This window comes from Microtus pennsylvanicus, chromosome 4 (assembly GCF_037038515.1).
Source record: "Microtus pennsylvanicus isolate mMicPen1 chromosome 4, mMicPen1.hap1, whole genome shotgun sequence".
Lineage (NCBI taxonomy): Eukaryota > Metazoa > Chordata > Mammalia > Rodentia > Cricetidae > Microtus > Microtus pennsylvanicus.
In genome coordinates, this window is record NC_134582.1 from 107,195,701 (window position 1) to 107,257,843 (window position 62,143).

The 62,143-nt window shown below is 41.9% G+C and overlaps 1 protein-coding gene and 7 non-coding genes across 9 annotated transcripts; 5 read left to right on the forward strand and 3 right to left on the reverse strand.

Moving 5' to 3' along the window:
• Nucleotides 1-1,307: 1,307 nt before the first annotated feature.
• Gpx5 (glutathione peroxidase 5) lies at nt 1,308-8,652 on the forward strand. 2 transcript variants are annotated; one of them, XM_075971064.1, is made up of 5 exons: nt 1,308-1,394; nt 4,189-4,342; nt 6,289-6,406; nt 7,237-7,336; nt 8,446-8,652. In XM_075971064.1, the coding sequence occupies exons 1-5, from the start codon at nt 1,308-1,310 to the stop codon at nt 8,650-8,652; spliced, it is 666 nt and encodes a 221-aa protein (XP_075827179.1). The 2 variants fall into 2 exon arrangements, with proteins under 2 accessions (XP_075827179.1, XP_075827180.1); XM_075971065.1 differs by lacking the exons at nt 6,289-6,406; nt 8,446-8,652 and having other exon boundaries at nt 7,237-7,298.
• A 5,209-nt stretch (nt 8,653-13,861) lies between these two features.
• Nucleotides 13,862-13,934, reverse strand: Trnar-ucg (transfer RNA arginine (anticodon UCG)). Its single transcript has one exon. It is a non-coding gene; the product is annotated as a tRNA-Arg (tRNA).
• A 2,927-nt stretch (nt 13,935-16,861) lies between these two features.
• Nucleotides 16,862-16,935, reverse strand: Trnat-ugu (transfer RNA threonine (anticodon UGU)). Its single transcript has one exon. It is a non-coding gene; the product is annotated as a tRNA-Thr (tRNA).
• An 11,505-nt stretch (nt 16,936-28,440) lies between these two features.
• Nucleotides 28,441-28,512, forward strand: Trnaq-uug (transfer RNA glutamine (anticodon UUG)). The gene has a single exon. It is a non-coding gene; the product is annotated as a tRNA-Gln (tRNA).
• An 11,863-nt stretch (nt 28,513-40,375) lies between these two features.
• Trnaq-uug (transfer RNA glutamine (anticodon UUG)) lies at nt 40,376-40,447 on the forward strand. Its single transcript has one exon. It is a non-coding gene; the product is annotated as a tRNA-Gln (tRNA).
• An 8,984-nt stretch (nt 40,448-49,431) lies between these two features.
• Nucleotides 49,432-49,503, forward strand: Trnaq-uug (transfer RNA glutamine (anticodon UUG)). The gene has a single exon. It is a non-coding gene; the product is annotated as a tRNA-Gln (tRNA).
• Nucleotides 49,504-52,432: 2,929 nt separating this feature from the next.
• On the forward strand, nt 52,433-52,504 carry Trnaq-uug (transfer RNA glutamine (anticodon UUG)). The gene has a single exon. It is a non-coding gene; the product is annotated as a tRNA-Gln (tRNA).
• An 8,595-nt stretch (nt 52,505-61,099) lies between these two features.
• Trnat-cgu (transfer RNA threonine (anticodon CGU)) lies at nt 61,100-61,173 on the reverse strand. The gene has a single exon. It is a non-coding gene; the product is annotated as a tRNA-Thr (tRNA).
• Nucleotides 61,174-62,143: the final 970 nt, after the last annotated feature.

Sequence of the window (62,143 nt, forward strand, 5' to 3'; positions counted from 1 at the left end):
TGTTTTCCCCACCACCCATCTAGTATGCAGGAGCACCCAATGCCAGGCTGTACCCAGGCTGGGTCCCAGCATTCCTTTTAACTTGTGCCAATCTGATAAACACGGATACATCTCTTCCTATTCATAACCCTTTGATTATTGCAGAGAGAGAACATTTCCTGCCACAGGCACCACTGGATTGTGCCCATTTCCCTCTGGATGAGATTTTCTAAAAATTACTGATTTATAAATCCTCGAGAGTGTTTCTATAATGAGCATATCATTGTGTTGTGGTTTGTTCTCAATTCCTGCCCCATTCCCCACCCCCAAGTTCTCTTGAGCAGAAGGTTCTATCCTTTAGGGCTTTTAAAGCTTATTTTTATAAATTTTTGTTTTGTTTACTTATGTGTGCGTGTGTCCCTCTGTCAGTATGTATGAGCATGCATATGTGGGTACCCTCCCTCTGTATGTATGAGCATGCTTATGTGGGTACCCTCAGAGGCAAGAAAAAGGCTTGAGATCCCCTAAAAAGCTGGAGTTGCTGGTAGTTGTGAGGCACCAGATGTGGGTGATGGAAACCAAATTCAAGACCGTTGCAAGACTAGCCCTAATTTCTATTCTTTAGTTTAGTTTTTTTTTTTTTTAAAAAAGATTTACTTATTATGTATACAACATTCTACCTGCATGTATGCCTGCACACCAGAAGAGGGCACCAGATTTCATCATAGATGGTTGTGAGCCACTATATGGTTGTTGGGAATTGAACTCAGGACCTCTGGAAGAGCAGCCAGTGCTCTTAACCTCTGAGCCATCTCTCCAGCCCCTATCCTTTGGTTTTTTAAAGCTAAAATAACAATGTTGGGTAAAGTACTTAATTGGCTGTTTTGTTGTTATTCTTACGCATTGAACTCAGAGCCTTAAGCATCTAAGCTTCAGTACACTGAGCTACATATCTCAAGCCCTGGAAATGGTACATAGAACACCCATGCCAATTGTTTGACAAGACGTTTATCTTTATTTAAATATTCACATCCACTCTGGAAAACTGGCTAAGGCTTCTAGAAGCTATAAGGACTTGCCACAACTTTCTGATAATCCTGCCAGGATTTATATGAGTTCCAGGCCCTCACCACACTATTGAACTCTAAGCGATCATGGGGGCGTGTGTAGGCAAGGATATGACTTAAATTCTCCGGGTTTGCTGAACAGGAATACTTGCTGCCCTTTGACTGGTCTCAACAGGTGTGGGCTGGTCGTTGTCAAGGTATCAAAAAACTGGGAGATACAAACACCCCAGGCTCTCAGACCAGCGATCTACAATACTAGTCATGACTATGCAATTAAAAGTCTTCTGTCTTGTCCCACTTCTTCTAGCCAGCTATGTGCAGACCTTTTCCAAGCCAGAAAAGATGAAGGTAAGTAAGGGCCATAAAGAGCACAGCAGAGCTGAACACGGTCGCTCTTAGGCTCTGCTCCGAGTTCGCCCTTCCATCCTTCTTCTCAGAGTCTCACGCCTGTCTTCTTCTCCTGGTGGTCACCCCAAATTTTTCTTCTCTTCACTTTCATAAATATATGTTGTTGAGTTGCATATGGATAAGGAAGAAAGGGTTCCCTAGCAATGGTCCTTTCTCCACTACTTCTCCAAGTGGATGCCCCCTACAAGACCCATTAGAAGAAGGCAGAACTACCATGGTCTTCCAGTAGGTGGTAACTGGGGTTTGGAGGAGAATTATGGAAAAACAAAACAAAGCAAAAAACGAATGTGGATTTTTAAGACTAAAGGAACACTTGGAGAGAAACAATAGCCAGAGTCCTAAAGCGATTCCATCTGGAGCTCTGGAGCCCCAGCACTAGGTGCCTGAGAATCGAGTCTTAGCTCTACTCTCAGTATGGAGCTCAGCGACCTTAACAATCTCTGTCTGTGTGGAGCACTAGGTGTCTGAGAATCGAGTCTTAGCGCTACTCTCAATATGGAGCTCAGCGACCTTAACAATCTCTGTGTGGAGGTAGAAAGGGCAGTCCACGGGAGAATAGCAATATATGAGAGGGGACACTAGCAGCAATCAAGTATTCATTCACACAGTGAGATATAACTTCTGGGGTACAAATTCTACCCATTCCTAATTTGTGGGTTATATTATACAGCTAGGGTGAGATATCAAAAATTACTATGCAGATAATTTGTTCTATAAAAGGCAGCTCTGGGAAGATATGGTTCCTATGTAACTTAGAGCTGCCTGATTAGATGTGGAGACTCGGTGTTTAATAAAGCCTGGTGTGAGGGCATGGGGACCTAATATTCAGATTCAAAAAACATTTGGAAGAGCAGAATAATCATCCAGAATAAACTGGAGGAGCCAGTGAGATGACTCAGCCATTAAGAGTGCTTGCTGCTCTTACAGAAGGCCAGGGTTCAATTCCCAGCACTTACATGGTAGCTCACAACTGCTTCTACTTCTTCTCACCTCTGCAGGTTCCTACATGTAAATACACACACACACACACACACACACACACACACACACACACAACATTTACACACATATACACATGCACATTAAATAAATAAATATAATTTTGGAGGTAAAAATAAACTGGAATAGCTGGGCATGGTGGTTCATCCCTGAACACTCAAAGAGCTGAAGCAGGAGAATTGACGTGAATTTGAAGGCCAGCCTGGCCTAGATAAGATCAGACCATGCCTCAAACCCTCCCTCTCCCAGATAGGTAAGATGGACTAAAATGAATCTTCAAGTCCTGTCTTTCTAAGATATTGTACTGTAGTACTCAATATGACTTTCATTGCTGTAACTCCCTATCTGCTTCCCCAAAATAGTGTGACTTGGAAGCAGGCACCAGGAAGGTGAAAATGAGTGCTTTTTATATGTTCTGAGTATTGCTGGTATATGCAAGTGTGTGTGCATGTATGTGTGTGTGTATTTAAAGGAAGGCTCAAAAGCTTACATAGAGAAAGTGCCTTTCCCATGAGAGGAGGACCTCCAGCCTCAAGTGCTAGTGAGGGGATCATCAATTGTATAGGGTTGGAACTGTGGCTTTGTTTTGCACTATTCCCTCTCTGGGTGGGAGCAGATGGGTCTGACTACACCCTTCCCAGCACTGCATTTCCGGGACGTCTGTCTAAGTCCATCTTTTTCTAGCCAACTCAGCGGTGCTTTCTCAGTCGATGGCATGTAGCTTTCTCTTCATGATTTTTTATACTCCTTGTATTTCTATATATATGTTCTGCCTCCCTAGCACTGTGAGTGGACCTGGCTGTGCTGGTGAGCATCCATTCATACACCTTTGCATTGCAGGGGCCCAGGCAAGGCAGAGACAGAAATAAAACATAAGACCTGCCTTATAGAGAAATTTAACATGAGAACAGGCAATGAGCATTTTGTGTAGAACTTATTTCTGCTCTCTTACAATCTGCTCACACGTGTTCAGATGTGACAGGTTAGCCTGTCTCGATCCGAGATAGGCTTTAGGGCTTCCCACATCCTTTCTTGACACATACCATAGTTTCCACAGTGTTGACATAAGACAACCATAGGAGTAAGAGAGTGACAGTAAGAGAATTTTATCATGAAAATTGCACTGGATTCTAGAATGACACACCTGGGAACTTCTTTGTTCTGTTTTACTGTTGGGGAGAGGAGCTCTGAGGCCCGGGAATGAGAGCTGCCCAGATTCACAGACACTCTGAATGGTAGATCTTATTCCAGGCTAGAGATCTCCCCATTCTATCATGCTCTTGAGCGGGTTGAGAAGTCAGAAGACCTAGAGAAAGAGAAATAACTAGGCCATCTTGAAGCACTGTAGCATTGAAAATCTAGCCCTCTCAGAGAGCAAGCAGGCAGCGTGCCTTTAATACATGGCTGTCCACAGTCCTCACAAACGCCAAAGTTCTTTTCTCTTTGCTGCCATTTGCTCTCTAGTTCCTTTCAGTCTGATTCATCCACACATGGCCTGGTCTCCTGCCATGCCAGGGGAAGAGATGAGTGACAGACAACCCTTTTGCCACTTCTTTCTCCACAAAAAGCAATGATTGTATGTCAAGCCCCACTGTTCCGTCTTCTAATCCCTTACACAATTCCTGTTTGTTTCTGCATCCTGGTTAACACCTTCATTGTTCATGCGTGTTTTGACCGATCAAACAGACAGGGGGTGCTGTTGTCAATCATAACAAAGCTTTCAAAACTCTTCCAGATGAATTGCTACAAAGACGTGAAAGGCACCATCTATGACTACGAGACTCTCTCTCTCAATGGGAAGGATCGCGTTCAGTTCAAGCAGTATGCAGGCAAGCACGTCCTCTTTGTCAACGTGGCTACCTACTGCAGTCTGACAATTCAGTACCCTGGTAAGAATTCAGAGCCATGTGACCTTGTGACAAAAATTTCCAGCTGCCTGTATTCTTGGGAATTCTATTCCAATTCTATGTGTCATAGTAATTTGCTTCATTCTCTGATGTTTTAAATTGGCATGTGATGGCCCACACATCAAACCTAGGCAGTTTATTTTTTCATATGGGCTTTATTGGAACACAGCACATCCTCACCTATGGCTGCTTTCCCATCCTAAGGCAGAGGTCAGTAGTTCTGTTCTGTGGCTACTAGGGATGAAGAGCTTGTGATCTGCAAAATCTGAAACACCATTCAGCTCTTTACAGAAGTCTTTACAGGAGAAAACAAAACTGCTGGCCCTTTCCTTGGGTAGGACGGGGGTCTGCTTTGAGATTGCCATTGGAACCAATATGTATCAGTGATTTGATATATCTCAGAAAGTTCCATAAGAGTCCTTGGCAAAGACGGGAGGGAAGAGCCATGTTTTTTGAGACTGTTCTAGGGAGATCTACAATGAACATGAGAGGGGCACAGGAGCTTTATACCTGGTTTACCACATGACCAGAGTAGAGCTTGGTGGAGGAGGCTTCCGGCCTTCTTGTGAATTATTATGGTGTGCAGCATGCTTTGCAGAAGTAATGTATTCATAAGGATCAAAGTTAAAGGAACAAAAAGTCTTAGAGTGAAAACCGTTTTCCTTCTTACCCCTCTGAGAATACTGTCATGTTTGTGGAAGACATTCTTTCTTCCGACACTCCCGTTGTCAATATTGTAAACTTTATTTGATGACTTCTAAATTAATAAAGTCCTTTTGAAGTCAGTCCAACTCCTCATTTTTTTAATCAAACAAAAAATTCATCTTACCAGTTTATAGGGATCTTAAAAATGACTTACAATCTGGCGTGCAAGGCATAGCTGTGGTTCCTATACTCCAAAGGCTGAGGAAGGAAGCTCAGAGTTTGAGATTAGCCTGGGCTAATAGGGTGACCATATCTCAAAGAGAAAAAAGAAATCTACTTATTTAATTTCCACTTAACATGTAACAAATAAATAATCCTGGGAAAAGCCCCCGAAGGGCTGAAGGCAGGCTTCCTAATTTTTTGTCTCTTTCTTGGAGAGAGGAGTGATTTCCTGGTAAAGACAAGAGGGATGGGAAGGAAGAGAGAAAAGTGTGTGGAAATAGGGAGGCAATCTTTAACTTTAAAAGGGGCCTTTGAGAGATGCCAGTTGGCCAAGCTGTATCCTAGTGTGACTGACTTGTATTTGTCAAGGGACTAAACAGTTAATAAAAGCAGGCAGTTGGAACTCTTCATGGCGGTGGACAGGAGCACCGAAGTATGTGTTTTGAGTCAACTCTGAGGACTGTCTTTAGAGGTAGAACTTATCTTTGACTCCCAGGGCAGTTGCTGAGTATCAGGAAGTTCAGCTGGAAACTCTCAGCTCCTGCTACCTGTCAAGATTGTCTGCACCTGCTCAGCATGAGCTAGCCTGTACCCAGAAGAGAGCCTCAGTTCTCATCTGTGCCTGTTCCTTTAGGAAAAGAATTCCCCAACAAGAAGGGCTAGACAATGAGCTGTAGTATTTCTGGCTGGCTTTGTTTAGATGGTGTCAGACTTTTAAGTAACAACCATGGGCAGGCTCCATCTCAGAGGAAAAGAATTAGAAAGGAAACCTGGGAATCCCTGTTTGTAAAAAGGACTGGGTATAATTGTGAGCTTGAGAAATGTTGGACCATAACTAAGGGGCTCAGAATGCACATCTAACTTAAGTCACGACTTTTAGCCTTTCTGATCAGATCGTTTTCTCCTTCTGTTTCCTTCTCTGTAAAATGACCAACCCATGGGGTCAGCCTGGGCTATATAAATTTCCACATGTTGGTTATAGTAGAAACAGACTCAATAGATCCTTCCTTGATGTGGGGTCTCCAGGTCAGGCCATCATGTCGTCCCTTTTCTAACCACAGAACTCAGTGCACTGCAGAAGGACTTGAAGCCATTCGGCTTGGTTGTGTTGGGCTTTCCCTGCAACCAGTTTGGAAAGCAAGAACCAGGAGAAAATAAAGAGATTCTTCCTGGGCTCAAGTAAGTACCTGCCTTGTTGTAGGGGGCCAGACTGTTGTCAATTATAATAAAGGAGTTCCCATGACCCCTTGTCACCTTCTCTGTCTCACAAGCCTCTCAGGGCCTCCAAGCCTCCTGGGAGGGTGGTAATTCATAGGTTCAGGGGCACCTGCAAGCAGATTTTAATTGATGAGAATCTGACGGGGTCCATGGAGCCTCTCTTCACTCCCGACTGAGACCTGGATGGATGGTGGAGAAATTGGAGATCAGCTACTCCTGAGAGAGAAGCAGCGAAAGGAGCAAAGATAGACTAGAAATCAGAAATATGAAGTCAACCAGAGACCAACATGCAAAACAGGCTTTTGTCGCCTGCATGCCACTGTTAGCGGAAGCTGCTTGTTCATTCCCGGTCGCCCAGACCCGAAAGAGTTACACAGAAACCGTATTAATTAAATCACTGCTTGACCAATAGCTTAAGTGTATTTCTAGCTAGTTCTTATATCTTAAATTAACCCATTTTATTAATTTGTGCATCACCACGAGGCTCGTGGTTTACTGGTAAAGTTCTGGGTGTCTGTCTTCTTCAGCGGCGGCTACATGGCTTCTCTCTGACCCTGCCTACTCTTTCTATATATTTTTCAGCCTGATTATATTCTGTTAAGCCATTGGCCAAAAGCAGCTTTTTAATTAACCAATGGCAATAAAACATATTCATAGCATCCCGAGGGGAGTCCCACATCATCCCACCACCACCCCACCAAATCCCGGGCTCTTTCTGCTCTTCCTCTGTCTGTATCTGGATGTCCTGTCATAACGTTCACCTTCACGGCCCACCCTTTGACTCGTTGCAGGTATGTTCGTCCAGGAGGAGGATATATACCTAATTTCCAGCTGTTTGCGAAAGGCGATGTAAACGGTGAAAAAGAACAGAAAATCTTCACCTTCCTGAAGGTGAGCGAATTGCTGGAATATGGATCACTCCCAATCTTGCTAGCTTCCCGTGGGGGCTTAAAATTTCCATTTGTTGGTTATGGTAGAAACAGACCCAAGGGTTCATTCCTGGAAGTGGGTTGATCTTTCTGGATGAAATCCCCTGCTAGTCTTTCCATGTGTAGGACTCTGGTTTGGGGAGGAATAAACAGCTGTGTGCAGTGGCAGCTTTTACTTGGCCCATTGCTCACTGATGTGCATTCCCTCACTCATTCAAGGCATGTTTTGATGGCTGTCTGCCACCTATAGGATAGGCTACATAGTAACGACATGAAGAGCTCAGAGCTCTACAACTGTACGGCTCTCCATGGACTGATGAAACAGAGCAGGGGTGGCTCCATAAAGTCCACCCATCTCATTTTTATGATTGCCCTCTATTTGAAGGTCATGGACCACATGTGAGTTATTCTTATGTTTCTTTTTAATTAAGTGACAAAATGTGGTTTAGTCTTTTTTCTTCTTTGATAAAGTCTTAAAGTAGCTCTAAGCTGTTCCCCAAAGGTATTTTTTGAAATTCCACAAGTTCATAGAACCCTAGACCTTGGAAAGAATATTCTAGTTCAAGTCACTCACTTTGCACCCAAAAAAAGGAAAATGAGCCTGCACAATCTTATTTATCTGACATCAGCATTTGGGAGGTAGAGTCATGAGGATCGGGAATTCAAGGTCAACTTCAGATATATGTTGAGTTTGAGGCCAGCATGGGCTGTGTGAGACCCTGTTTCAGAAAACAAGAAGAAATGAAAGTTTGAAAAGCAATACATCTTAACCTATGCAATGTGACTGTGAGAGAAAGAATGAGGGCATGCAGTTAGGCTATGGTGTCAGCAGCGTTCTTGGTGACTAGCAGAGCCTGTGGGGTTTCGCAGGAACCACAGGAGGCGAAGATGTTTGAGACTCACGGGGAGGGGCTTGCCAGTGAGCGACAATAGCCTGGACCATCTGGGAACAGAAATCGTGTGTTTTAGATGTTTGAGACTCACAGGGAGGGATCGCCAGTGAGCGACGATAGCCTGGACCATCGAGAAACAGAAATCATGTGTTTTCTTTTCTCTGCTCCTCCGCTGCAGCACTCCTGTCCTCACCCCTCAGAGGTTGTGAGCACAAAAAAGCACATCTCCTGGGAGCCAGTGAAAGTGCATGACATCCGCTGGAACTTCGAGAAGTTCCTGGTGGGACCCAGTGGGGTCCCTGTCATGCGCTGGTCCCACCTTGCTCCTGTCAGCACTGTCAAGGCTGATATCGTGGCGTACCTGAGGCAGTTCAAAACCATGTAGGAAGGCCATGCTACTTATTTCTCTCCTAGAGAGCTGCTCTGAAAAAAAATCCGTCTTCTTAACACACTCTACTTAAATGGACTCTACCGGCCCAAGTCACCCCTAAACTGCCTAAGTCTCTTCCCTAAACTCCCCTGCACAAAGTGGATTTATGCCTGGGAAGTGGCAGAGATTTTTCCTTGTAAGATATACGAGTTGAAGAACAAAAGAAAAGAAAAAAATCTAGATCGAGAGATCCCAGTTATAGATTTGGCTGGGTGTGTCACTCACCACCTATAATGTCTGCACTCAGCAAACAGACAATAGAAACATGAGTTCCTTGTAGCTGTCTGAGCTACAAGAGACCTTGTCTCAAAAAAAAAAATTCCATCAACAACAACACAACCATATTGAACCACTCAAATTCATCAAAGGATATGAGAATAGCTTGGTTGGACTTTGTGTCTGGAGGAAGTGTCTCCTTGGCCATTCTGATTCCTTCTATTTCCAGCCTGAAGGTGCAGGAATAGTTGTGGAGGTTGGTGAGACAGTCTAGGTCCTTCTTCCTAAAATTTTTGTCTCCTGATACAAACGTGTTGTATGTTCACATGCCTTTTTGATTCGGTTTTCATCTTGTGGGCCCTTCTGTGGCCCATCTGTGGGCGAGTGGGAGCAATTTGACTCACACAGGAGGAAGGTGTCTGTCTCCCTCCTGCCAGGATCCCAGCCAAACTCATCTCTGATTCTACAAGTGTTCCTTCCTGTCTGATCTTCAGTGGTTCAGTTAGTGATGGTACATTATATCGCCTGAAGGGCAGGGTCCTCTCACACAACCTGGGACTCCTCAACTTCAGAACTAGACATATTATTTCTAATAAAATGTTTTCTGAAGCATCCAAGACCTCTGTGATTCATTCTTAATCAGTGCTTATGTTTAAATCTCTCTCTTCCTGCTTGCAGTATCGGTGACATCCAGATTACAAACCTCCTCAGGGACAGTATTTATCCTTCCAGGTGTCTAGAAAGTTGTCCCCTGATGGTTTGTGGCTGGAAGTTATTTTTAGGAATTGTCTCAAACCAAGTTTATCCCATGAAGACTTAGCTGCAAGGGTTTAGCTGAGACCCCATCAGTTCCAGAGATGCGAGGGGAATTGACTGGTCCGCCTTTGTCCTTGCCCTGCATCCCAGTCTTTCTCTCCAGTAAAGTCCACTCTCTAGTTTGCTGTGTGTTTTAGTCTTCATTCAGGGTGAGCATCAAATTCAGAATAATCCCATCAACGGAAACCCCAAGCCTAGGTGTTGACAATTCACTAATGTCCTTGTAAATTTTTTCTTGAAATGTTGGGTGTCAAACTGGAAATTGCTCATGATAGGCAGATGCTGCAGACATTGAGTCACAACTCCAGTAACCCAATAATCAGGATGAATTAGCATCTCTATTTCAGTTCTCACAATCTTCTTCCTAGGAACTCCAATGTACTGTTATCAAACACAAAAAAATCACATCAAAGGAAAAGATGTTAATGTGATTTTTTTTTTAGATTAAATTATCCACCGCCTGGTTAGTAATTAGAAAATGAATATATTACCAATAGCTGCTGGCACAAAGTAACTGTGTGATTATTAAGGCTTCCCTCAACCTGAGTGATACAGCTTACCTTGGAGGGATACAGACTAGTAATATCCTGGTACTCAAAGCCATGTGTGATAATAGAATGGCCATTCCTGAAGGACATCAACAATTTGGTTGAACACAGTGAACAATTGTGGTGACACATCATGACATGAAGGCAAATGTGAAACCATGACTCCTGGATCCTTTTAAAAAAATCTCATTTATTTATTTATTTATGCACATTTATAATCCCAGTATTGAGACAGGAGAGTCACCCAGTCAAGGTCAGCCTGAGTCACATCGTGAGACCCTGCCTCAAAACAAATGAGAGAGAGAGAGAGAGAGAGAGAGAGAGAGAGAGAGAGAGAGAGAGAGAAATGATAGCAACAACATCGCTCATGTTCTGCTACTCAACAGCACGAAGGAACTAAGCTAAATTCCAAATTTAAGTTGTGCTCCCTCTGCGCCAGGTGAAGATGCTGATGGGAAAGGCTAGGTCATCTAGACACCAAATGCTTTAATACACAAGCATACCCAGCTTCCATAAAACTGAAGTCCCTGGTTGCAGGCTCACTCGCTAAGACCCCTGAGCATCGTTAGAAAGCCTCTTGTGTGAACAGGGAAACATCTGCCTTTGTGTGTTTCTTTGGGACTGAATGGCTGTGGGACCAGGTGGGACAGAGACTTCTGTCAACAGAGAGTGAGGCACATCAGAGTACATTTACCAAGTAATGCTGGGGACCCCCTGTGAATATTCCTCACAGCAATGCTGATGAATAAACCTTCAGTTTGTGTAGGGATAAGTCCCGCCCCTTAGGGGGCGTGTTCGCCTCGGGCTAATGTTTGCCTATAAATTTGGCTAGCGTGCTCCCAGCCCTCTCTTCTGCTTTCCTGGTCCCCACGGGAACGGTGGTTCTGTAAGTCTATTTCGCCATTAAAGCTGTATATATATTTTTACAATCTGTCTGCATTCGTTTACGTCGTTACAAGTTTGAAAAATGAATGTGCAGTGACATAGGTCATCTTAGTCATATTTTTGAATAATTCTTATATATTAATTTTTAAAATCATTGTGTGTGTGTGTGTCATTGGGGGTGGGGAGCGAGCCCACGCTATAGCACCTGTGTAGCCATCAGAGGGTAACTCTGGGGTCAGCTCTCTCCTTCCATCTCGACAAGCACCTTTAAGTGGTTGAGCAAACCCTCTGGCCACCAACATTGTTGAGTATTTTAACAAAAAAAAAAGTGTTTTAAAAAATGTTTTCCTAATGTTATGTACATGGGTGTTTTGTGTGCATGCTCATCTATCTGCAGACTGAGAAGAGGCCATGGCATCCCATGGAACCACAGTGACGGAAGCTTGGGAGCCACCATGTGAGAGTTGGGAATTGAACCCAGGACCTCTACAAAAGCAGCCAGTGCTCTCTTGCTGGGGTATCTCTCCAGCCCTAACAAAAAGTATTTTTTTTAAAAAAGTTCATCTCAATCTGCAAATTTTCACAGAAAAAGGTGGTGGTAGAAGAAACAAACCCTGAAATAAAATAACAAATGTAGCCCTCATGGTGCATGCCTGCAATCCCAGAAACTGGGAAGCTTAAAAAAGAGTATTGCTGAGACCCGTAGAGGATAGCCTGGGCTACTGTGGGGCTGCCTAAAAAGAAAATTGAAATTTTAGAAACTCTAAAAACAATTATTTTATTTTTCTTTCTGCATTTGCTTTGGCCACATTGCATATGTTAAGTGTTTTTCTTTTCTTAATGATACTAAGTAGTGGTAGCATTGGGTGCTAAGAGTCTAAAAGCGTTTGCTTCATGGCAGCAAAGTATCTTCAACAGTCCTAGGTCACACCCTAAGGGGAGTGTCTGGAGGGGCTGGAGCCACTTGTGCTGCAGAAGAGAGCTGAGCAGCTGAGCGACTAAGTGCCTGCAGAGTGAGGACCGTGGAGACAGGCCACAATTTCCCAGGAGTGGAAAACTCACAGTGACAGACAGGACTGGTCTGCATGCACCTGCCTAACTCCATCTTTTGTTCAGCCAAGGTGATTTCTATCAAAATAATTTCTAATGGCATTTAGAGATTTTAAATGCTGTATTTAAAGAAGCCATAGTAAAAACAAAACAAAAACAAAAAACCAAGGTTCAGGTGTCAGTGGTATGGACTCTGGGGGGCCCAGTGTTGGTAGGACAGACTTAAGATGACTAATTTTGATAGCAGCAGATCATGGGGGAGTCCAGCCCTAACTGATACATCTATATCTCCTACAGTTCCTGCATCTAACGTTCAGGAAACACCACTAAAGAGGGGCTGGAATACCAGGAAGTCTGCTACAAAACAGTCTTTCTTAGAAATGACTGTTTAAATGAGACTAGAACAATTGGCATTATCAATGGACATGTAAAAATGGAAAGAAAGGAAAATTTGAGGGTCTCACCTGTAGACAAAGAAATATAGGCAACTAATGCCTGCTGGGAGGAGAACTAGCCTCTCCAAGGATAAGCCCTCCTATTCACTATTCACAGAGTGCTCGGTCTTGTAACTATATGCACATCAATAACAATGGACTCGATAGGTTACACACAACACACACACATATACACATATGTAACAATAATGAAAGAAAAAGAGGTATCAATTTGAGAACTTGAGTGTGGAGGTGAGAACATCGGAAAGATTCAAAGGAGTGTAGCTGAGGGGGACTGGAGGGAGAAAATTGGGGAAAAACAAAATAATTCTATTTTAATTAAAAACATATTAAAGAAAAAAAAGAAAATGCCACCACTGCATCATCCTGTGTATTTGGGACATTCTTTTTTTCTCTTCTTTCTTTCTTTCTTTCTTTCTTTCTTTCTTTCTTTATTTCTTCCTTCCTTAATTCCTTTTTTCCTTTCTTCTTTTCCTTCTTTCTTTATTTGTTTGGTGTTTTATTTATTAGGTGGGGGGTCGAGATTATTGATGTATGCTCCTGTAAACAAGAAAAGCAAGAATGCAAGGTCATCCTCGGTAATATAAAGAGTATACCTTGCTTACAAGGTCCCTGTCTCAGGGAGGGGGAGGGGGGATGACAAATAGCCCAATTTATTTAATCACTTAAGATTATTCATAATTAGCTTGAATGTAACTTGACTCACCATATTTTCTAATGATGTGTCCATTTCCTCTATTCGAACTCACCTGTTAGGATTAGTGTCCTTTTATAGAAGCCTTTTGTCCTCTTGGCGTCCATCCCGCGTCCATCTTCTCAGAGTTTTAAAAGTCTGTTCTCTGATTCCTCAGATTATTTTGGTTTCTCAGACTCCTCCACATCCACCTGATTAACGTGTGTGATCCAGCTTTTTTGAGTTGTGAGATATTTTCCTTTCCAATGGGGCAACCTTTAAATGGACTTGAAAAATAACATTCTCAAGGCTCGTAAGACTTTCTACACACAGACTGTATCCATCCCGCCCCCGTTAGGCCCTTCCCACCCCACGGTACGCACGCACCAGCTCTGCTGCCCGCACAGTCCGTCTGAAACACAGTCATCTCCAAACTCGCATCACACAGTTCTTGTAAGCGAGTGGTCACTGTAGCGAGACAATTCAGGCTGAAGCGGCAGAAAGGGGAGGTGAAAAAATACCAACCACGAAGGGATTCGAACCCTCAATCTTCTGATCCGAAGTCAGACGCCTTATCCATTAGGCCACGTGGTCCTACGGTAACTAGAGGGTGAAAAAGTGTAACAAATGGCTAGAATGTGAGCAGTCGGCTGGCTCTGTACAGTCCTTAGTTTTAGCTGAACCGCACATTCTTTGTGGTGAACATGATCCCAAAGACGCAATTGATATCCTAAAAGTTTAAGACACACCTTGGACGTAGCACAGTAGCAAGTAAAATGCAGATCTCCTGCCTTTAATCTCAGCACTCTGGAAGCAGAGGCGGGCGGATTTCTGGCAGGGAGGACCATCTTGGCAACATAGTGTTTTTCAGGACAGCCAGGGATACAAAAAGAGACTCTGCCTCAAAACAAACAAACAAACAAACAAAATCACAACAACCACCTCCCCCCAAAAGAATATATTTCAGATTTCTCCAAACACCCCAAAGTGTGTATCGCTCCACGTGCCTCTCAACTGATAAGGGTTTTAGTAAAGAAATAGGAATTTAGTAAAGAAAAAAAAAATTCATCATCCCTCTTTAATCTTTGCTCCACGTGGTTGGCCAGTTCAGTCAGGTCTGAGACCCTCTGGGAATAAGTGATAATCCTGTAAAGGGAGAAGAAAGACCCTCCCTGTAACCCTGCCCTGCGCGCCTGTCCCCAGCCCACCACGCAGTCGGTAAACCTTGCTACGTGTTCTCCAGTGTGACCCCTAGAGAGGGAGTAGAGTGTAGCGGTTGATCCTTTGTCAACTTGCCACTCGGAATCGCGGACGTAGGGAGCCTCACCTGAGGAATAATTCTGATTGCCTTAAATGATGTGGAAAGACTCTCCCTGAATATGGTAGCAGCACTGCCTCAAAAACAAAAACAAAATAAATAAACAAACCTACTAGGTAGAAGGGAGATTATTTACCGTGGCTGGTTTCGTTCAGTGTTTCCGGGCTCCCATCCTTGACCTAAGGACCACGAATTCTCTAGGATTTCCGTGCCAGGGTGTGACTGCTGAGGTTCCCAGCCCCGTGGGCTCTCCGACGTGAGACTGCCACCGTGGGACTGCACCCCCACGGAAGTCCTCAGCTTCCAAGCTGATATATATATATATGCACCGGGAAACACCATGCCATTTCTTTCCTCAGCCATACTGAGGTTCCAGTCATAGTCATCTGGGACTCATTTCCCCAACTTTGGAAGTGTGGAAGAAACCTGATTTTCTAAAAAGCTTGACCAATCGGAGACCACCTCCTCTGACCCTGCGGTTTCTTTCCCTTGCGCTGTAGGAAAGCGAGGTCTAACAACCTCTGACCGTGAGCCACCTTAGTGGCCCACAGAGCTTGACAAGGGTCAATGTACAACCAGGATCCAAACTTACTCTGAGACCTAAAAACATGATAATTTTTAAATTGATTTTATTGAGCTACACATTTTTCTCTGCACTCTTTCCTTCCTCTCCTCTCCCCTTCAGCCCTCTCCCATGGTTCCCATGCTCCCAATTTACTCAGGAGATCTTGTCTTTTTCTACTTCTCATGTAGATTAGATCCATGTATGTCTCTCTTAGGGTCCTCATTGTTGTCTAGGTTCTCTGGAATTGTGAATTGTAGGCTGGTTTTCTTTGCTTTATGTCTAAAAGCCATTTATGAGTGAGTACATATTTGTCTTTCTGAGTCTGGGTTACCTCACTCAATATGATGTTTTCTAGCTCCATCCATTTGCCTGCAAATTTCAATATGTCATTTTTTTCTGCTGTGTAGTACTCCATTGTGTAAATGTACCACATCTTCTTTATCTATTCTTCGTCGAGGGGCATTTAGGTTGTTTCCAGGTTCTGGCTATGACAAACAAAGCTGTTATAAACATAGTTGAGCACATGTTCTTATGGCATGGTTGAGCATCCTTTGGATATATACTCAAAAGTGGTATTCCCGGGTCTTGAGGAAGGTTGTTTCTTAATTTTCTGAGAAATAGCCACACTGAGGTAGGAGATTTCTGTGAGTTCAAGTCCAGCCAGGGCTACACAGAGAATCCCTGGCTCACAAACAAACAAACAAACAACATAAGGATTTTTTAAAAAAAATGACAATGTAGCCCTGGCTGTCCTGGAACTCACTTTGTAGACTCACAGAGCTCCTCCAGCCTCTGCCTCCCTCCCTAGTGCTGGAATTGAAGGCTTGAGCCACCATCGCCCGGCCGAAACACTTAAAGCATCCCTGCTAAGGACAGTCTCTGGACTCTTCAGCACGGAAACCTGAGCTGAAACAGGGAAGCCAAGGGGGCGGGAAGCCAAATGGGTAGAAGAAGTGGGCTCCCCTCGCCGACTGATTCAGAAGTTTTGAAGGATCCCTTCTGTACTTGCGACCCCTTCTGCACCGGCGCTGGACCAGTAGTTTACACTAAGCATTCCTCAATCCCCAAGCGTCATCAAGACTTAGACCCAAACCCGCTACTGAATCGCAAAGCAAGAAAAAAAAAACCTGAAAGAAACTGTGAGGAGGCGGAGAGAAAGAGGCTGCCTTTAACCCTGAAGGCAGAAAACACAGACAGGAGGCATCAAATCGCTCGCTCACTCACTCAACCAACAACCGGAGCTCTCTGCTTTAGGAGCAGAAGCCTCCGAACTGGGCAGCAGAAGGTGCTCTTTCCAAATTGTTATAACTGGCCATCGGTCAGAGTTCCCTCAAATCGGCTCGAGTCTCCAAGTCCCACAGCAACTTCCAGGCTGGGCGAAGCCTTTTCTAGTTTTGGAACATCAGCTGCGGTGCCCCGTGCCCCTCCCTCCCACTGCCGGGCCACTGTGCGCCCAGAGCGCACGTACAAACCAGCGCTCCTAAAAAGGATCTTAGTGCTCGGTTCCCCTTTTATTCTTTGTCTCCTATTCATTTGTTGCTAAAGAGAGGTGTTGCGAAGTCTGGGTTCTGTTATCCCGTCAATCTCAAGAAGGCGAACCGCTCCTTTGAAAGGTTCAGGAAGAAAAGAATGCTCAGCAGGCCCCACTGGGATTCGAACCCAGGATCTCCTGTTTACAAGACAGGCGCTTTAACCAACTAAGCCATGGAGCCAACTGCGGTATAGGCTTCCCAAATAAACCACTATTTAATGTCTGACAGTCACTTTGTTCATTTTTTTTTTGAAATAATTTAAATGTATTTTTAGGGTTTTTTTTCTTCTTACTATAGATTTAATTTCAATTTATTATAGATTTTATTTCAAATTATTGTGTATTATCCTTGAAAAGATTTTATTTCAAAGTATTGTGTATTATCCTTGAAAAGACCAAGAATATCAACTGCCTATAAGAACACTCAGCCTTCATCAGCCCCATAAGGCCCCTGCTCCCACAGAGCAAGTCCCCGGAAAGGTGGAACGCGGTACAGGACACCTTCCAACCTGGCAGAAGCCCACTCTCTGACTTCTGAATCTTCATACCACTTCTGCTGCGAATCCCGGTGTCGGGGGTATATTTACCCTACTCTCGTTTTCCATCTTTCCCTTTTGATCGCGGCTGTTTACTTGCTTAGCTAATAATTTTGTTTTGTTTTGTTTTGTTTGAAATAAGTTCTCACTTTCGCCTCCAATTCTCCTGTCTCAGCGTTGTGAGTTCTGGGGTTAGAGTGTGAGCCGTCACACCTTGCTTATCTTGTTTAATTATCTTCTTTAAATGTTGGGGGGAAATTTGCTGGTTATTTATTTAAATACTGATGTATCTTTTCATTTTAAAATCCCCCCTTTACTCTTACTGTCGTTTATTAGGACAATCAATGTATAGGAAGGCCACATTTTCAGAATTAGGAGCAGATCATAAAGTTTTATACACACACACACACATACACACTTTAAAGTGATCTCCAGAGGGACCCAAAACGTTGCTCTCAGCAGGGCAGAGTGAGGATACTGTGGTTTCCATCCAACACTACTGTATTAATTCTGTTTACATTTCATTACCCCAACCTGAGTCCAACGGGCTCAGCCTATGGCTGTGCAGTGGGCAGAGGAATCTCACCCAGGAAGTGACAGCAGATGATTTTTTTCTGGTAATGGTTTACTCCATTGAACAGCTAGTCATTCTGTTTGCAAAACTCAGAGAGATGCTTGACTCATTTTTTTGTTGTTGTTGTTCCTCTCCCTCTCTATGTTGAAAATGTTGGGGTTTATGGCTTTAAACTTGTAGGTTTGAATACATGAAATATTGAATGCATCAATCCTGTAAAGGAAAATTGAATTCTGCAGAGGGTGGTGTTGTATATCTATAAATCCATCTATAATTGCAGCAATCAGGAAGCTGAGACAGGAATATGGTACCCATCCAGCCTTGGGTACTCAGGGAGCTCCAGTCCAGCCTGGGTTAAGAGAACCTGTCAAAAAGAGGACAGAAGAAAGAAGGGGGTAGCGGGAGGAAGCGAGAAGCGAGATGGCTGTGAGCACTGTGGGGAATTCCATCAATATAATCTACAGTAGGCACCGCATGTGCTAAGAGGAGTAATAGAGAAGGAAACCATGGAGGTGCAGCCCATGAGGAGGGATGAATGAAAGGTGCTCTTGAGAGCCGGACTAACGGGGGGCGGAGGGAGTAGAAGATAATTAGAGAGAAATGATATTGATTTTGGAGAAAAACAAAACAGAAAGTATGTGATATCAGATGCCATCCTGAGCTACCACAAGAGCTCCGAGGCAGGAAGCCGTGGGAGGACTTTGAGTAGGGGAATGAAAGTTAACCTGTCACTTGTGCTGCTGAGGGCAGAATGCCGAAGGCTGCCTTGGTTGGCTTATGATGTCATAGCCAAAAGAATGCACTGGACGGCATATAAAGAAGGAACATATCCACAGTTCTGGAGGCTGCCAAGTCCACATACAATAACTCCGCATTATTCCCGACACACTCTTATGGCCCACATGGGATTTCCCACGCGTGTTACTTAAGATTCTGTTTTAAGCTCAGGTTTCCCTTCATTCTCTTCCGGCTTCTGTGAGGGTAGATGGGATCTCACTCTGTAGCCCTGCGGCAGTTTTTCAACCACTTCAGCAGAAACACAACTGGAAAACTACTTTCCCAAGACTAACTAATAAGCAACCTAATTGAGACCAAGCCGCTCATCTCCGTGGTGCTGAGGAGTCACAACAGCAGAAATAAAACACGTTCAGAGCTCCTTCTCTCAGTAAAAGCTTGCTGTTGTCAAATCTCTCATGAGGTTTCTGAAAAACAATTTATTCTGCCACAAATCGCTTACTGCTGGCTGTTTCCTTTATCTCTAGTAGAACATCTCTTTGCCACTATGAGAGCTTGTATATAAGTTTAGTTTCATCTCTTTTGCTTTGGAATTCTCCCCTCTTCTATCCACTCTCTGAGCAGGTAACTGAATTCTTCAGCTTTCCTCTGTAACTTTAATTCTTCCATGATATTTCTTTTCCTTACCTGTTTGGTTTGGGGATAATTCCTGTCAGATTTGAACAAAAGATTAGCTGATCCATTTACATTTTAAACACTGAAATTATATAACAGAACGTAAGCGCGTCACTTAAACAGCAGTGCATGGGATGCCCTTGCAGCCTTCACCCTTCCTCTGAGCAGAACATGAACTTACTGACTGCCAGCGGCCATCCCTTTCCCTCTTCTACTCAGGCAAGCCAAGTCCTCTTCAAAATCCTGCAATTGCATTCTGAGCATGCTCTCTTTATGTTTCTATTCTATACTATCTCTAATTTATGCTGCTTTTTCTCACCCTTCGTGGGTTTTATCTGAAGGGAACAGTACTTGTGTAGTCTTCTACAACCTGACTTTAAAATTTAATATACCAAGCCGAGTGCTGGTGGCACGTGCCTTTATTCCCAGTACTGGGGAGGCAGAGGCAGGCATATTTCTGTGCGTTCGAGGTCAGCCTGGTCTACTAAGAACAAGTTCTGGGACAGGTTCCAAAGCTACAGAGAAAACCTGTCTTTAAAAAAAGGAAAAAAAAAAAACACCATAAGCAAAAGCAACTTGAGGAGGAAATGGTTCATTTCATTTTACACCTCCAGGTAACAATCCATGACTGAGGGAATTCAGGCAGGAACCTGGAGGCAGGAACTTCAAGATCAATGAGAAATGCTGCTTGCTGGCTTGCTCCTCACGTCTTGCTCAGCCGGTTTTTTCTTTCTTTCTTTCTTTCTTTCTTTCTTTCTTTCTTTCTTTTTTTTTTTTTTTTTTGAGTATGAGTCCCCTAGTGCTGTGTGGTGTGCCACATAAAGTAGAAGCAGGCTGGCCAAAATACGTTCCTGCAAAATTTGATCTCTTGAAAAAAGTCTTGAAGAAACACGTTGCATTCATACCAACTACTCAACTCGTTTGCCTTGTCAAATTTTCTTAGGTAAGGCAGAAGAAAACAATGTGGCTTACAAATGTAAGATCTAATATAAGAAACTCACCAACTAGTTCTCTACAACTGACCCACAACACCCAAGGGAAACAGCTGTGCCCGCCTGGCATTGGTAGACTTGGGAAATTCAAAATTAAACCATCATCCATGTGACACAGAATCGTGAGATGTTGCTATGAGATGTTGTCACACAGATGACATCATTGTACATTATCTTCTACCTCTCACCTTCCTCTCTTTTGAGACATGGAACAACTCAGCCTGGCTTCACGTTTGAGATCTTCCTGCCTCAGCATCCAAGTACTGACACACCACCAGGCTCATCTATCATTTCTCAATACACTTACTGACTGTACGGATTGCAAACACTATCACTGCTTGCCCTGCTGCCTCTAACAATGCATCTCTGGCTAGCCTGGAACTCAATGTGTATACAAGACTGGCTGGCCTTGAACATGTGGTCATCCCACTGCCTCAGCCTCCAGAGTGCTGGAGTAAACCATCACGCACAGTTTACTGTTTATTATTTTTTTTATAATTTCTCTCCAAACAGTTTGCAACATCAGTGTTTTTCTTCTTTTACACTCATCATTAAAAATTTATCACTGCCATGTTTCTGTAGCACATTCAAATCCCTCTATGCCCCATTTTTTCTTTCTTTCTTTCTTTCGTTCGTTCGTTCTTTCTTTCTTTAAGATTTCTGTCTCTTCCCCGCCACCGCCTCCCAATTCCCTCCCCCTCCCCCAATCAAGTCCCCCTCCCTCATCAGCCCAAAGAGCAATCAGGGTTCCCTGCCCTGTGGGAAGTCCAAGGACCACCCACTTCCATCCAGGTCTAGTAAGGTGAGCATCCAACCTGCCTAGGCTCCCACAAAGCCAGTACGTGCAGTAGGGTCAAAAACCCATTGCCATTGTTCTTGAGTTCTCAGTAGTCTTCATTGTCCGCTATGTTCAGCAAGTCCGGTTTTATCCCAGGCCTTTTCAGACCCAGGCCAGCTGGCCTTGGTGAGTTCCCAATAGAACATCCCCATTGTCTCAGTGTGTGGGTGCACCCCTCGCGGTCCTGAGTTCCTTGCTCGTGCTCTCTCTCCTTCTGCTCCTGATTTGGACCTTGAGATTTCTGTCCGGTGCTCCAATGTGGATCTCTGTCTCCTTTCATCGCCTGATGAAGGTTAATATTCAGAAGGATGCCTATATGCTTTTCTTTGGGTTCTCCTTCTTATTTAGCTTCTCTAGGATCCTTTATTTATGGCTAGAAACCAAATATGAGTGAGTACATCCCATGTTCTTCTTTTTGGGTCTGGCTTACCTCACTCAGGATAGTGTTTTCTATTTCCATCCATTTGCATGCAAAATTCAAGAAGTCCTTGTTTTTTACTGCTGAGTAGTACTCTAATATGTATATATTCCATACTTTCTTCATCCATTCTTCCATTGAAGGGCATCTGGGTTGTTTCCAGGTTCTGGCTATTACAAACAATGCTGCTATGAACATAGTTGAGCATATACTTTTGTTGTATGATAGAGCATCTCTTGGGTATATTCCCAAGAGTGGTATTGCTGGGTCCAGGGGTAGGTTGATCCCGAATTTCCTGAGAAACCGCCACACTGCTTTCCAAAGTGGTTGCACAAGTTTGCATTCCCACCAGCAAGGGATGAGTGTACCCCTTTCTCCACAACCTCTCCAGCAAAGGCTATCATTGGTGTTTTTTATTTTAGCCATTCTGACAGGTGTAAGATGGTATCTTAAAATTGTCTTGATTTGCATTTCCCTGATCGCTAAGGAAGTTGAGCATGACCTTAAGTGTCTTTTGGCCATTTGAACTTCATCTGTTGAGAATTCTCTGTTCAGCTCAGTGCCCCATTTTATAGTTGGGTTGATTAGCCTTTTACGGTCTAGTTTCTTGAGTTCTTTATATATTTTGGAGATCAGACCTTTGTCAGTTGCGGGGTTGGTGAAGATCTTCTCCCAGTCAGTGGGTTGCCTTTGTGTCTTAGTGACAGTGTCCTTTGCTTTACAGAAGCTTCTCAGTCTCAGGAGGTCCCATTTATTCAATGAGGCCCTTAATGTTTGTGCCACTGGGGTTATACTATGCCCCATTTTCTAAGGTATAAAGCAATTTAGCAAAAACTGCACAAATTGGAAGATATTCACACAATAGTAACTTCTAAACATAGACCATTTCCAAGTCAGAGGAAAGATGACAGGAGGAACTGCCACTAGCCACTACGTGTTGTTCAGTATGTTTTTACATCTTGTTGGTTTTGGCTGCAGATGTTTCGAATTTGGTCTCCTTTATTTCAACATTCATGGAGAATGAATGCCTGAGCCGGAACAATTTTAGCGGTACATTGACTCATTTTAGAATTAGACAGATTTCATATTAAAGATTTAACATTCCAGAAACACATGTCTTAACATACCAGATTATACACATTAAGAATTCACTCAAAAATATTTCAAACAAGTGTCTGGATAATATCATTACAGAAATGTAAAGGTATCGGGAAATATACATAATGTTTTTAAATTATTGGTATAGAAGGCAAATAGACTGGAAGAGGTGATACGAGAAGCTGGCAAGAAGGCTCAGCCAGTCAGGGAGTTTGGTGATGCACATGGACATTCCTATGACCCACACGACATGAGGACAAAACAAATCCTGCTGTTGTCCCTCAGAGACAAGCACCATGGCAGATGCACACACACACATACTCCACACACTAAATAAAATTTAAAATAATAATAACTTTAGCACAGTTCTAAAACTTCTCAAACTATTCACGTATCAACAATTCTAGGTCCTGAATCAACCCTCTGCAATCATGCAGTTAACGTTGTCATTGTACAGATGACATTAAGGCACTCCAAAAGGTCCGACAGTCCCAAGGTTACACTGTTAATTAAAGCCAAAGCCTGTCACACAATGAAGCCAAATTTGTAACTTTTTGTTTCTTCATAATATTCAGTATAGTAGGCTGCTTTTCCTTTTTGTCTTTCTTTGAAGGTGCCTGTAGCACAATTAATAAAAACCCAGGGACAGCTATTGGGGTTCAAACTGAAGATCAGAAAAGCAAAACAGCCAGCCACTGGCTCTATCTCAGTCCCAAATGGCGATCCTGCCTCCAGGAATCTCAGGATGAGACTGTTCGAGAGCTGTCTCCTCCATCTTATATTCCTCTCTAGTGCTGGCAATAAAGGCGTGCACCACAACTGACCAGTTTCTATGGAAAACTAGTGTGGATACTGGAATTAAAGGTGTGTATCACCCACTGCCTGGTCTGTCAGGCTGACCAATGGGGGTGCTTTACTCTCTGAACTTCAGGCAAGCTTTATTTATTAAAATACAAACGAAATATGACTATAGGTATCCATTGAATTCTTCTGCTGAATTATTTTTCTGTATGATAAAAGTAGTTGGCATCAGATGAAGCAATAGCTGCCTAACACACAACTAACCAGGCTACAGTTCATCAGAGTTCATTTACATCATACACCCCCCACCTCTGTTGCACCTCTGCCCTCATCCCTACAACCTAAGCCAAGCATAGCAGAGTGTCCGGGCTTCTGTAGACCACGGTTTTCTTTTTTCTAGTCACTGTATATCAGACATGAAGAAGAACTGTAAAACCTGTCCACTCTCTGCATTTGGAGATGGGAAACCCAATTTCACCTAGAAGCAAATTTATGGGAGCCTGGCTCCAGAAAACTAACAAAGACTGCATGTCAGAAAGATAGAGATGAAGATTAAGGGAACTTGAGAAGGGAAAGGGAGCTTTTACCCAGACATCTGGTTAAAGTCTCTCGCCCCCTGAGAATCAAGATTTCTACAATTGTCAGGCTGTGGTAGTGCACGCCTTTAATCCCAGCACTCGGGAGGCAGAGACCAGCAGATCTCTGTGAGTTTGAGAACAGCCTGGTCTACAGAGTAAGTTCCAGGACAGGCTTCAAAGTTACACTGAGAAAAAACTGGTCTCAAAAAAAAAAAAGAATCCTACAATTAACACCTGCTTAAGGCCTTTCTCCTTCCTGACTATAAACCGGCAGATTTAGGAATTCTCGTTATAAATTCTCATAAAAGAAGGTGCAATCCCAGAGCCTCCTAATTGTATCATATCAGATTATAATCCTATCTGAGGCATCTCCAGAGCCACCCTATAATTTCAAATTGTAATTTGAGAGACAACACAATAGGATGTACAGCTAGTACTTAGACACTGTGTGACACACACATTCTGCCCCCCAGAAGTCATGCTCGAGAACCTGGAGTCTAAACTGTCTCACTTATGTGTCTGAGAATCTCTTTCTCTTAACCTCACGCTTAAAAATCTGGGTTTGAAATGTGTGTTGATAAGAGGTGCTTCATACTGCTACTTCAGAACACTCTTTTCCATGGGAGACCCAAAGATCTTGTCTGCCTGAGTCAGGCTCACTGAAATAGTAACAGGAGTCTTCACTGCTACAGGCAACAACTCAGAGCTGTGGCCCTCCCTGTCTTAGCTGCCCCTGACAAGTAGGTGCATTTTAGAGCTCAGTGAATCACTATTGTGGCCATGAGAAAATCCCCTCGTGGTCCATGGCTCTACTAGCTGCATGCCCTTCTGGGGAAAGCATTGGGTGGTGCTCAGGTCTGGCAGTGTGAGGATGGATGCCTCTATCCTGCAAGAACAAAGGGCTGTAGGACACCAGGGTCAGCCAGAAGACTTGGGGCAAAAGAACCCTCCCACATCCTAGCCTTGGAGTCCACTTTCCCCTCCTCATCCAGAATACTCAATAGATAGGAGGTGCCTGAGATGCTGCCGAATGGCTTTTCCCTCACTATGTTTCTTTCTTCTTCAGTCTCTCTGTTGATTGCTCATATTTGGACATTTCTAATTTGAGCAGTTTTGAATAATCAGAACATTTTCCTCTAAATAGATTCTTATGAGGTGTGGGACTGAATGGTCACTAAATCCAATTGAATCATTTGTAAGAATTTGATCAAGTCCTGAGTACTGTCTGAGGTTTCTGTCCTGCCCAGTTCCCGCAATCATTAAGTCCCAAAGAAATCTCACAGAGGTCTACATTAGTTATAAACTGATTGGCCCATTAGCTCAGGCTTCTCATTAACTCTTATATCTAAATTACCCCATTATTCTTATCTGTGCTACCCACATGGCTCGGTACCTTTTCAGCAAGGCAGTCACATCTTGCTTCTTCTGTGGATGGGTCAAGACTGCCGAGGAATGGGCTTCCTTCTTCCCAGCATTCTCCTGTTCTCATTGACCCGCTTCTACTTCCTGTCTGGTTGTCCCAACTATACTTCCTGCCTGCCTACTGGCCAACCAGCATGTAGTTAAAATATAATTGACAGAATATAGACGAATGTCCCACACCACTTCCCCATCTTTTTTTTGTTTAAACAAGAACATCCTTAGTCCATTTTGGGGGGATGTGGGCATAGTTTTCCAAGCTATTTCCTGCTGGTTAGGGTGCTGATAATCTTATAGGGACCTAAAGAAAATTTATAATTATCATCAAGTCATGATTGGAGTATCCTGTGAGACTTGATCATCTCAGGCTTCAGTCTTGAATCTGTTCTGGATGTAGAACTCAGACATCTGGGCCATCTGCTCCTACCGGAGATTTCTCAGGTGGTCTTCCTTGATCAAACCTGATTTTTCTTAATTCAGAATGAATCCAGAGCCTCTAATTTCATGTGTATCAGAAGCAAGTCCTCTTCTCCAAAGTAACTTACCTATTGACTTGACTGTGTGTGGAGTCAGAAGTTTAATATAGAATTAAACAGCGGATTTTCTACGGATCAGCCACAGTTCTTTTCTCTTTACAAGTCTTGCATTGGCTTCAATTACCCACGCACCCTACTGTTTGACTCCCACCAGGGTACACTACAGACATTTCAGTGAGATGCGGGCTTCCCATGTCTGAGCCGGCAGTTCTCCGGCCTTCTAACAATTTGTTTGCATTTGCCTATTCCATTGCTCTAGACGTCCACAAAGATTGTCAAGAATGAGACAGAGCTTCCCTTTCATTTTCCTGACCATGGTTAACGTGCTACACTCATCTCTTGTGATCTTCTAGCTCTTTCACATTCTGCATTTACAATCACACCCATAATTTTCAAAGCAGCCAGTCAACTTGTGTTATAGTAAATGTGACCTATAAGAAAGTCTGATGCTGAGAGACATTCTTTTTGTACATTTTTATTGCAGTTACTAAATTGCTATATACTTGCAAAAAATCCACAAAAATCAAACACCACAAACAGCAAAAGTGAAAATTACTTCATCTCCAGGATGAAACCAAAATTTTGATGTATGTCTCTTCTACCTACATTGAAATGAATGTATCTTTCATATATTTTGACTTAGAAAACATAAGGATAATATTGGCAAAAAAGAAAAACACAAAGAAGCAAAAATAAACAAAAATGTCACAGCTCCCACATCCAAAGATATAGTTTATTCTGAAGACAAATGTGAGCGATGCTGCCCTGGAACACAGGTTTCAGTTAGCTTAAATGCCATGCTCCAGTGAAGAGCAATGTAGCCTCATGACGTTTCTATAGTAACAGAAGAAAGGTATAGGCCAAGGCACTTTTCAAATATATTTGTGAAAATGCCAGAAAGTTGGATTACAGTCAAGTGGAGAAATGTCTATTGTAGGCCCCAGATGCTGTCCGATAGCATTACAAAGTTTTCAAATTAATAAATTCCAATTGGTTTTTTATCTGTTAGATCAAAACATAGCTGAACAAACAAATGGCTGTTTATAGGGCTGTAGGTAGTCCAGGATACACTGTAATAAATCTCTGGACCTGCTACATTCCAGACTCTCCACATTACTGAAGTTCTATTCTGCCCATCTGCCTTTGCTTCCTCCAGGAATTCTCCTGCACACTGGACATTACACTTCAGCAACAACAGTGTCTTATTTGTTTAAACATAAATCCCTGTTCTCCAAACTCCCAAGCTGATGTGGGATTCTTTTCTGTATGCTGTAAATATATTTTCTTACCATTGATTAATGAATCTGTTTGGCAATGGCAGGACAGAATAAAGCAAGGCGGGAAATCTAAGTAGAGACAGAGGAGGACAGAAGGTGGAGTCAGAGAGACGCCATGGAGCCATGGAAGGAGGAAGATGCCAGAACATTATTGGTAAACCATGAAACTTGTGGTAAAATACAAAATAATAGAAATCTTTAATTTAAAATGTAAGAGCTAGCTTGGAATATGCCCTAGCCATTGGCCAACAATGTTATAATTAAGACAGTTTTGTGTGATTATTCAGGCCTGGGTGGCCAGGAAACAAAGGCAAAGTCTCTCTTTACACCAAGCCATCAAGTACCATGCACAGTCCAGTTATTTTCATGAGCAGTCAAATAGATCTGCATTATTCCTGATTCATAGGATTGCATTCCTATTCTTAGACAGGCTTAAAACATTTCTAGACAACTTCTAATGGATATATTGGAAACATTGGTTACTTTTAAATTAAGTTTTTAATAGGTGTGTGTATATATGTGTGTTCCTGTCTGCATTTTGGAATGTGTACCACATGTGTGCACTGTCCCTGGAGACCAGAAGAGGGAGTCATATGTCCTGGTTCTGGAGGTGCTAGGGTACTCATTGTTGCAGGGTCTGATAACTGAACCCCAGACGTCCACAGGAGTAGCCATTGTTTTTAACTGCTCAACCCTCCCTCCCATGCAGGGAGATTATTTTTATAGAAATAATCAAATCACAACTAGAATGAGTGTTAAACACTATTTCTCATGAGTGTTAAACTAAAACCTTCTCTTCCAAGGGGCATTTTCCATGGTTATCGGAGAGGTTCCTCCATGTAAAGTTTACAAAAGTATATGTTGTAATGGAAATTATCTGAGACCCCATACATCACACTATCTTTGCAATGGCCATGTCTAATTTTGCATGTCTCTAATTTCTCTTACTGACGTCCTAAATTGTATGATACAAGGCCTCATAAATCGAAGTCTACCCCTAATATCTTCTTCAGTCTAAGCCCTCAACAAGATAGAGAGAGACAGAGAGCGAGAGAGATAGAGAGAGCTGCAATTTCTCTTAATTAATGTATTATTGCTTTGTCTCTCCCAACAAACAACTTTACCAAAATTGAAGCTTAACCTATCTCTTCCAAAGTTCAGTTTATACAAAGTTCCACAGCTATGGTTATATATTCATAACTTTTTGTCGGTCCCATGGTGTAATGGTTAGCACTCTGGACTTTGAATCCAGCGATCCGAGTTCAAATCTCGGTGGGACCTGTGAAGGCTCTTTTGTAAAGACCTTTTATAATTTCCAGCTGGCATCTAAACATTGAAAAACTTGTTCTTCTACTCCATGTGACATTGGACTCTCAAAACACAGACACAGAGGTAACAAGGCCTGGAGAAAAACCTCCTGTCTAGGTGGAGATGACCCAACAGCTGGAGAGAACTACCTTCCTGTGATGGCCTGTGACCTCCGCAACCCCATGCCACCTGTTCCTGAGTCTCATATTTCTCTTTGTCTTTTTCCTGATTCGTGTCTTAGCACTACAAGAGAAAGACCATCTCCTGAGGGATGGAGCCAGGAAGCAACTATCTCTGCCAGGACCACAGGCCTGTCACTGAAACTAAGCCTCTTCCAGATTCCCCAGCCCAAGATGCTGCTTTGACAGCCTCCCTTCTAAACACACTGGTGAACAAACACCTCATGGCATCCCTTGGCAAACATTCTCCTAGAGAAATAGCAGCCTGAACCTGCAATGTCAATGAGGAATGAGCTGATAGACAGAGTTATGATTTGCTGGCCTGGTTTGTCACCTGGGTACCCTGTCCCTTTAAGAAATAAGCCCCGCCCTCTCCCAACCCCTCCCCTTTCTCCCAGGGATGGGGATATCTGCCTCCTTCTGTTCTCTCTCTTTGGATTTCTCTCCTGAAGAAATATATTTCCCCTCTCCATTTCTCTGCCTCTCTTTCTTCTTCCTCTTTCTCTCCTTCTCCCTTTCTTTTTTCCTCCTGACCCACTAAATAAACTCTATACCCAAATTCTCTCTGTATATGTCGAATCATTCTGTCTCTCAAAAGCAAAGGTGACCTGCCAAAAACTTAGGGGACCTGCTGAGGCCTGGGGGACCCCCTGAGATTTCAGGTCACCCACCAAGGTTTCAGATCACCTGCCACTCCCCATCGTGGGACCAGCTGCCCCTTGTGGGAACAGCCTTTCTCCGAGTCCTCTCTTGTATCTTTAAAAAACTTTAACATTGGGGTGTGACTCTACCCGGCTCCCTCCATGTTCTCTCCCACCCGCAGGCAGGCCTGCTGAGGACATGCAGGGATCCTGGAACTGAACCACTTTCCAACGTTGCTGTTAGTAAGGTTCCCTATCAACTTCTTTCTAATTTCTACCAGCAAACATGACTGCCGGTGTATTACCCCTGGCATCTCATGCCCATCTGCTTTTCCTTTCGCGGGGCAGCCCCTTGTCACCCGCCTGTAAATGCTCTTTTTCTCTCGTTTCTATTCCTTCTACTCTATCTCAGCCACCACTACTGCTGGTCCCGCAGAAACAGGCAAGATTAGTCAGATCCACAAAGCAGCTGTGTACAGTTCCAGGCTTTGCTCCTCACCATGGCTGGTGGCTCAGTGATGCAGTGACTTATGGTGCTGAGGAATTTTTCTCTCTAACTCTTGTATGAAAGAATGTGTGGCCAAACGGATGTAATTCTGTTTCAAATGTATGTCTTATAAAGCCTCTATGTCTCTTCTATTATTATATTTAAAATTATGGCTCTAAAAATGTGGTTTCTCCATATAAATGTGACTGCTGCCACTTTGACTAAGGTCAGGTGCGAACGTGTGTATCATTACTACAGAATCTCGGCATCTAGATTGGCCCCTTCAAGAAGCAGATATTCAATTTCTAGTGAAAATTTCAAGTGAAACAAAGCATGAGGTGGGTTGAATGCATAGGGGCAGAAGGGCAGAAAGGAAGGCTGAGGTCGTATTTAACTAATATTGCTGTGAATTTAAAACATTGGGGCATAAATTATGTAGGCCCAGAAATTACAAAAACAAAAACCAAAACACAAAACAAATAAACAAAGAGGAAAAACTGAATGAGATAATAGGTAGATTAGCGTGAACTTATTCACATTAATAATAATAGTAGTGAGTAATAGAGTGAATATTTGTGAGATATTATTCATCAATAATTTACATTGGTATAGATTTTTGTATGTTGATACAGGTTCAAATTATATTTGTTATATTGAATATGTTCCTATTTCTGTTCCTATTTCCTATTTGTACACCTGTGCAGTTATTTTGTCAGATTTTGTGCCTGCATATTTCTACCTCTGTTTAAGACATTTTGTAAATTGATACAATGTTAAAATATATTTACCATATTGCATTATACATTTTTACCTCTGATCAAGATATTTATACATTGTTTACATTTTGAAGTCATTGTCCTCCTTTACTGCACAGTTCTTTAAAGATTGTATAATATTCTGCTATGAAGTCTTAATCTTTAAGTTATATAAGTATTAAGTATTATAGGTCAATACTCATTCATGTTTGTTATACTTTTAGTAAGACTAATTAGGTTCTTTAGAGACATAGAGATTGTATTCTGCATAGATAGGTAATCTTCAACCACTTCAAAGATCTGTAGAACATGGCATTTAAATAACGTAGGATTCTGTTCACATGAGACATGATCACTTCTGGAAACACCAATCTATTTCTGAGAGAATGCTGAGCACTGAAGAAACTCCACTTTTTTCTTCTTGGCACAACTAGCCTTTGGGTAAGCAACTGTCAATGCCTTAACCACTGACAAAGTGCATGATGTCTGGACTGAACAAGCAGGATACATGAAAAAGACTGCCAGACCTTGCCAAGACAGGGTAAGAAGGTTTTTAAAATTTTTTCTGCCTCTGAAAATGGTCTGTCAGTTACTTTAGGCTTAGAAAAGTTGGTTGTCTCAGCATGTCAAATGAGACATTGGGTGATTGCTCAGGCAGTCAGTTGTCTCTGTCATCTACTGCACATTTTGGATGCTGCTTTATTGCACTTTCTGCCTACTCAAATAATATTATCCCCCTTCTCAGGCCTTCAATGGGGTTGAAGACTAGCAAGTCATAGTTACTGTCCTTTTATGATCTAGCCCAGCCATTTCCAATACAAGACTTAGACTCCTTAGGATAGAATGTTTATTAAAACATTAGGATATGTTCCTTGCTTAATATTGTTTATGCTGGCAGTAACTTTAACTATATACTTTAACTATATACCTATCTATTCCTAATGTACATAGTTTTTTTTTATTTTTGTATTGGGTTTGGGACTCTCTTATTTAAATAAAAGAAGGAGAGCCGGGCGTTGGTGGTGTGTGACTTTAATCCCAGCAATCGGTAGGCAGAGGCAGGCAGATCTCTGTGAGTTTGAGGCCAGTCTGGTCTACAAGAGCTAGTTCTAGGAGAGGCTCCGAAGCCACAGAGCAACCCTGCCTCGAAAAACAAAACAAAACAAAACAAACAAAAAAAAACTAAAAACAAAAGGGGGAGGTGCTGTGGGAGCTGTACAGCCAATAGCCTTTAAGATACCAGCCCATTGGGTGTTGTCTCTTCTACTATAACTACAGCTGTAAAGCATGTTCTCTCTCTCTCTCTCTCTCTCTCTCTCTCTCTCTCTCTCTCTCTCTCTCTCGCTTCCAGCTGCTAGATTGGGTTTCTGTTCCCCATACTTAAAGAGAACTATATCTAGGATTGTGATCTGTGAGTCTACCCCTAAATAAATAACCCTTTATTTTACATAATTCTGATTATATTATCTTCATAATTATGTGGGATTATTTTGTAACTTCTGCCACCACATAGCCATGGTATCTTAGTAATGAGCAACAGTTGCTTGCAATGAATTCCATATTATCACATTATAAAGAGAATAACCTTGAAGTTGAGTATGAGTCCCCTCGTGCTGTGTGCCACGTAAAGTAGAAGTGAACTGACCACCATGCGTTCCTGCACAACTTGATCTCTTGACAAAAGTCTTGTAGAAACATGTTGCATTTATACTAACTACCCAACTCGTTTGCCTTGTCTAATTTTCTTAGGTAAGGCAGAAGAAAACAATGTGGTTCCCAAACATAAGTTCTAATGTAAGAAACTCATCAACTTGTTCTCTATAACTAACCCACAAAACCCAAGGAGAACAGCTCATGCCCACCTAGCATTGGTAGACTTGGGAAATTCTGAATTGCATCCTTGTTTATGTGACCCAAGATCATGAGATGTTGCTATGAGCTATCACACAGATGACATCATTGTACATTATCTTCTACCTCTCCCCTTCCTCTCTTTTGAGACATGGAACAACTCAACCTGGCTTCACATTTGAGATATTCCTGCCTCAGCATCCAAGTACTGACACACCACCAGGCTCATCTATCATTTCTCAATACACTTTCCGACTGTACTGATTGCAAACACTACCACTGCTTGCCCTGCTGCTTCTAACAATGCATCTCTGGCTAGCCTGGAATTCAATGTGTATACAAGACTGGCTGGACTTGAACATGTGGTCATCCCACTGCCTTAGCCTCCAGAGTGCTGGAATTACTGGAAGAGTGTAGTAGTAGGAGTGGCAGGGCTGCATCCCCGGCACCCAGCCGCCCACATGGCTAGCTCTAGCTTATGCCCCGAAATAATTACACAGAAACTGTATTCTTTTAAACACTGCTTGGCCCATTATATCTAGCCTTTTCTCGGCTAACTCTCGCACCTGGACTAGCCCATTTCTTATAATCTGTGTAGTCCATGAGCTGGCTTACCAGGAATGATCTTAACCTGCGTCTACCTGGAGTGGGAGAATCGTGGCGACTCTCTGACTCAGCTTCTTTCTCCCAGCCTTCTGTTCTGTTTACTCCACCTACCTATGTTTTAACCTATGAGGGCCAGCCAGGCAGTTTCTTTATTTTTTAACCAATGACCTTCCTCCATCATTTCCCCTTTTTCTGTTTAAACAAAAAAAGGAAGGCTTTAACTTTAACATAGCAAAATTACATATAGCAAAACAGTTATCAAGCAAGAATTACAGTTACAATATTTATATCTATTTTATCTTTTATCATAACTAAGGAAAACTATAACTACCTATCCATTCTTCAATTCCATCAAAGACTCCAGAAGGATATAATATTACCTAAGTAAACAAGAACTAAGAAACTTCAAACTCTAGAAATGACAGAGACATCTCGCTGCCTGGACAGTCACCCAAAGTTCCTCTGTACCGTTGAAGCATTCATCTTCGGCCTACAGGCTCATAGTATCCAGCAGACATTTCCATGAAGCAGGAATTTTCAAAGATAGTTCAGTCACTTTCTGCTGTGTCCTGCAGAATGTCTCGCAGACTCTTTCATGAGTCATGAACCCCAAAAGACCATCTCATCTTTAGGCAAGTTCAGCAGTTCTCTCTCTGTGGGTTCTCTGTGTTCATTTTATGCAACAGTCCAGGCAAGAGCAGTTTCTTGCCCAAATGGCTATCCAACTCCATAAGGATCCTCTTCGATGCCCATCTTCCTCTCGAAGTAGATTGGTGCCGCCAGGAGCAGACATGTCTCATTGTCATGAAAAGTCCTAAGTTATTAAAATATTTTAAATGCCATATTCTGCAGCCTTTGAGAGATATGAAGAATGCCTATCTGAAATATATCTCTATATATCTAGAAAATCTAAGTGACATGACTACAAACTTGACTATTATTTATGATTATCCATCAACAACCTATATTTCCTAATTATACATTACATTTTAAAAATGAACTACACAATCACAATACCTTAATCAAGATCAGAAATACATATACAAATAACAAAATTGACCTTAAAATCCATACCAATGCAAATTATTCATACCTATATCATTTCCCCCTTTAAATGTAAAAGAACATTTATAAACAATATTTTGGGAACATGGGCGCAGTTTTTTCTCTCCAAACTGCTTCCTGCTGAATGGGGGCGCTGTTAATCAGATCATTTAGGGTGTAACCTGTGTGCCAGGTTTATCTCAGTTGGCAGTTGAGTGAAGTAATTTTTTGAGGGTGTTCACAGGAACTTTTCAGGAGTTCGTGGTCTATCATACCATATCGGGATACATGCAATCCACAGGGTCTGGTCCTCTGTGAAAACAAAAGAAGACTCTTTCCAAAGCATCATATCCTTAGACCCAAATTCTGAAGTCATACCCTCATGATATCCGTTCTGGTTCCACTTGGCAGCCCATATAATGAAATGTCTCTCAGTACTTAGCTCCTTCACAGTCAAAAATTTTAAAGAAAACACAGTGTACATAATCCAGACTCTCTGTGAATTTTCCATTTTTACATGGCTTATTTTTCTTTATTTCTTTTAATCTCTTAACTATCTGTACTCTGTCTCTTTAAAGACTTTACCTTTTTTTTAAACCATTAACTTTATTCTCCATGTTCTTTTTCTTCTCTCTCTCAAGCCTACGTACATTCATCCAACAGTGTGACTCATTTAGTGGTCTGAATCTGTCCTATTGTGAATCTGCAATTTTTTACTATCCAGGAGCACTTTTGATTTGCACCTTTAAATCACTAGGCGCTTAAGAATCTAAGCTGTGACATTCCTAGGTCAAAAACAGGTACTGCCTGCTGGCCCTGCCCAGTCCAACCTGGCGGAGCCGCTTGTGCCTCTGATCCTTGCACATTGCACCACTAGCGTGGCGGAGCTGCTTGTGCCTCTGAGCTGCGGCACACAATGTCCCCCTTTTAGGCACACAGCAGTCTAGTTGCCATGAAACAAATCATAGCACTTTACTCCAAATGCTCCATTCAAATGCTCTGTCTCCCATAGGAGCCAGACAGAGATTGCAATGGCGGCACAGCCCAGAAAGCCGGCATTTTAAAACAGCCAGTTTTTTTTCCTGCTGCTGAGTCAGGAAAATTTCAAAATGGAGGACGTACGATTTTGTGCTAGCTCTGGGGCTGCCAGGTAGGAGCAGCACTCAGCACTTTAATTCTGAGACTGAGCGTGCAGCACAGAAATTCTTTTCATCCAAGTTACAGCCAAATCTGACAGGCAGAGCACTGTGCAGTCTGAAAACACGTCATGCCCTTCCGCCTGCCTAAGCCTGATTCGGCCATCTGCCCATGTGCAGGCGGGGAGCGCTGAGCCATCGGCATGGTCTCAGAGCCCTCTCCTTCCGATCCCAAACAGGAACACTAACATACAGTCCCATAAAAGCCAATGAAATGCTTTAAAGCCAGAGTTCACGCTGGCAGCACAGCCCCAAGAAGCTGAGCTTTAAAATGACACAGCTTTTTTTCTGCTGCTGTTGCCGAATCAGGAAATCTCTCTACAGCACACCACCAACAAACAGCAAAAATCTGTGTTAAACTCTGTCTCCCTTATTTTTAAGCCTTCTCAGGTTTTTAAGCGGATTTAGTCCATCACGTAGGGTGCCACTCTGTAGTAGTAGGAGCGGCGGGGCTGCATCCCCAGCACCCGGCCACCCACATGGCTAGCTCTAGCTTATGCCCCGAAATAATTACACGGAAACTGTATTCTTTTAAACACCGCTTGGCTTATTATATCTAACCTTTTCTCAGTTAACTCTCGCACCTGGATTAGCCCATTTCTTATAATCTGTGTAGCCCATGAGCTGGCTTACCAGAAATGATCTTAACCTGCATCTGCCTGGAGTGGGAGAATAATGGCGACTCTCTGACTCAGCTTCTTTCTCCCAGCCTTCTGTTCTGTTTACTCCGCCTATCTATGTTTTAACCTATGAGGGCCAGCCAAGCAGTTTTTTTATTTTTTAACCGATGACCTTCCTCCATCAGAAGAGTGCTGGAGTAAATCGTCACACAGTTTTCAGGGTTTTTTTTTTTTTTTCATTTTTTCCAAACATTTTGCAACATCAATGTTTTTCTTCTTTTACACTCATCATTAAAAATTTATCACTGGCATGTTTCTGTAGCATATCCAAAATTTTCAATGCCTCATTTTCTAGGATATAATGCAACTTAGCAAAAATGAAGAAATTGGAAGTTATTCACAAACAGTAACTCCCAAACAGCAACTATTTCCAAGTTAGAGGAAGGATGACGGGAGGAACTGCCACTAGCCACTATGTGTGGGACAATATGTTTTCACAACTTGTTGATTTTGACTGCAGAAGTCTTGAATGTAGTCTCCTTTATTTCAGCTTCCATGGAGAATGAATGCCTGAGCTGGAGCAATCTTAGCAGTGCATTAATTTTAGAATTAGACAGATTTCATATTAAAGATTTAACATTCCAGAAACACATGTCTTAACATACCATACCATACACATTAAACATTCGTTCAAAAAATATTTCAAATAGGTGCCTGGATAATGTCATTACAGAAAGATAAAGGTATCTGAAAATATATGTAATGTTCTTAATTTATTGTTGTAGAAGGCAAATAGACTGCTAAAGATGATACTAGAAGCTGGCAAGATGGCTCAGCCCATAGGCAGCTTGGTGATGTACATGGACATTCCTAGGACCCACACGACATGAGGACAAAACAAATCCTGCTGCTTTCCCTCAGAGACAAGCACCATGGCAGATGCGCACACACATACACCTAACACTAAATAAAACTTAAAATAATAACATTAACTTTAGCATAACTTTAAAATTTCTCAAACTACTTAACATATTAACAATCCTAGGTCCTGAATCAACCCTCTGCAATCATGCAGTTAATATTGTCATTGTACATATGATGACTTTAAGGCACTCCAAAAGTTTTGATAGTTTCAAGGTTCCACTGATAATTAATGTCAAAGCTTGTCACACAATAGAGGCAATTTTGTAACTTTTTGTTTCTTCATAATGTCCAGTATACTTTTCCTTTTTGTCTTTCTTTGGAGGTATCTGTAGCATAATTAATAAAAAACCCAGGGACAGCTATTGGGGTTCAAACTGAAGATCAGAAAAGCAAAACAGCCAGCCACTGGCTCTACCTCAGTCACAAATGGCGATCCTTTCTCCACGAATCTTAGGATGAGACTGTTTGAGAGCTGTCTCCTCCATCTTATATTCCTCTCTAGTGCTGGAATTAAAGGTGTGTACCACTACGAAATTGTTTCTATGTCGAACTAGGGTAGATACTGGGATTAAAGGTTTGTGTTGCCACTGCCTGGTCTGTAAGGCTGACTCTCTGATCTTCAGGCAAGCTTTATTTATTAAAATACAAACATAAAATGACTACAGGTATCCACTGAATTCTTCTGCTGAATTATTTTTCTGTATGATAAAAGTAGTTGGCATCAGATGAAGCAATAGCTGCCTAACACACAACTAACCAGGCTACAGTTCATCAGAGTTCATTTACATCATACACCCCCCACCTCTGTTGCACCTCTGCCCTCATCCCTACAACCTAAGCCGAGCATAGCAGATTGTAAGGGAGTTTGTAGACCATGGCTTTCTTTTTTCTAGTACTGTATATCAGACATGAAGAACTGTAAAACCAGTCCATTCTCTGCATTTACAGATGAGAAACCCAATTTTGCCTATACACAAATCTATGGGAGCCTGGCTCCAGAAAACTAACAAAGTCTGCCTGTGAGACAAGATAGAGAGGCTGAAGATTAAGGGAACTTGAAAAGGGAAAGGGAGCTTTTACCCAGGCATCTGGTTAAAGTCTCTCACCAGCTGAGAATCAAGATTTCTACAATTGCTAGGCAGTGGTGGCACCAGTCTATAATGCCAGCACTCGGGAGCCAGAGGCAGGCAGATCTCAGTGAGCTCGAGACCAGTCTGGTCTACAAAGCTAGTGCCAGGAGAGGCTCCAAAACTACACAAGGAAAAAAGAAACCTTGTCTTGAAAAACCGGGAAAAAAAATTCTACAATTAACCCCTGCTTAAGGCCTTTCTCCTTCCTGACTAAACCTGCAGATTTAGGAATTCTCATTAGAAATTCTCATAAAGAAGGTGAAATCCCAGAGGCTCCTAATTATATGATATGAGATAGTAATCCCATCTGAGACATCTCTAGAACCACCCTACAATTTCACATTGTAATTTCAAAATGGGATGTACAGCTAGCACTTAGACACTGTGTGACACACACACTCCGCCCCCCAGAACTTAGAAGCCATGCTCTAGGGCCTAGACTCTAAACCATCTCACAGTGTTTCAGAGAATCTCTTTCTCTTAATCTCATGCTTAAATATCTAGGGTTGAAATGTGTGCTGATAAGAGGTGCTCCACACTGGCTCTTCAGCACACTCTTTTCTGAGGGAAACCCAAGGATCTTGTCAGCCTGAGTCAGGCTCACTGAAATAGTAACAGGAGTCTTCATTGCTGCAGGCAGCAACTCAGCTTCCCTTTCATTTTCCTGACCACGGTTAACATGCTACGCTCATCTCTTGTGATCTTCTAGCTCTTTCACATTCTGCATTTACAATCATAGCCAGAATTTTCAAAGTAGCCAGTCAACAGGTGAAATTAATAAATTGCAATTGTTTATATCTGTTAGCCCAAAACATAGGTGGGCAAACAATGGCTATTTAGATGGCTATATATAACCCAGGATAACGTGTAATTAGTTTCTGGACCTCCAGTATTCCAGACCCTTCACATCACTGAAGTTCTATTTCGCCCATCTGCCTCTGTAGATACAGCTTCTTTCCAGGAATTCTTCCTAACAATGTACATTACACTTCAGCAACAACAGTGTCTTATTTGTTTAAACATAAATCCCTGTTCCCCAAACTCCCAAGCTGATGTGGGATTCTCTTCTGTATACTGTAAATATGTTTTCTTACCACTGGTTCACAAAGAAGCTCTTTGGCCTATGGCAGACAGAATATAGCAAGGGAGGGAAATCCAAGCAAAGACAGAGAACTAAAAAAAGGTAGAGTCAGACAGATGCAATGTAAGTGTGGAAGGAGAAAGATGCCAGAACATTACCAGTAAACCATGAACCTCATGGTAAAATATAAAATAATAGATATAGTTAATTTAAGAGGTAGGAGCTAGCTAGGAATATGCCTCAGCCATTGGCAAAGCAGTGTTATAATTAATACAGTGTTGTGTGATTATTCGGGCCTGAGTGGCCAGGAAACAGAGGCAAAGTCTCTGCTTACACCAAGCCATCAAGTACCATGCACAACTGTCCTGTTCTCTCTACGGGCAGTCAAATAGATCTGCATTATTCCAGCTTTGTAGGATTGCATTCCTATTCTTAGACAGGCTTAAAGTATTTCTGGACAGGTTTTAGAGGAAAAATCGCAAACATAGATTATTTTTAAATTTGTTTTTTTATTGTGTGTGTATGTTTGTGTGTGTGTGTGTGTGTGTGTGTGTGTGTGTGTGTGTGTGTGTGTTCCTGTCTGCATTTCTGAATGTTTATAACATGTGTGCACTGTCCCTGGAGACCAGAAGAGGGAGTCATATGTCCTGGTTCTGGAGGTGCTAGGGTACTCATTGTTGCAGGGTCTGAGAACTGAACCCCAGACCTCCACCAAAGTAGCCATTGTTTTTAACTGCTCAACCCTCCCTCCCATGCAGGGAGATTATTTTTATAGACATTATCAAATCACATGTTAGAATGATTGTTAAATGTTATTTCTCATGACTGTTAAACGTCAAACTTTCTCTTCTGAGGGGCCTTTTCCATGGTTTTATCAGACGTTCCTCTATGTAAAATGTGTTTTTGTCAGATTTGCAAAAGTATGTGTAATAATGGAAATTATCTGAGACTCAGTAGGAAATCTTTGCTCTAGTTTTACCCCATATATCACACAAGCTTTTCAATGGCCATGTCCAATTTGGGGTTGGTGACTCTCATTTCTCTTACAGATAACCTAAATTGCATGATACAGGGCCTCATAAATCTAAGTCTATCCCTGCTGTCTTCTCCAGTCTAAGCCCTCAACAGGAGAGAGAGAAAGAGAGAGAGAGCCAGAGAGAGAGAGAAACAGATAGACACAGAGATAGAGAGAGCTGTAATTTCTGTTAATTGCTTCATCTCTCCCAACAAATAACTTTATCAAAGTTTACCTATCTCTTCCAAAGTTCAGTTTATACAAACAAAGTTCCACAACTATGGTTACATATGCATTTCTTTTTGTGGGTCCCATGGTGTAATGGTTAGCACTCTGGACTTTGAATCCAGCAATCCGAGTTCAAATCTCGGTGGGACCTTATGAAGGCTCTTTTGTAAAGACCTTTCATAATTTCCAGCCTGGCATCATATGTGGAAAAACTTGTTCTTCTACTCCATGTGACACTGGACTCTGAAAACACAGACACAGAGGTAACAAGGCCTGGAAAAACCCTCCTTCTAGGTGGAGATGCCCCAACAGCTAGGAGAGAACCCCCTTCCTGTGACTGCCTGTGACCTCCTCAGCCCCACCCTGCTTGCTCCTGAGTCTCATATTTCTCTTTGTCTTTTTCCTGATTTTTGTCCTGGCACTGCAAGAAAAAGATCATCTCTCACAGGCTGGGACAACAAAGTAGCTGTCTCTGCCAGGACCACAGGCCCAGCCCTGAAACTGAGCCCCTTTCCCGGGTCTGGCAGTCCAAGATGCTGCTTTGACAGCATCCCTTCCAAACACACTGGTGAACAAACACCTCATGCCATCCCTTAGCAAACATTCTCCAGGGAAAACAACAGCCTGAACCGGCAATGTAGACTAGGAATGAGCTGATAGACAGTGTTATGATTTGTTGGCCTGGTTTGTCACCTGGGTACCCTGTCCCATGAATAAATAAGCCCCGCCCTCCAGCCCCTTCCCTTTTGCCTAGCAAAGCAGCTATCCACCTCATTCAGCCTGTGGTCTCTTTTTCCATCTCTTTTCTAAAGAAGTAATTTCTGTTCTCTCTCTCTCTCTCTCTCTCTCTCTCTCTCTCTCTCTCTCTCTCTCTCTCAACCCTCCCCCTCTCTCTTTGCCTCTCTCTCTTCTCCTGCATCTCCTCTTCCCCCATTTCTTTTGCTTCCATAACCCACTAAATAAACTCTATACCCAAACTCTCTCTGTGTATGTTGAATCATTCTGTCTCTCACTTACCAAGGTGACCCTCCAAGGACTCAGGGGACCCGCTGAGATTTCAGGTCCCCCACCAAGGTTTCAGATCACCTGCCGCTACCCCTCGTGGGAACAGCCTTTCCCCCAGTCTCCTCTTATATCTTTAAAAAACTACAACATTGGTGTATGATTCTGCCAGGCTCTCTCCATGTTCCCTCCCACCCACAGGCAAGCAAGCTGAGGACATGTAGGGATCCTAGAAATAAACCATTTTCCAACATTTCTACTGGTAAGGTTCCCTACCAACTTGTAAACAGGTTCCCTATCAACTTCTTTCTAATTTCTACCAGCAAACATGACTGCCGGTGTATTGCCCCTGGCATCTCATGCCCATCTGCTTTTCCTTTCGCTGGGCAGCCCCTTGCCACCCGCCTGTAAATGCTCTTTTTCTCTCATTCCTATTCCTTCTATTCTATCTCTGCCACCACTATTACTGGACCCACAGAAACAGGCAAGATAAATCGGATCCACGAATCAGCTGTTTACAATTCCAGCCTTTCCTCCTCACCATGGCTGGTGGTATGGCGGCTCGGTGATGCAGTGGCTTATGGTGCTCAGTATTTTCCTCTCACCTCATGTATGAAAGAATGTGTGAATGGTGTGGCCACACGGGTGTAATTCTGCTTCAAATGTTTATTCCATACAGCCTCTATGTCTCTCTTGTTACTATATTTAAAACTCTCGTGGCTCTAAATATGTGATTTCTTCATACAAGATGTGACTGCTGCCATTTTGACTAATGTCAGACGACCTCTCCTCCATCTTAACTAAGGGCAGGTCAAGTGACCAAGTCCCACCATCTTTACTGAGGTATTCTTGCCTAGTCTCGCAGTTTACTTATGTTTTTGTCTCTAAATTCCTCTTATTTTCCCCCTCCTCTTTCTCTCTGTCCTTCTTCTGGTAGAGGCAACTTCTGCCTCTCCCCCCCCCCTTTTTCTTACCTTCCCACTTCTCCCATCACTGCCAGGCCCTGCTCGGTCTTATAGGCTGGACTCCAGTTCGTAGCTTGGTGACATAAGAGGCATTGTGACCCGCTAGTGCCCCTTGTTCCCCGCCCCTGTATTGCCTCACACTGCAGCAGTGGAATCTGTCTCTGGAGTTCTGTTTCTATCCATATTTATTAACCTGTGGATCTTCACGTGGCAGTGGCTTACCGGGAAAGATTTGGCGTGTCTGTCTCTCGTGGCTCCATAATGTCTTTCCCCTACTCTGCCTTTCTTCCTCCCAGCATTCAGTTCTGGCTTCCTCATCTACCTAAGTTCTGCCCTATCAACTAGGCCAAGGCAGTTTCTTTATTAACCAATGAAAGAAACCCAAAGATAGAAGGACCTCCTACACCACCCTTACAGTACACAGCACATCTTAATCGTCTGTAGAAACTGTTTTCCAGCTTTTTACCTTTTGTTTTTGTCTTATAACCTTATCTGCCACTGAAAAACCTGTTGTTCTTCCTTTGCATAGAAACATCAAGATCATGATGCTGCTGCAAATATCAAACAAACAAGGATTGGTATTCAGTTCATGACTTTAAAAAGTTGACAACAAAGGGGTTGCTCATTTTGTATTTCAAAAAACCTTAGCAGAATATTTCTCCACAGCTGCTGTGGGAGCTCCTTCAGCCAATAGCCTTTAGGATACCAGCCCACTTGAAGCAGTCTCTCTCTCTCTCTCTCTCTCTCTCTCTCTCTCTCTCTCTCTCTCTCCCTCCCTCCCTCCCTTCCTCTTTGTCTCTTTCTCTCTCTTCCAGCTCTCACTTCTGGCTGCAAGATTTGTTTCCTGTTTCCCATTCAGGCAGTGCACTGTGATCTTGTACAGTGATCTGTGAGTCTACTGCTAAATAAATAACACTTTATTATACATAATTCTGAATTAGTGTGAGATTATTTTGTAACTTTCGCCATCACCTGGTGCCCAAACATGGGGGACTAGTCCACTCTTTTTGGTATCAGTTTGCCAGCCACATGGTGCATCGGGCACTGACTTTTCTGCCATCAGCTCCAACTAGCACTAAGAAGCAACAGGCTGCTGTTCAGTGATTCCCAGCTCACAACTCAGACACTACTGCTCAGTGCATTACATGCCAGCCCACACGCTGCTGCCAGCAATCCCTGTGGCAGACATAGTCCACAACTCACACTGATGGAAAACTTTCGGTTTTCTCTTTATCCTGCTCCCAACCCTTGGAACCATTTGATCACATTACTAACTGCTCATAATTTGTTAAACAACGCATATTTTTTCAGTACCTAAGTAAGCAACACATGCCATTCACTGCTGATAACATCCCTCATCCATGAGGCTGCAACTGCACATATGCTGGCCTATAACTATTATGACACCTACTCCAGTTCATTGCAATTGGCTTACAACAGGTAAAATCTGAAAAACTGCAAACGTTTACTGATTAACATAACTATCCAGGAGTTCAATAATTATTTTGCTTAAACTATGAATGATATTCTACAAGGCTTAAGTGATTTCCCTTCTACAAACCTTTATTTGATTCTAGAAATTAGTTTTCTTTTTCATATTATCCCATTAAGAAATGGTTTGATAATAAAACCAAGGATGAGGCTCTTTTAGAAATAGTACAGTCCTCACAGATTAAGAATGGACAGCTAATTAAGAATATCTCTACTATGAGGAAAGATAGCATCAATTTGACAGAATTATCTGAAAGAATTTGTGCTGTTGAATTTAACAATCAGAATCTGTTGAAAACATATGATAGATTAAGGGATAACGTGTCTCTCCAGGAAGGTAATAAGCACACCATCAAAATTATGTCCAAGGATAAGATGTTATCTCTACGGAACAAGTTTCATACCTTGGAATCCTCAGTGAGGGCATTAGAAACAGAACACTGGACAGGAGATTCAGACTTTACTAAAGGCAGTGGTCAAAAGAATCTAAAAGATTAAGGAATTTATTAAAATTGATGAGCAGGAACAAAAGGAACAAGGACAGGTTTTAGCCTCATCAGTATGTGCCAGACCCCGAGACGACTTACACAGAGTTTTAACTGCATATCCAGTAATTTCCTCGGAAAGACCATCTGGCACAAAGTACCCTAAGTTAGTTAAAGAATATACATGGGAACAAATACATATGAGCTATATAAAAGAAAATAAACAAGTGATGGTTTCTTATGGGCTACATTCAACTTTTGTCAGGGAAATGGTGAAAATATGGGCTCCAAGCACTAAGGCAACCCCACACAATTGGCTTCAATTAATCTCAGAGGTCCTAGAAAATGAACCTCAGTTGCCTTGGAAGTGTTATTGGAGAGAATAGCCAAAAAAATTTAGAACAACAGGGAAATGCCAAAGGATTTAAGAATTCCCAAAATCAAATTCTTGGTGAGAGAAATAGAGTGAATGTTTGTAAGTTATTCCTTATGGATAATTTAAATTGTTATAGATTTTTGTCTATTTATAAAGGTTCAAATTATATTTATTATATTGAATATGCTCCTATTTCTGTTTAAAATATATGCACACCTATGCAAAGTTATTTTGTCAGATTATATGCATGTATGTTTCTACCTCTGTTTAAGACATTTTGTATATTGATACAATTTAAAAATATATTTATCATATTGCATTATACATTTATGCCTCTGATCGAGATATTTATACACTGTTTACATTTTGAGGTCACTGTCCTCCTTTACTGCACAGTTCTTTAAAGATTGTTTAATAGTCTGATATGAACTTTTAATCTTTATGTTATATAAGTATTAAGTATTGTAAGTCAATAGTCTTTCATATTTGTTATACTTTTAGTCAAACTAATTAGGTTCTTTAGATACATAGAGATTGTATTCTGCATAGATAGGTAACCTTCAACCATTTCAAAGATCTTTAGAACATGGGATTTAAATAACGTAGGATCCGGTTCACATGAGACATCATTGCTCCTGGCAGCACCAATATATTTCCAAGAGAATGTGAAGCACCAAAGACCAGTCTGGTCTACAGAGCTAGTACTAAAACAGGCTCCAAAGCTACACAGAGAAAAGAAAACCTTGTCTAGAAAACACCCCATCCCAAAAAAAGAATTCTACAATTAACACCTGCTTAAGGCCTTTCTCCTTCCTAGCTATAAACCTGCAGATTTAGGAATTCTCACTAAAAATTCTCATAAAAGAAGGTGCAATCCCAGAGCCTCCTAATTATACATATCGGATTATTAATCCCATCTGAGGCATCTCCAGAGCCACCCTATAATTTCAAATTGTAATTTGAGAGACATCAAAATGGGATGTACTGCTAGTACTTAGACACTGTGTTACACACACACTTTGCCCCCTAGAAGCCTTGCTCAAAGGTTCAGAATCTAAACAGTCTCACTGTGTGTCTGAGAATCTCTTTCTCTTAATCTCATGCTTAAAAATCTAGGGTTGAAATGTGTGTTGATAAGAGGTGCTTCATACTGCTACTTCAGAACACTCTTTTCCATGGGAGACCCAAAGATCTTGTCTGCCTGAGTCAGGCTCACTGAAATAGTAACAGGAGTCTTCACTGCTACAGGCAGCAACTCAGAGCTGTGGCCCTCCCTGTCTTAGCTGCCCCTGACAAGTAGGTGCATTTTAGAGCTCAGTGAATCACTATTGTGGCCATGAGAAAATCCCCTCGTGGTCCATGGCTCTACTAGCTGCATGCCCTTCTGGGGAAAGCATTGGGTGGTGCTCAGGTCTGGCAGTGTGAGGATGGATGTCTCGACAGCCAGAAGACTGGGGGCAAAAGAACCCTCCCACATCCTAGCCTTGGAATTCACTTTGCCTTCTTCATCCAGAGTACTCAACAGATAGGAGATGCCTGAGATGTCACCAAATGGCTCTTTCCTCACTATTTTTCTTTCTTCTTCAGTCTCTCTGTTGATTGCTCATACATGGACATTTCTATTTCGAACAGTTTTGAATAATCAGAACATTTCTCTCAAAGAGATTTTTATCAGGTCTTGGACTGACTGGTAACTAAATCTAATTCAATCATATGTAAGAAATTTGCTCAAGACCTGAGATCATCAAGAATGAGACAGAGCTTCCCTTTCATTTTCCTGACCATGGTTAACATGCTACACTCAGCTCTTGTGTTCTTCTAGTGCCTCCACATTCTACATTTACAATCACACCCATTATTTTCAAAGCAGCCAGCCAACAGTTAGTAAATGTGACTTCTAAGAAAGTCTTCTACTGAGACACATTCTTTTTGTACATTTTTATTGCTGTTATTCAATTAGTATATACTTGCAAAAAACCAACAGAAGTCAAACACCACAAACATAGCAAAAGTGAAAATTACTTCATCTCCAGGATGAAACCAAAATTTTGATGTATGTCTCTTCTACCTACATTGAAATGAATGTATCTTTTGTATATTATGACTTATAAAATATAATAACATTATTGGCAAAAACCAAAAACACAAACAAGCAAAAATAAACAAAAAATGCCACAGCTCCCACATCCAAAGAGATATTTTATTCTGAAGACAAATGTGAGCGATGCTGCCCTGGAACACAGGTTTCAGTTAGCCTAAATCCCATGCTCCAGTGAAGAGCAATGTAGCCTCATGACGTTTCTATAGTAACAGAAGAAAGGTATAGGCCAAGGCACTTTCAAATACATTTGTGAAAACATCAGAAGGGTGGGTTACAGTCAAACGGAGAAATGTCCGTTGTAGGCCCCAGATGCTGTCCGATAGCATTATAAAGTTTTCAAATTAATAAATTCCAATTGGTTTTTATCTGTTAGACCAAAAACATAGGTGGGCAAATAAATGACTCTTTATAGGGATGTAGGTAGTCCAGGATAAACTGTAATAAATCTCTGGACCTGCTACATTCCAGACTCTCCACATTACTGAAGTTCTATTCTGCCCATCTGCCTTTGCTTCCTCCAGGAATTCTCCTGCACACTGGACATTACACTTCAGCAACAACAGTGTCTTATTTGTTTAAACATAAATCCCTGTTCTCCAAACTCACAAGCTCATGTGGGATTCTTTTCTGTATGCTGTAAATATGTTTTATTCCCATTGGATAATGAAGAAGCTGTTTGGCGTAGTATTACCATTAGTTAATAAAGAAGCTATTTGGCCTATGGCAAGACAGAAGATAGCAATGCGGGAAATCCAAGCAGAGACAGAGGAGGACAGAAGGTGGAGTCAGAGAGATGCCATGGAGTTTGGAAGGAGGAAGATGCCAGAATGTTACCAGTAAACCATGAACAGCATGGCATAATATAAAATAATAAAAATGGTTAATTTAAGATGGAAGAGCTAGCTAGGAATATGCCTGAGCGATTAGCAAAGCACTGTTATAATTAATACAGTGTTGTGTGATTATTCGGGCCTGAGTGGCCAGGAAACAGAGGCAAAGTCTCTGTTTACATCAAGCCATCAAGTACACAACTTGCACAACTGTCCCGTTCTCTCTACGGGCAGTCAAATAGATCTGCATTATTCCAGCTTTGTAGGATTGCATTCCTATTCTTAGACAGGCTTAAAGCATTTCTGGACAAGTTTTAGAGGAAAAACTTCAAACATAGATTATTTTTAAATTTGTTTTTTAGTGTGTGTGTGTATGTGTGTGTGTGTGTGTGTGTGTGTGTGTGTGTGTTCCTGTCTGCATTCCCAAATGTGTTCTACATGTGTGCACTGGTCCTGGAGACCAGAAGAGGGAGTCAGATGCCCTGCTTCTGGGGGTGCTAAGGTGTTCATTGTTGCAGGATCTGAGAACTGAACCCCAGACCTCCACCAAAGTAGCCATTGTTTTTAACTGCTCAACCCTCCCTCCTGCACAGGGAGATTATTTTTATAAACATTATCAAATCACATGATATAATCAGTGTTAAACACTATTTCTCATGAGTGTTAACCATCAAAATTTCTCTTCTGAAGGGCCTTTTCCATGGTTTTAGCTGAGGTTCCTCTATATAAAATGTGTTTTTGTAAAACTTGCAAAAGTGTGTATTATAATGAAAATTATCTGAGACTCAGTAGGAAAGCTTTGCTTCAGTTTTACTCCATACCTCACACAATCATCGCAATAGGGGTATCTAACTTTGCGTTGGTGTCTGTCATTTCTCTTACAGACATCCTAAATTATATAATGCATGTCTTCATAAATCTAAATCTTCTGTCTTCTCCAGTCTAAGCCCTCAACATGAGAGAAAGAGAGAGACAAAGAGAAAAAGAGAGAAAGCTACAATTTCTCTTAATTAATGTTGCTTTGTCTCTCTCAACAAACAACTTTATCAAAATTGAAGCTTTTTTTTTGTTTGTTTTGTTTTGTTTTAAATTTTTATTTTTTTAATTTATTTATTTATTAAGGATTTCTGCCTCCTCCCCGCAACCGCCTCCCATTTCTCTCCCCCTCCCCCGATCAAGTCCCCCTCCCTCATTTGCTCGAAGAGCAATCAGTGTTCCCTGACCTGTGAGAAGCCCAAGGACCGCCCACCTCTATCCAGGTCTAGTAAGGTGAGCATCCAAACTGCCTAGGCTCCCCCAAAGGTAGTAAGGTAAGCCAGACCCAAAAAGAGGAACATGGGATGTACTCACTCATATTTGGTTTCTAGCCATAAATAAAGGACATTGAGCTTCTAATTCATGTTCCTAGAGAAGCTAAATAAGAAGGTGAATCCAAAGACAAACACATAGGCATCCTCATGAATATTAACCTTCATCAGGCGATGAAAGGAGACAGACACAGAGACCCACATTGGAGCACCGGACAGAAATCTCAAGATCCAAATCAGGAGCAGAAGGAGACGGAGCACGAGCAAGGAACTCAGGACCGGGAGGGGTGCACCCACACACTGAGACAATGGGGATGTTCTATCGGGAACTCACCAAGGCCAGCTGGCCCGGGTCTGAAAAAGCCTGGGATAAATCCGGACTAGCTGAACATAGCGGACAATGAGGAATACTGAGAAATCAAGAACAATCGCAGTGGGTTTTTGATCCTACTGCACTTACTGCCTTTGGGGGAGCCTAGGCAGTTTGGGTGCTCAAAATTGAAGCTTAACTGATCTCTTCTAAAGTTTAGTTTATACAAAGTTCCACAACTATGGTTACATATTCACAACTTTTTGTCGGTCCCATGGTGTAATGGTTAGCACTCTGGACTTTGAATCCAGCGATCCGAGTTCAAATCTCGGTGGGACCTTTTGTAAAGACCTTTCATAATTTTCAGCCTGGCATCATACGTGGAAGAACTTGTTCTTCTACTCCATGTGACATTGGACTCTCAAAACACAGACACAAAGGCAACAAGGCCTGGAGAAAACCTCCTATTTAGTTAGAGACACTGGGGAACAAACACCTCATGGCATCCCTAAGCAAACATTCCCCTGGAGAAACAACAGCCTGAACCTGCAATGTAGACTAGGAATGAGCTGATATGTGTTATGATTTGCTGGCCTGGCTTGTCAACTGTCCCTGTCCCTTTAAGAGATAAGCCCCGCCCTCTCCTAACCCCTCCCATTTCCCTGAGGGAATGGGTGTCTGTCTCCTCCAGCCTGTTCTCTCTCTTTGCATTGGTCTCCTGAAGAAGTAATTTCTATTGTCTCTCTCTCCTCCTCCTTCTCCCCTTCCCCCTTTCTTTTTTCCTCCATAACCCACGAAATAAACTCTACCAAACTGTCTCTCTGTGTCCCGAATCATTCTGACCTTCACCCATCAAGGTGACCCTCCAAAGACTCAGGGGACATGCCAAGGCCTGGGGGACCCGATTAGATTTCGGGTCACCCACCAAGGTTTCAGATCACCTGCCGCTACCCATCATTGGACCGGTCTTTCCCCCAGTCTCCTCTTGTATCTTTAAAAACGTGTAACTTTGGTGCATGACTCCGCCAGGCTTTCTCCATGCTCCCTCCCACCCACAGGCAGGTTGTCTGAGAGGACCCTAGAATAGAACCACTTTCCAACATTGCAAACAGGTTCCCTATCAACTTCTTTCTAATTTCTACCAGCAAACATGACTGCCGGTGTATTACCCCTGGCATCTCATGCCCATCTGCTTTTCCTTTCACTGGGCAGCCCCTTGCCACCCGCCTGTAAATGCTCATTTTATTCTCATTCCTATTCCTTTTATTTTATCTCTGCCACCACTACTGCTGGTCCCGCAGAAAGCAGCAAGATAAATCGGATCCACGAATCAGCTGTTTACAATTCCAGCCTTTGCTCCTCACCATGGCTGGTGGTATGGTGGCTCGGTGATGCAGTGGCTTATGGTGCTCAGTATTTTCCTCTCACCTCATGTATGAAAGAATGTGTGAATGGTGTGGCCACACGGGTGTAATTCTGCTTCAAATGTTTATTCCACACAGCCTCTATGTCTCTCTTGTTGTTATATTTAAAACTCTCTCTGCTCTAAATTTGTGGTTTTTCCATACAACATGTGAGTGCCACCATTTTCACGAAGGTCAGGTGACCTCACCGCCATCTTAACTAAGAGAAGGTCAAGTGACCAAGTCCCACCATCTTTACTGAGGTATCCTTGCCTAGTCTTGCAGTTTACTTACATTTTTGTCTCTAAATTCCTCTTACTCTTCCCTGTCCTCTTTCTCTCTGCCCTTTTTCTCTTCCTAAACTTGACTTTGTCCTATGTTTTGCCACCACCTTGCCAGGTCCAAGAGACACCAGACAGTTCCATACCACAAACCTTGAACAGGAGTAAAGCGACCAACTACCCTAGGATGTAATCAGCTTTCTCTGGTCTTCCCTACAAGATGATGCTCACAAATAAGAATCCGCCGTCCCAATTCCTTTAACTTGTTGTGCCTAAACTCCTGCCTTTTTATTATAAGAAAGAGATGGGAATGTTAAGATCTGCTGGCATAGTCTGTCACCTGAGTACTTTGTCCCTTTTAGAAACAAGCCCTGCCCCCTCCCAAGCCATCCCCTTCCACCCAGGGAAGTCGATATCCCTCCTCTTCCAGCTTGTGCTCTCTCTTTTCATCTCTTTCCTAAAGAAGTAACTTCTGTTCTCTCTCTCTTCCCTCTCCCCCTCTCTCTGCCTCTCTTTCTTCTTCCTCCTTCTCCCCTTCCTTCTTTCCTTTGACCTCCGTAACACACTAAATAAACTGTATACCCAAACTCTCTCTGTGTATGGTGCGTCTTTCTGTCTCTCACCCACAGAGGGGTCTCCCGTCTGCCAAGGTAACTCATCAAGGCCTCAGTGGGACCCACAGTGGCCTCTGGACCTGCTACCCCTCAAGAGACCACGGCACCTCGTGCGACCAGCCTTCCACCACCCCCACACCCTTATATCTTTAAAAAAGAATAACAGACAGTCCTGAGGGGAAGGGAGGGCAGCCAAATTTCAACAAGAATCCAGCTAAGCCAGTTCAGGCCCGATTACCTACTGTTGATACCTAATCGGGTCTCTCTCTAACCTTGCTATCTAGTCAAAAATCACTTCAGGAATTTCCTGTCTAGTAACCCTTACCCTACCATCAGCTGTGAATCCACAGCTGTTCCAGTTATATCTGGATTTAAGGGTCTGAGGACTTAACCCCAGGCCATCCACAAGAACAGCCAGTGTTCTTAACTGTTGAACCCTCCCTCTAGCACAGAGAGTTTATTTTCATAGACAATGTCAAATAACAAGCTAGAATGATATTCCTCATGAGTGTTAAATGTCTAAATTTCTCTTCTGAGGGGTCCTTTCCACGGTCTTAGTAGAAGTTCCTCTATGTAAAATGTGTTTTTGTAAAATTTTCAAAACTATGTATTATAATGGAAATTACCTGAGACTCAGAAGGAAAGCTTTGCTCCAGTTTTACCCTATACGTCACAAAGCTTTGCAATGGCCATGTCTAACTTTGCATTGGTGTCTCTCATTTTTCTACAGATGTCCTAACTGTGTAAGAAGAAGCCTCATTAATCTAAGTCTGCCCCAGACTATCTTCTCTAGACTAAGCCCTCAACAGGAGAGAGAGAGAGAGAGAGAGAGAGAGAAGCAATTTCTCTTAATGAATGTGTTGCTTTGTCTCTCCCAACAAACAACTTTATCAGAATTGATATCTCTTCCAAAGTTCAGTTTATACAAACAAAGTTCCACAACTATGGTTACATATTCATTTCTTTTTGTGGGTCCCATGGTGTAATGGTTAGCACTCTGGACTTTGAATCCAGCAATCCGAGTTCAAATCTCGGTGGGACCTTATGAAGGCTCTTTTGTAAAGATATTTCATAATTTCCAGCCTGGCATCGTATGTGGAAAAACTTGTTCTTCTACTCCATGTGACACTGGACTCTGAAAACACAGACACAGAGGTAACAAGGCCTGGAAAAACCCTCCTTCTAGGTGGAGATGCCCCAACAGCTAGGAGAGAACCCCCTTCCTGTGATGGCCTGTGACCTCCTCAACCCCACCCTGCTTGCTCCTGAATCTCATATTTCTCTTTGTCTTTTTCCTGATTTGTGTCCTGGCACTGCAAGAAAAAGATCATCTCCCACGGGCTGGAACCGCGAAGTAGCTGTCTCTGCCAGGACCACAGGCCCAGCTATGAAACTGAACGGGCTCTCCAGCCCAAGATGCTGCTTTGACAGCATCCCTTCCAAACACACACCTCATGGCATCCCTTAGCAAACATTCTCCTGGAGAAACAACAGCCTGAACCTGCAATGTAGACTAGGAATGAACTGATAGACAGTCCTGGGAGGAAGGGAGGACAGCAAAATTTCAACAAGAATCCGGCTAAGCCAGTTTAGGCCCAATTTTCTACTGTTGATACCTAACCTTGTTATCTAGTCAAAATCACTTTAGGAATCCTCCCCCCACCCACCCACCCAATAACCCTTATCCTACCATCAGCTGTGAATCTGCAGCTGTTCCTGTTATATCTGGATTTAAGTTCAATCTCTCCTCCCTATTGTTGAACCCTTCCATATAGAGTTCTGCCTGTTTAACACCATTTGGTACAAATTTTGATACTTCTCTCAAAGAAACCCACCACAAGATTTAGGGTGTGATCAGCCTAAGAGAAGACATATCAGGAGTGGTGGTCCAGACAAACTCATGACAGCCAGTTTCCTGAGGAAACCACAACAGACTCTCGAACCTGTCCTAAAAAATAAAGGTGATGACACAGTGATAGAATAAAATATAAAGACCTTACAATCATCGCAATAAAAACAAACAAAAAAATTCACTTGAATCAAATTCAACGACCTTGCATGATTTAAAAACAAGCAAAACAAAAACCTTTCAACAGATTAGAGGTAGCAGGAATAAGTTTCAACACAAAAAAGGCCATAGACAACACACCCTTTGTAAATGTCACACTCAGGAAGAGAAGTGTAAAGGGCTTTCCTCTGCATCCAGGTCAAGAGGTGTTTACTCTCTCCAATTCTTTTCAGCATAGTATTGGAAGTACGGACCTCTAGCAACCAGACAAGAGAAAAATAATAATAATAATAAAGAAGAATACTGATAGGGAAGAAATAAATAAGAACATCTTTCACTCCCCATTACCTTAATTTTTATTTTAAAAAAGAAATATAGAAATTACCTATATTTGCTAATGAGATGATTTTATATAGACAAAATCCAAAAACCTTCTCTGAAAAACTGTTTGAATTTATAAAGTCAATGAAGTTGAGGACATGAAATGTGCTTTAACAAACTACTAGTGTTCTGTGTAGTAATAATATAGTGTCTGAAAATGAAATTAAGAAATCTCTGCCCAGGCAGTGATAGTACACACTTTTAATCCCAAAAGACAGAGGCAGGCAGATCTCTAAGCTAGAGGCCAGCCTGGTCTACAGAGCACATTCCAGGACAGAGAAACCCTGCCTCACAAAGGAAGGAAGAAGAGAAGGAGGATGGAGGAAGGAAGGAAAGAAAGAGAGATGGGGGAAGGAAGGAAGGAAGGAAGGAAGGAAGGAAGGAAGGAAGGAAGGAAGGAAGGAAGGAAAGAAGGAAAGAAGGAAAGAAGGAAAGAAGGAACTCTAGAACTTGTTATATTTTGTTTGTGATCTAACAAATAAAGCTTGCCTGAAGATCAGAGTGTGGAGCTAGCCACTAGTTAGCCATAGAGGCCAGGAAGTGGTGTCACCATGGTCTACATGAGATTAATCCCATTTTAAAGAGAAACAGAGCCCAGCAGTGGTGGCTAAAACCTTTAATCTCAGTCTTGATTCACATGCCTCTAATCCCAGCACTAGGGAGGTGGAGACAGGAAGAAATATGGACAGAGAGAGGGATATAAAGCAGGAGAAGACAGAAACAAGACATTCAGTCTGAGGACTTGTAGAAACAGGATATCCCATTTGGTCTGGGGATTTTGTAGAGGTAAGAACTAGTGGCTGGCTGCTCTGCTTCTCTGATATGTTGGTGGGGGCTGCTCATTCATTCCCCAGCTGCTCAGACTCAAAATAACCACACAGAAACTATATTAATTGCAATACTGTTTGGCCAATAGCTTAAGTGTATTTTTTGCTAACTCTTTTATCTTAAATTAACCCATTTTTATTAATCTGTGTATTGTCACATGGTTGTGGCTTACTGGCGAGGTTTTGGTGGGCTCCTGCAGAGGCATCTATCCCCTGTGGGTGGCTACATGGCTTCTCACTGACTCTGCCTACTCTCTCTATATATCTTTTCCAGCTTGGCTATATTCTGCTAAGCCATTGGCCAAAAGCAGCTTCTTTATTAACCAATGGTAATAAAAAATATACATAACATACAGAAGGGAATCCCACACCACCTCCCCTTTTCTGTCTAAATAAAAATGAAGGTTTTAACTTTTACATAGAAAGACTACATACAATGAAACAGCTATCAAGCAAGAATTATAATTACAATATTTACATCTATTTTTATCATAACTAAGGAAAATTATAACTATTTTTAACTCCATCAAAGACTCCAAAAGGATATACTATTACCTAAGTAAACAGGAAGTGCATTGTAAGAAACTTTTAAAACTCTAGAATTGACAGAGACATCTCATTTCCTAGACAGTTACGCAAAGTTCTTTTGGAACATTGGGGCACCCGTCTTCAGCCTACAGGCCCATAGTATCCGGCTGACTTTTCCATGAAGCAGGAAATTTCAAAGACAGTTTTACCTATATTGCAGTTTGTCAGTCACTTTTTTGTATGTGTATCCTACAGAATGTCTAGCAGACTCTTTTATGAAGCAGGAACTCCAAAGGATCATCTCACCTTTAGACAAGTTCAGCAGTCATTTCTCTGTGGGCCTTGCAGTTCATATAGCATAACATCAAGCAGTCCAGATAGAGCAGTTTCTTGCCCTAATGGCTAACCAACACCATAAGGAGCCTCTTTAGTGCCCATCATCTTCTTGAAGTAAATTGGTACTGCCAGGAACAGGTGAGTCTCATTGTCATGAAAAGTCTAAGTTCTTAAAACATTTTAAATGCCATATTCTGCAGTCTTTGCAAGATTTGAAGAATACCTGTCTAACTGAAATATATCTCTATATATGTAGAAAACCTAATGTAACTAAAAGCTTGACTATTATTGATGACTATCTATTAATCTGTATTTCTTAATTATATGTTACATTTTAAATGAGCTGTACAAATACAATACCTTAATCAAGAACAGAAATATACATAACAAAATTGAGCTAATACTTATATCAATAGACCAAGATTTATACCAATACAAAGTATTCATCTCTATAGCATATCCCCCTTTAAATGTAAACAAACATTTATAAACAATATTTGGGAATTTGGGTGTAGTTCTCTCCAAACTGCTTTCTCTTTTTTGTTAGGTGAAGTAATTTTGTGGGTGTTCACAGTGACCATTCAGGGGGTTTTGGTACATCAAACCACATTAGTCTGGAAGGAATTCATAGGTTATCATCCTCTGTGGAAACAAAAGAAGAACCTCTTTTCCAAAGCAACAAATCCTTAGACCCAAATTTTGAAGTCAAGATACCTTTAAAATATAAATGTTGGTTTAGCTTAGCAGCCCATACAATGAAATGTCTCTTTGTACTTAGGTCATTCACAGTCAAAAAATTCAAAGAAAACACAATAATTCACATAATCTAGACTCTCTAGGTAAATTAGTCTTATCTTGCTCACACTAATAATAGTAAATATTAGAGTAAATATTTGGAGGTCGTCGCAGCTCTCCTGGAGTGCAGGCTTGCAGGATTTAATGCAGTGTACTGCATGGGTGACTTTTCTGTGACCTTTGTAAGAAATTAGCATAAACTTGGAAGCCTAAAACCATACACATTTATGCTCTTAGTTTAAGGGTCAGAAATCCAAGTTTTAGCTAGGCCAAACACCTCCAAAGAGTAGAAGAGAATCTGCTTCTTTTATTTTTTTTCAGCTTTTTTGTTTTTTGATTGTTTGTTGCTTTTGTTTTTCAAGACAGGGTTTCTCTGTGTATCCCTGGCTGTCCTGAAACTCACTCTGTACACCAGGCTGACCTCAAACTCAAATCTTCTCCTGCCTCTGCTTTCCTGGCATTTTCAGCTCTTAAGCTGCTTCCCTTGGCTTGTGGGGGCCTCTGCCATCCTTAAAGCCAGCAGTGCAGACCTTGCATCAGTCTATACCTTGTTTTTATCATCTCCACTTTCTTCTTCCGAAAACACAAGATTCTGATCAGGGCTCATGTGACCTAAATAATGTTACCAATAATCCTGACCGGTGTGCCCACCGGGACCGAAGTGACAAGTCTGTTATGTGGATAATGACTTCATCCTGATTGTACTTAAGGTCCCATTCAGAAGAGGAATTCACACCTGGGGTTGTAAGCCCAGTTCAAAGTATCATAGGTCCTACTTGGGAAGCTGCTGGTGTTTTTCTGTTAAGTGGATGTAATGTGCTTGTCAAATTGCCTTTAACTAACTATGTTCATAACCAGGAATTGGTGCTACTGCTAGCTTTGGTCAGAAAAGTTTGTCTTCCCAAGCACAGGCATCAGTGCTAGCTACAGATGCATAACTGGTCGAAGTGCTGAGAGTCCAGCCAAAACAGACACCATACACTCTATAGCACTCCTTCCAAGGAAGGATGGAGTGGGAAGAATATGAGAGCCAGAAGAAGTGGGGGGAGTGATGTGGAACCCTGATTTTCTCAAATACCATGCTGCTACTCTCATGAACTCACAGCAGCTGTGACCCTGCACAAAACCCACATGAGACTGTGCCCATGAACGTTCCTCCACAGAGAGGTCCTGAACTCCTAACTTCCTGGGGATTTAGAAGTAGATTGGTGCTGCCAGGAGCAATTGTGTCGGACATCAAGAGAATCCTAAATTATTTAAATGCCATGTTCTACAGATTTTTGAAGTGGTTGAAGATTACCTATCTATGTGGAATATAATCTCTGTGCATTTAGAGAACCTGACTAGCCTAACTATAAGTATGACAAACATGGGTGACTATTGATTTCTAACTCTTAATACCTATGTAGCTTAAAAACTAAGACTTCACATTCTAAAATTAGACAGTCTTTAAATACATGTGCAGTAAATGAGGACAATGATGCCAAAATGTAAACAACATATATAAGTATCTTGACCAGAGATAGAAATGTATACTGCAATATGATATTTAACTTCAATATATCCTAAAACTGCATCAATATGCAAAATATCTTAAGCAGAGGTAGAAACATGCATGCATACAATATGACAAAATAACTTTACATTGGTCACAAATATTGAAAACAGAAATGAGGTATATTCAATATAACAAATATAATTTTAATTTCTATCAATATACAAATTATCTTAGGAATACAAAGATAATTTATATATGTGTGTATATGTGTATATATATATATATGTATATACACACACACAAGAATCTATACCAATGTAAATTGCCTATACCTAATAGTTCACAAGTAGATACACTAATGTACCTATTATTCCATCCCATCCATTTCTCCCCCCCTTTTTTTTTATCAAAACGATCCCTGAGCCTACTTTATTTCCACCCCCAACCCTATACAATTTATGAGCAACCCATAACAGATAATAATTGTCCCTAACCCTGAGGACAAACTCTGTTGGGAGAGGGGATGTCATCTTCTAGAATTACTTCTAGCTGTCATGGGGACAATGTTATTTCTATGGGATCCTATAAAAACTAAAATGATGGTTAAGTTTTAAGGTTACTGTCTAGTACAATTGTAGGTAGTCTCCAAGTAGTTAGTAGGGTTTGTTTGTTTGTTTGTAGTTCTTATTTGAAGTTCTGGCCAGAATGTGGTAAGAAGGTGTACCATCTCAGCTAGCCAAGTTGGAATAATCTTGAGCAGTTTGTAACCCAAAACCTATCTTAGAGGGCTGCTATCAACATCATGGCATCGTATGAACCAGGTGGAATTGTTGTGGGCTCCATCTGCTCCATCTTCTTCCCTCTTTCCAGGTGACTCTGGGTTGTGTGGAGTTGACAATAAAAACTAATTAGGACAACATGCACGAAAATATCAAAAAGACATTTTATTTAAAAAATAAAGGAACGAAAAGAGAAAAAACAGAACAAAGAGCTAAATTGTCCAAGAACTCCTAGTTTGTACAACTAGATACTTACTAAAATATTAGCAAATTCATTCAGGTTGGGAAAAGAGAAGAAGCAGTTGGAATTTGCTCTTATGGAATTATTATCGAGCAAAAGCAATGGGTGTAATTGTTTACTTTTCCTTTATATTTTACACTTTAAGTGCCTCACAAAAGAGTCACTTGTGAGCACTTAGCCCTCAGAAGATGTTTTCTTTCCCACACTTGATGCCTTTTGTTTATGCAATCTCTGTAAATGCTCTGTAATTCTGGTCATACTGCTTGAAATCTGTTCTTTTGATTTCTGTATAAATCTACTTTCAGAAATAAAGAAAAAAACAAAAACACTTAGAAAAACAAATCTCAAATGTCTTAGAATTTTCCCTGGCTGATAATATTTTGAAATGAGTGTGTGGTCCTGTCTGCTTGTGTGCGGATGTGGTTGCTATGGGATAGATTGAAATCCACCAATACACCCAATGAAAGCCTGGTCTTTGTCTTGTTTGCCGCTTGTTCTTTCTCTAACAGAGACTGTTTCTCCCATGCGCTTTGCCTGATTCCTTCTAACTCGGTATCACACTCTCTGCCTTTCTTCTCTACGCTGCTCTCTTTCTTCGCAGTTGGCATGCCCCCTTCTCTGCTGTCCCTAATACGTTTGTTATTTTTCATATTGCTGTGACCAAACTCCTGGTAAGAAGCAACAGCAGAAGTGGGATTCATTTGGGCTCACTGTAACAGGAAAGAGGACCATGGGAACATATGACAGCTGTTGGCTCACAGTGTAGCAGAACAGGACAGGAAGCAGGCTGGACTGTGAACTTCACCATCCCACCTCTGTGACCTGCTTCATCCATCAAGACCTTTTCTTAAAGTGTCACCAGCTGGAACACAGTGGCAGAACACAGAGGTCTGTGAGGAAAAGCTTCATATTCAAACCATAACGTCGGATTAAAGCAAATCACTTTTAGGTGTCCTCCTAAGCGCCAGACGTCCCTGCATCAGCTGCCCCAACACTGTGTTTGTTTGTGTAACTTCTGCTCCTTTCCTACCAAATGAGCTTTTATTTCATTTGGATACAAAAGTCATTTACCTTTTCACACTTAATATAAGTGGCATACAATTAACTCTTTGAATAAATGGGGGCCTGAATTGAACTCCATAATTACCAATTGAAATAGATCAATGTGTCTTTTCCACTATGATGAGGTGTAAGAGAGGTTGTACACTATAAAGAATTCCTTCCAGAATTCATTTCAATCACCTCTCATTCAGAATTACAACTTTGTGGTTTTAGCATGCTGGTCTAGAACTCTGGTTTCCTGGACTAGACATATGCCTCTACTTACCCAGTTTATATCAGTGGAGAATGAAGACTATACTTGCCACACACTTGTGAGACTCCCACTTCCAAACTTAACACTGACAAACCAAAACAAAGTCATATAGTCTCCTGCATCAGCTTAAAATCTTTGTAATATTCATTTGTGGTTCTGAAAAATGTTTTTGACATTGCCTACCAGGACAGAGGTCACCAAGAGCCTCACTCAGAGCCCAGCCCCTGCCACCTTTCCAAGCCCTAGCGACTGGCACTTGATTTGTGAGTGTTGAGGATTTTTTTCTCTTTGGCCCATGATGAACACATGACAGTTTAAAGAAATCAGTGAACACTTCCAAAGACCTGCACTATGTGTATGCGTGCTCTGGAGTATGTGGGCATGCTCATAGACAAGAAGAGGCTGTGTAATCAGTCTGTGTCATGCAATTTTAAACATCATTGTTCCGAGCTTTAGTGGATGTGGCTTTTGTAATAAGATGATGTACTATTTAGAATCAGAAATATTGAGTTTAAATTCTAGCCTCATTATTTCACTAGCTGTAAGATTTGAGCAGATTACCTTTTCTCCATTCTCATCTACCTTACCTGTGTAGTGTGCACAGCAAGCTTACTTTAGTGAGTGTGCCTGTAGATTAAGTGGGCATGAGAAGAGACATAAAATGCAACTCGGAAAGTGTCCAGTGAGCTTTGATTATTTTTCATCTGTTTAAGTAAGATGCTTAGGATTTGAGAACTCAGATGACTATTTTATAAAGATTAAGTTGAAAGATTTTCAATTTTCTGCTAGGAATTTTCTTAGCCCTGACCTAGATAGTTAGAGAATTTGAAATATTCATACTTTAGGAAGCAGAAGTAGTGGTCGGAGAGACTGAACTTGTAAATTTGGTTGTATAATTAAACGTGATTTGGGTTGACAAAAGTACAAACAAGGCCCCACTGGGACTCGAACCCAGGATCTCCTGTTTACGAGACAGGCGCTTTAGCCAACTAAGCCACGGAGCCACCTGGAGGACCCTCTCTAGTTTTTTTTATCAAATCACAGTAGATCAGGTGAAAAACTGTCAACTGGTATTGTATAAGTATTATTTAGATGGATTGACACTGCCGTCAAAACAAAAACATTTCCTTCAAACCAATAAACCACTGAAACACTGGATTATATAGAAAACTCACGGAGCGAGCCCCCAAAAGCGTGCAAGCCAGAGACCCGAAGGGAGTCTAAAAGGTTGCCGCTCCGCGTGAGATAAGACCGGTTTCCAGTTTGGCGATTCAGAATCGCCTTGTGCCTGGATATACATCAAGAGGTCTTCTCAAAACAAATCAGTCAAGTTTTAGCAAAATCAGTGACATTCCTGGAGGGTTAGAAAAAAAATCACACTAGAGCAGCGAAAAAAACAAAACCCAACGCTTTTTCTCCAAACAGACTTGATGCAATTGCAGAAAGCTACGGAGGCCGGGCGTTCGTGCCGTGCTTCTGAGATTCAAACCCCAGAGTCAGCGCTGTCCTGTGGCTCTTAGTGGGGGCGCTGAGATACAAAGGGAGACCTACAGCCTGGGGAGGCGTCAGGAGTCCTGGGGCTGCTCCTTCTTCACTCCGCCTTCCTCGTTTTGGTGGTGATTCTGTGATGTTCCCATTCTCTCGTGGAGAAGCTAAATTTTGGAGAAGCTAAACGCAATGCTGAGGATTTTACAGAGGAGTTGGTTCAAAGACCCTGCGGGTGCTAAAATCTGTGGACGCTTAAGTCTTCGGCTAAAATATGTTGTTAATATTTTCATGGACAACTTTCCGTGAACTTCAGATCATCTCTAGGCTACCAGTATCTCTAATTCTTGCATGTAGGCCTATGACTCATTTTAATGTGTGAGATCAAATTTCATTCTTTTGTATGTGAACCTTTTAGCTGACCCAACACCATTTGAGATAGTTTATTTTAATTCCCTGACTGGATTAAGAACCCTTTAGAGAGGGCAT

Coding starts and splice junctions, on each gene's coding strand:
- Gpx5 (XM_075971064.1), top strand. CDS start 1,308: ATGACTATGCAATTAAAAGTCTTCTGTCTTGTCCCACTTCTTCTAGCC. Junction 1,395..4,188: donor CCAAGCCAGAAAAGATGAAG/GTAAGTAAGGGC, acceptor AAACTCTTCCAG/ATGAATTGCTACAAAGACGT. Junction 4,343..6,288: donor TCTGACAATTCAGTACCCTG/GTAAGAATTCAG, acceptor TTCTAACCACAG/AACTCAGTGCACTGCAGAAG.